Source organism: Oncorhynchus gorbuscha, linkage group LG21 (genome assembly GCF_021184085.1).
Source record: "Oncorhynchus gorbuscha isolate QuinsamMale2020 ecotype Even-year linkage group LG21, OgorEven_v1.0, whole genome shotgun sequence".
Classification (NCBI taxonomy): domain Eukaryota; kingdom Metazoa; phylum Chordata; class Actinopteri; order Salmoniformes; family Salmonidae; genus Oncorhynchus; species Oncorhynchus gorbuscha.
In genome coordinates this window covers 16,681,831-16,751,713 of record NC_060193.1, presented here as the reverse complement: position 1 = coordinate 16,751,713, position 69,883 = coordinate 16,681,831, and the positions used below count along the sequence as shown (strand labels likewise).

Genomic DNA, 69,883 nt, shown 5'->3' with positions numbered 1-69,883 from the left:
CATCTACCGAATAACAAATAAGAGTTCATTGGGTTTCTATCGCATTTTCAACTATACTGATGGTTTTCTCCAAAAACATGTTGCGTTACAGAGTGAGTGTGCCCACCTTGGTTCACCCACCTTGGTTTTGGCACCAACCTTGATATTGGCACCCACCTTGGTTTTGGCACCACACCTTGGTATTGGCACCCACCTTGGTTTTGGCACCAACCTTGGTATTGGCACCCACCTTGGTTTTGGCACCACACCTTGGTTTTGGCACCCACCTTGGTATTGGCACCACACTTTGGTTTTGGCACCCACCTTGGTATTGGCACCACACCTTGGTTTTGGCACCACACCTTGGTTTTGGCACCCACCTTGGTATTGGCACCACACCTTGGTTTTGGCACCCACCTTGGTATTGGCACCACACCTTGGTTTTGGCACCCACCTTGGTATTGGCACCACACCTTGGTATTGGCACCCACCTTGGTATTGGCACCCACCTTGGTATTGGCACCACACCTTGGTTTTGGCACTTGAGCTCTAGCAAACAGCTGGCAGATACAGTGCTGGTAGAGCGTACATGATGAGAATATTATGTACAAAAGAGTGAGATTATTTTTATTTGTGAAACGGCCGCCAAGCATCGATGATCATGTCACCAGAATAGGACCATTGGATATTTATTGGAAAGGAGCATCGAGCTCATTATAGTGCACTGTGAAGTTACTTATTTCATCAGTAGCCTCACTAACTGCATGCTTTCCCGGCGAGTTGTAGTGGGAGGACCACGCAACATGTCATCGCATGACTCCAGGTTTACTTCCATATGATGGTTATTAAATCGCGGTAATTAAATCGTTATTAAATTGCACATAAAAGCATTTCCACTGACATTTCTTGCATAATTAATTTTACAGACACAAAAAGATCCCACCTTGTCGAGCATATTTTGTTTTGTCGACATTTGGAAAATTTACTGACAAATTGTCAGTTTCCGTCGGCCCTGTCATGACATTTTTTTTCGACATGTACTTTACTGCATAAAAAGGTTGGATGAAAAACTGATAATTGATGCCTCATGATTTACCAGGAAAATACACATTTTTCATTACTGTAAAATAAACTAATAGTCCTCTCATATTGCCCAACCAGTCTCCTTCAGGTCCATCCCAGTCTGTTTGTATATCAAGGTTCGGCTCAATTCATTTCAATACATTCAGGAAGAAAACTACCACGCCAAATAGGTGACCATAAGATTGACCAAGACGCACCACTAACACATCTGGGACCAGGTTGCCTCTATTCAACCAGTCTTCCGACTTCCCAGTCTGTTCTCTTTGTCCACAGTTGTGCCAGGGATGTCTGGTTGGCGGTTGCTAACTATGTCACTTTGTGCCTGCCCAGACGACTGCTTCCTCTGCCACCATTCTGGCTCCACGCTGAGACAGTGACCATCCATTACGGGTCTGTGCCACAGTGTGCCAGTCGGCTCCAGCAGACAGACAGTATCTTCTGTGACCTCATCATCATGAGACAGTGGTGAGAATGGTAATGATGATGATGTACCGCCGTGTGTGATGTCACCTAGTCTTGGCCAGTAAAGGCTCTCACTGGCTGACTGGCATTGTTTGTCTGACAGCGGATTCTGATGGAGTTTTCTAGACTACAAATGACCTCTTTGTGCTGCTATTCGTTTCTTTGAGATAGTCATGTCACATGTCACACACAGCAGCAGCATCGTTTTCATTCTCAATTCACACACACACACACACACACACACACACACACACACACACACACACACACACACACACACACACACACACACACACACACACACACACACACACACACACACACACACACACACACACACACACACACACACACACACACACACACACACACACACACACACACACACACACCTAATCATGTTGGTCACCTTTTCACTTACCTGAAATGTTTTGCTCAAGTAAATCGAATTTAATTGCATAATTTATAACAGTCTGGTAGAGATAAATATTAAAGCCAACTTTAAAATAACAAATAGGTACATTTAATTTCAGTTCCAATTCATTCAGAGTAATTGAACTCGACTTGGAATGTACATTTATATTAAATTATTATTATGTTAAAATTCGATCTAATTATTAAATGGGAACGGAATTGAGTGAAAATAATGGAATTGAACACAACACAACACCAAATATAATCTGAAGCTTCATGTGATGCACCTTATTTGTTTTAAGGGACGCAGGTTGCCTAATTCGATATCTTTTAATGAATGAATTCGTCATAATTAATTAAATGTGTAAAACTAACAATGTATTCTATAGCCTATTTATTTGTAGGCCTGTGGTCCCTCAGTTTCAATGAACTCAATGCCTTTGACTGCTTGGCAACAGTGTCCTGGCTGGCACTCTGCTGGTTGACAGTCTACTTGTGGTCTCTACTGGAAAAGGGCAGGGAACGCAACAGGTGGCAGAACATAGAGTTAGAGCACCACCTACAGGCCTCCCAGCAGTAGGACCGTAGTCTCTGTACTCTAGTCTAGCAGTGGACAAGCACAAATGCAGCTGACATGTTGCCAGTTCTAGAACAGTTGTAGAATTCCATACTGTACAGATGTGTTATTTCTTATTTGTTTGTGTGTGCATGTACTGCAACGGCTCGATATTATATCATGTCAATATCACATCGTATCGAAATCCCCTATCCAAATGTACTGTGTTTATTTATTTTTTATTTAACTAGGCAAGTCAGTTAAAGAACAAATTCTTATTTACAATGACGGCCTACCAAAAGGCAAAAGGTCTCCTGAGAAGAGAGACAGCACAACACTACATAAAAAGAGACCTAAGACAACAACATAGCAAGGCAACAACACATGACAACACAGCATGGTAGCAGCACAACACACGGTACAAACATTATTGGGCACAGACCACAGCACAAAGGGCAAGAAGGTAGAGACAACAATACACCACGCAAAGCAGCCACAAGTGTCAGTAAGAGTGTCCATGATTGAGTCTTTGAATGAAGAGATTGGGATAAAACTGTCCAGTTTGAGTGATTGTTGCAGCTCGTTCCAGTCGTTAGCTCCAGTGAACTGAAAATACAAGCGACTGAGGGATATGTGTGCTTTGGGGAATTTAACAGAATGTGACTGGCAGAACAGGTGTGTATGAACAGGTATGTGGAGGATGAGGGCTGCTGTAGATATCTAAGCATCAACCAGTGGGTCTTGCGACAGGTATACAGAGATGACCAGTTTACAGAGGAGTATAGAGTGCAGTGATGTGTCCTATAAGGAGCATTGGTGGCAAATCTGATGGCCAATTGGTAAAGAACATCTCGCTGCTCGAGAGCACCCTTACTGTCATGTTTGTCATTTATTATCATGTCTTGTCCCTGTGCTCCCCATGCTATTCGTTTCCCTCTGCTGGTCTTATTTGGTTCTTTCCCTCTTATCCCTCTCTCTCCCCCTCCCTCTCTCACTCTCTCGCTCTCTCTTCTCTCTATCGTTCCGTTCCTGCTCCCAGCTGTTCCTATTCCCCTAATCATCATTTAGTCTTCCCACACCTGTTCCCGATCCTTTCCCCTGATTAGAGTCCCTATTTATTCCTTTGTGATCCGTTCCTGTGCCGTCGGTTCCTTGTATTGTATTCACCATGCTGTGATTGCGTTTCGCCCTGTCCTGTCGTGTTTTTGCCGTGATTGTGTATCACCCTGTCCTGTCGTGTTTTGTGCCTTCATCAGACGCTGCGTGTGAGCAGGTGTCTCAGTCGACTACGGCCTGCGCCTACCCGAAGCGACCTGCAGTCTGTGGCCGCTTCTCCAGTTGTTTTCCCCTCTACAATCTAGAGGATTTCTGTTATTCCGTTTTGAACATTAATAAACTCTGTTTCTGTTAAGTCGCGTTTGGGTCCTCGTTCACCTGTATGACAGAAGGAACCGACCAAGGAATGGACCCAGCGACTTCAGACGCTCGTTACACTGCCGTCGAGATCCAAGGAGCCATGCTCGGCAGACACGAGCAGGAATTGTCTGCTGCTCGCCATGCCGTGGAGAACCTGGCCGCTCAGGTTTCCGACCTCTCTGGACAGTTCCAGAGTCTACGTCTCGTGCCACCTGTTACTCCCTGGCCTGCCGAGCCTCCAGAACCCAGGGTTAATAACCCACCTTGCTACTCCGGGCAGCCCACTGAGTGCCGCTCCTTTCTCACGCAGTGTGAGATTGTGTTCTCTCTCCAACCCAACACATACTCTAGAGAGAGAGCTCGGGTTGCTTACGTCATTTCACTCCTTACTGGCCGGGCTCGAGAATGGGGCACAGCTATCTGGGAGGCAAGGGCTGATTGCTCTATCAAATTCCAGAACTTTAAAGAGGAGATGATTCGGGTTTTTGACCGTTCAGTTTTTGGTGGGGAGGCTTCTAGGGCCCTGGCTTCCTTATGCCAAGGTGAACGGTCCATAACGGATTATTCCATTGAGTTTCGCACTCTTGCTGCCTCTAGTGAGTGGAACGAGCCGGCGCTGCTCGCTCGTTTTCTGGAGGGACTCCACGCAGTGGTTAAGGATGAATTCTCTCCCGGGAGGTTCCTTCAGATGTGGACTCTTTGATTGCTCTCGCCATCCGCATAGAACGACGGGTAGATCTTCGTCACCGGGCTCGTGGAAGAGAGCTCGCATCAACGGTGTTTCCCTGCTCCGCATCGCAACCATCTCCCTCCTCTGGCTTTGAGACTGAGCCCATGCAGCTGGGAGGGATTCGCATCTCGAATAAGGAGAGGGAACGGAGGATCACCAACCGCCTGTGCCTCTATTGCGGAGTTGCTGGACATTTTGTTAATTCATGTCCAGTAAGAGGCCAGAGCCCATCAGTAAGCGGAGGGCTACTGGTGAGCGCTACTACTCAGTCCTCTTCATCTAGATCTTGTACTACTATGTCGGTCCATCTACGCTGGACCGGTTCGGTGCTACATGCAGTGCCTTGATTGACTCTGGGGCTGAGGGTTGTTTCATGGACGAAGCATGGGTTCGAAACATAACATTCCTTTCAGACCGTTAGACAAGCCTACGCCCATGTTTGCCTTAGATGGTAGTCATCTTCCCAGTATCAAATTTGAGACACTACCTTTAACTCTCACAGTATCTGGTAACCACAGTGAGACTATTTCTTTTTTGATTTTCCGTTCACCGTTTACACCTGTTGTTTTGGGTCATCCCTGGCTAGTATGTCATAATCCTTCTATTAATTGGTCTAGTAATTCTATCCTATCCTGGAACGTTTCTTGTCATGTGAAGTGTTTAATGTCTGCCATCCCTCCCGTTTCTTCTCTCCCTACTTCTCAGGAGGAACCTGGCGATTTGACAGGAGTGCCGGAGGAATATCATGATCTGCGCACGGTCTTCAGTCGGTCCCGAGCCAACTCCCTTCCTCCTCACCGGTCGTATGATTGTAGTATTGATCTCCTTCCAGGGACCACGCCTCCTCGAGGTAGACTATACTCTCTGTCGGCTCCCGAACGTAAGGCTCTCGAGGATTATTTGTCTGTGTCTCTTGACGCCGGTACCATAGTGCCTTCTTCTTCTCCGGCCGGGGCGGGGTTCTTTTTTGTTAAGAAGAAGGACGGTACTCTGCGCCCTGCGTGGATTATCGAGGCTGAATGACATAACGGTTAAGAATCGTTATCCGCTTCCCCTTATGTCATCAGCCTTCGAGATTCTGCAGGGAGCCAGGTGCTTTACTAAGTTGGACCTTCGTAACGCTTACCATCTCGTGCGCATCAGAGAGGGGGACGAGTGGAAAACGGCGTTTAACACTCCGTTAGGGCATTTTGAGTACCGGGTTCTGCCGTTCGGTCTCGCCAATGCGCCAGCTGTTTTTCAGGCATTAGTTAATGATGTTCTGAGAGACATGCTGAACATTTTTGTTTTTGTCTATCTTGACGATATCCTGATTTTTTCTCCGTCACTCGAGATTCATGTTCAGCACGTTCGACGTGTTCTACAGCGCCTTTTAGAGAATTGTCTCTACGTAAAGGCTGAGAAGTGCTCTTTTTGCATGTCTCCTCCGTTACTTTTCTCGGTTCCGTTATTTCCGCTGAAGGCATTCAGATGGATTCCGCTAAGGTCCAAGCTGTCAGTGATTGGCCCGTTCCAAGGTCACGTGTCGAGTTGCAGCGCTTTTAGGTTTCGCTAATTTCTATCGGCGTTTCATTCGTAATTTCGGTCAAGTTGCTGCCCCTCTCACAGCTCTTACTTCTGTCAAGACGTGTTTTAAGTGGTCCGGTTCCGCCCAGGGAGCTTTTGATCTTCTAAAAGAACGTTTTTACGTCCGCTCCTATCCTCGTTACTCCTGACGTCACTAGACAATTCATTGTCGAGGTTGACGCTTCAGAGGTAGGCGTGGGAGCCATTCTATCCCAGCGCTTCCAGTCTGACGATAAGGTTCATCCTTGCGCTTATTTTTCTCATCGCCTGTCGCCATCTGAGCGCAACTATGATGTGGGTAACCGTGAACTGCTCGCCATCCGCTTAGCCCTAGGCGAATGGCGACAGTGGTTGGAGGGGGCGACCGTTTTTTGTCGTTTGGACAGACCATAAGAACCTTGAGTACATCCGTTCTGCCAAACGACTTAATGCCCGTCAAGCTCGTTGGGCGTTGTTTTTCGCTCGTTTCGAGTTTGTGATTTCTTACCGTCCGGGTAGCAAGAACACCAAGCCTGATGCCTTATCCCGTCTGTTTAGTTCTTCTGTGGCTTCTACTGATCTCGAGGGGATTCTTCCTTATGGGCGTGTTGTCGGGTTGACAGTCTGGGGAATTGAAAGACAGGTTAAGCAAGCACTCACGCACACTGCGTCGCCGCGCGCTTGTCCTAGTAACCTCCTTTTCGTTCCTGTTTCCACTTCTGGCTGTTCTTCAGTGGGCTCACTCTGCCAAGTTAGCTGGTCATCCCGGTGTTCGAGGCACTCTTGCGTCTATTCGCCAGCGCTTTTTTGGTGGCCGACTCAGGAGCGTGACACGCGCCGTTTCGTGGCTGCGTGTTCAGACTGCGCGCAGAAGAAGTCTGGTAATTTTTTTCTGCTTCTGCTCCTGGTCTTGCTGGGTCTCAGTCTGTTCCCTGCCATCGCATCTCTCCTGTTCTTGTCCCTGCCCTTGCTGTGTCTCAGTCTGTCCCTAGTTCTCATTTTTTTTTTAGAGTAGTACCCTAGTTTCCCTTTTTATCGTTTTTCGTTACGGTCCTGAGGAGAGGAGTTGGGTTCTTTCTCGGGTCGTGCTGGACCGTTTGATCTATGATTTCCTCCGTTGCTGCCAGTGTTCCTCCTCGAGAGCGCCAGGAGGCGCTTTGTGAGTGGGGGGTACTGTCATGTTTGTCATTTATTATCATGTCTTGTCCCTGTGCTCCCCATGCTATTCGTTTCCCTCTGCTGGTCTTATTTGGTTCTTTCCCTCTTATCCCTCTCTCTCCCCCTCCCTCTCTCACTCTCTCGCTCTCTCTTCTCTCTATCGTTCCGTTCCTGCTCCCAGCTGTTCCTATTCCCCTAATCATCATTTAGTCTTCCCACACCTGTTCCCGATCCTTTCCCCTGATTAGAGTCCCTATTTATTCCTTTGTGATCCGTTCCTGTGCCGTCGGTTCCTTGTATTGTATTCACCATGCTGTGATTGCGTTTCGCCCTGTCCTGTCGTGTTTTTGCCGTGATTGTGTATCACCCTGTCCTGTCGTGTTTTGTGCCTTCATCAGACGCTGCGTGTGAGCAGGTGTCTCAGTCGACTACGGCCTGCGCCTACCCGTGCAGTCTGTGGCCGCTTCTCCAGTTGTTTTCCCCTCTACAATCTAGAGGATTTCTGTTATTCCGTTTTGAACATTAATAAACTCTGTTTCTGTTAAGTCGCGTTTGGGTCCTCGTTCACCTGTATGACACTTACCTGCTGATCTATAAATGATGTCTCCGTAATCTATCTTAGGTAGGATGGCCATCTGAATCAGGGTTAGTTTGGCAGCTGGGGAGAAAGAGGAGCGATTACGATAGAGGAAATCAAGTCTAGATTTAAGCTTAGCCTGCAGCTTTGATACGTGCTGAGAGAAGGACAGTGTACCGTCTAGCCAAAAAACATCTAGCCAGAAGGACAGTGTACCATGAGGCAAATGTTTGGAGGTAGCTTAACATTTAAGTGCATTGGGTCAGTAACTGAAAGGATGCTGGTTCTAATCCCCTGGCCGACTGGGTAAATAATATGCCGATGTGCTCTTGAGCAATGTATTTAACCCTCATTTCTCCGGAAAAGAGTGTCTGTAAAAAATGGAAGTGATAATGCTTGATCCGTTTAGTTCCAAAATGTTACATTTAATTTGGTTTGTACACAAAAAAAATTATGCAGAAATAGAAAGAGAGGGACGGACAAATCTGCTTAGAAATCGGGACTCGTGGCATCATTCTGGTTTGGTTTTGTTTTCACAGCTCAGCGGAGTCACCGAGGGTTCAGTGGTATCTACAAGGCTGCTCTGTCACATTTAATTCTCTCGCTCGTTGTCTCTCTCTCGGTCTCTCTCTCCCTCTATCTCTCTCTCTCTCTCTCTCTCTTTCTCTCTTTGTATCTCTGTCTTTCTTTCTCTTTTCCTCTCTCTCTTTCCCTCCTCCTCCCTCTCTGTCTGTCTCTCTCTCTCTCTCCCTCTCTCTCCCTCCCTGTCTGTCTCTCTTCCTCGCTTCCTCCACTGTATTCTCTGGTTCACAGCATCATCCTCGATTCCCTTGTTCTAAAATAGTTGATCTTGTCCTTGTCTCATCCTCTTCTCATCCATACCAAACCTCTCTCCTGCACTATCTTTAGGTCTGACCGAGCAATGCCCTCCTCCACTCCTCTCCCCTTCCTCCTCCTCTCCTCCTCCACGTCGCTTTCCCCCTCCTCCTCTCTCTTCCCCCTTACCCCAGTCGGTTGTCTTGTGCTCTGTCTGCCCTGTGGGGTTGTGACCCCATTGACCTTTGGGTGCCCTCTGCAGTGTAGCCTCTCAGTCAGCTGCAGCTGTGGTGCTGCCAAGAGAAGGGATAATCCTATCACACAGTCATGCTGCTGAGAGAGGCAGGGCAGGTGAAGAACTGTATGTTTGTGTGTGTTTATGTGTGTTTTTGTGTGTGTGTGTGTGTGTTTATCCATGTTCACGTGATGCATCATTATTAATTGTCAACAGACGGAATATAAACTGACTGACAGAGTGTTTGTGAGTGCTATGTAATATACATTGATCTACTCTCCCCGACCAAACCTAAATTTATGTGGGGCATTAGTCCTAGTACCATGGCTACAGTACGATACGCCAGCCAGCTACAGTCGGCACCAGCAGAACAACAACTTGTAAACAGACACAGATGCCAGATGCCGGGCTGAGTGTGTGTCCTCAATCGACGCAAGGCATCAGATCATCATCTCCTAAACCCAGTGAGCTCTGTATTATATCAGTTAAAATCCACACTGACTATCAACACACAGATGCTGCTGCTCGGTGGCTGTACTGTCCCGGTCCCATTTCTCTCTCTCTCTCTCTCTCTCTCTCTCTCTCTCTCTCTCTCTCTCTCTCTCTCTCTCTCTCTCTCTCTCTCTCTCTCTCTCTCTCTCTCTCTCTCTCTCTCTCTCTCTCTCTCTCTCTCTCTCTCTCTCTCTCTCTCTCTCTCTCTTCTCTCTCCTTCTCCCTTGGAAACCCTGTATTAGCTAGCTGCCCAAGACGTGATGGTAATGATAAACAACTCAACTTCTCATCCCTAATGCCGAGTCCCTATGGGTTTATCCATTGAGTCAGGTCAAAATCAGGACATGGTAGGCCTGTATGTATATATATATATATATAAATTGTTACCAAACGGAGGCTTATAATAAAAATAGAACATGGAAATGTGTTTATTTTCAGTGTCCTACATCTCCTCCCTGAGTCATAAGCATCAATGACTTATTATAACAGCACATTAAAGTGGCAATCAGCAGTAGCAACTATAACAAAGTGTATTGTTTCTCCTCCCCGCCCCTGTTTTGGTAAAAAGCTGATTGAGTGAGAAATGTAACCACTCAAACCATCCACGATGTCAACATGATATTTTTAACCATGTTAGTTTCAGTTACATTGTTTACAAAACTTGGAGTAAAACCAGCTTATATTTTCATGGGTATGACAGATGAACTTAAAGTTTATGCCACTGGGCACAAACAAACATCAGTTCAATGTTTTAATTTTATTTTTTTTACCTTTATTTAACTAGGCAAGTCAGTTAAGAACAAATTCTTATTTGATTTATATTTGGTTGAGGTGCCAACTAATGTGAATTCAAAGGGAAATCAACAAACAATTTCACCATGTTATTAGATTTAGGTTATACATTGGATGACATTAAGAGGAAAGGCCTTTACATTGATGACTTTGCAAATCCAATCATTTTTCCATGTCATCACATAGATTGTGTGGGTTGAAAGGGGGTAGAAAGAACGTTGCCTCAACCATTTTTTTTGCACAGTGGAATGAGGCATTTCTAAGTTATATTCTCCAAGAAAGTTGGTACAGATCATTAATTGAATTCCAAAAATGAATGTAGGAACCGCTGATTGCTCCTTTAAAGCGTTAGCATTGTGCTCATTAATTTACGTTTTTGCTTCATCCCAGTACAAACACATCTGATTCCAATAGAAGTGGGTCGGCTGTGAAATCGTTAGGTCCTGACTGCTAATAATTCCCTATACATTTATACACTCATAAAACAGTAAAACAGTTTTTGTACAAAAGTGCCGATATTCTTACACTCAAAGTGATTTACGAAATAGTTCAATTGAACATAGGAATGATTCACAAATTTGTTTATTGACACATTTCCCAATCATTTTGTATGTCAGGATGGCCGAGCGGTCTAAGGCGCTGCGTTCAGGTCGCAGTCTCCTCTGGAGGCGTGGGTTCGAATCCCACTTCTGACAAAATATTTTGCGGAAATTCTGAGAAATTACAATGAATAATAAAATGAATGGTGCAATGACAGTACACTACCCCATGACACCATGCATGCAGGAACCGCTAAAATAACGTATTTGCTCTTATTTTAAATATTCGTTTTATTGCATAAAATTAATTCGTGTTACGTACGCATTATGATCATGAGAAATCAATCAAGTTCAGAATTGTAATTAATTCATATTTTGTATTGTGCAATAACGCAATAATTTGTGATAGCCTGGTGAAGATACAGGCCTATCTGAATAAAAGTTTGTGTTGTTCTTATTCTTAATTAGTTTATTATTAACTTATTGATTGAAGTATTTTTTTCTGTATAAATTATTAACATTTAAATAAATAAACACATATTTACAAATAAAAACAATTGATAACTTACAGAAAACGTCTTAAAAAGATCGACATTTCTCTCTATCTTGCAGCAATCATAAAAATGCAAGACCAGTTTATAAAATAACTGTAAAACTAAAGAATTTCATAGAACTTCTAGAAATTGACTATGGACAACCTCGAACATTTTCTCTAATGGCACTTTTGTCCACCACAAATTTGTAGAAACATGAATATATATGTCATTTAGAAATAAGAAGGAACATAAGGTATACATTTTTTACATCTAGGCCAGCCATTGTTGTTTTCTTTGAGAAAACATACATATGGATAATAATGTGTGCAATGTCTTTACAAAGATGACAAAACATACAAAGAGGAGCAAAAAAAGGTTGCACCTGCCACTATTTCTAAATGTCCACCTTTTATGCTGATCCTGGGTCAGTTTTGCATTTCCCCCACTAATGGAGAAGCTGATCGTAGATGTGTACTTAGGAGGGCAATGTCACCCTACACCAGTGGGGCTTTTACTGTGCTTTTACTGTGATAATGTCCTCTGCTAATAACATCAGGCAGCAAGGATATTATGTGACAATTTCACCTTTATCACCATACTGTAATTACTGTAACAAAGGTCAGGGTGCCAGACAGAGCTAGAAGTCTGGAGGGCCATGTATCCACAGCAACAGACAGGTCGAGAAGCCTGGAGTGCCATGTATCCACAGCGACAGACAGGTCGAGAAGCCTGGAGTGCCATGTATCCACAGCGACAGACAGGTCGAGAAGCCTGGAGTGCCATGTATCCACAGCGACAGACAGGTCGAGGAGCAGGGGCCATGGAGGGACAGGTCCATGGGGGGCCAAACCACAGCGACAGACAGGTCGAGGAGCCTGGAGTGCCATGTATCCACAGCGACAGACAGGTCGAGGAGCCTGGAGTGCCATGTATCCACAGCGACAGACAGGTCGAGAAGCATGGGGGCCATGTAACCACAGCGACAGACAGGTCGAGGAGCCTGGAGTGCCATGTATCCACAGCGACAGACAGGTCGAGGAGCCTGGAGTGCCATGTATCCACAGCGACAGATCGGTCGAGAAGCATGGGGGGGCCATGTAACCAACGTTTCCCATGCTTGTTCAATGAACCATAAACAATTAATGAACATGCACCTGCGGAACGGTCGTTAAGACACTAACAGCTTACAGATGATAGGCAATTATGGTCACAGTTATGAAAACTTAGGACACTAAAGAGACCTTTTACTGACTCTGAAAAAACCCAAAAGAAAGATGCCCATGCTCATCTGCGTGAACGTGCCTTAGGCATGCTGCAAGGAGGCATGAGCACAGCAGATGTGGCCAGGGCAATACATTGCAATGTCCGTACTATGAGACGCTTAAGACAGCGCTACAGGACGGGCAGCTGATCATCCTCGCAGTGGCAGACCACATGTAACAACAATTGCACAGGATCGGTACATCTGAACATCACACCTGTGGGACAGGTACAGGATGGCAACAACAACTGCCCGAGTTACACCAGGAACACACAATCCCTCCATCAGTGCTCAGACTGTCCGCAATAGACTGAGAGAGGCTGGACTGAGGGCTTGTAGGCCTATGGGCAGAAATACACCGTCGCTGGACCACACAGGACTGGCAAAAATGTGCTCTTCACTGACGAGTCGCGGTTGTGTCTCATCTAGAGTGATGGTCGGAGTCGCGTTTACTCTGGAGCGGGATCGATTTGGAGGTGGAGGGTCCTTCATGGTCTGGGGCGGTGTGTCACAGCATCATCGGACTGAACTTGTTGTCATTGCAGGCAATCTCAACGCTGTGCGTTACAGGGAAGACATCCTCCTCCCTCATGTGGTACCCTTCCTGCAGGCTCATCCTGACATGACCCTCCAGCATGACAATGCCACCTGCCATACTGCTCATTCTGTGCGTGATTTCCTGCGAGAGAGGAATGTCAGTGTTCTGCCATGGCCAGCGAAGAGCCCAGATCTCAACCCCATTGAGCAGGCCTGGGACCTGTTGGATCGGAGGGTGAGGGCTAGGGCCGTTCCGCCCAGAAATATCCGGGAACTTGCAGGTGCCTTGGTGGAAGAGTAGGGTAACATCTCACAGCAAGAACTGGCAAATCTGGTGCCTTCCATGAGGAGGAGATGCACAGCAGTACTTAATGCAGCTGGTGGCCACACCAGATTCTGACTTACTTTTGATTTTGACCCCCCTTCCCCCTTTGTTCAGGGACACATTGTTCCATTTATGTTAGTCACATATCTGTGGAACCTGTTAAGTTTATGTCTCAGGTGTTGAATCTGGTTACGTTCATACAAATATTTACACATGTTAAGGTTGCTGAATATAAGCAGAGTTGACAGTGAGAGGACGTTTCTTTTTTGCTGAGTTATATATATATATATATATATATATATATATATATATATATATATATATATATATATATATATATATATATATATATATATATATATATATATATATATATTTAATGGTATATTCATTTTAATTTTCTGTTTTATTTGTGTCATTGTCTTTGTGGGTCTGTTTGTAAGTAATGACGCTTACAATGACGTTCTGTTTCAATGTAGTCTACCCAAACAACTGCAGCCCATTCTCACACAAACCTCACCTTTCCCAGAGACAACATAAGTCCTGTAGGGTCCAACCACTTTTAAAGTGGCACTCCAGTCTCGTTTTCACCTAATTTAACAATTGATTTAATTATCAAAAGGACATCTCTCAATAGGTGGTCCAGGTATGTCATGACATGGCACAAGTGGGGGGGGCTTCCCTCTTTTGTTCTCTTTTGCTCCTCTATGGGTGGTAGCCGATGACATCACGGATTCCCATCATACCTATTCCTTAAATGCCCTACTCTTTAAAGTTTGCAGTTGTGTAAATATATATATATATATTTTTCACTAAAACATATTTTTTTACCCTTTAGTGTGTGTGTATTTTACTGTATTTATACTTGCAATAACACTTTTCAACAGTAAAAGATCAAAAATAGCTGAAGGATCTCTTTAAAGTAGTCCCCATAGGTCAGTCTGTCAGTGCTGGAAGAGTATGAAGGAGTAGGTTCTTGTTGTTTTAGGGTTGATTGTTGCAAATTCGAGATGCTTCTTTTTCTTCACGATGCTGCTAACCATTACATGTTGTTATATTATGAATGTTAACATCAGAGCTGGACCTGAGGTCTCTGCCCTTAACAGATATAGGCCTGGTCCCTGTGAAGCAGTCTACAGATAGAAACAACAGCATCCACTGTAGGGATTATTCATAAATCAAATCTAAGTTGATTTACATAGGAAGGAATAGTCTGAATAATTGGCGTACGTGTGTGCGTGTGTCAATAACAGAGGGTTCCCCATCCCAAATGTACACTGTGTCATGTTATCTCGAGAATGAGCTTTTAGTGTTTTAATGGCAGATCTCTGTTGAGGCTGCAAACAGAGGTCATGGCCTGAGTTAGGGCCTGCGTCCTAAATGGCACCCTATTCCCTATTAAAGTGCACAGCTTTTGATCAAAACCTTATGGGCCATGACCAAAAGTAGTGCACTACATAGGGAATAGGGTGCCATTTGGTTCACACATAAAATGTTCCCCTGGTGTAGTACGAAGATACCGGATATGTTTTCTCTTGACAGTGACACTTCGATTTTTCTGTAAATTTAGAAAGACAGTGCACCCCTTAGAGATGTCAACTGGAGTGCACAATTTCTTACTGAGGGCGGGGATACTTCAGCAAAGTAAAACTACAGTACACTGTTGAGTGGAAGAACATGGCATCTTATTCCCTATGTTGTGCAACATACTTTCATATGGAATGGAGGTCATTGGGATGTAAGATATATTTTAAGGACAGGCAGAGATGCTTTGGGGGATAAGTATTGAGGACAATGTTAAATCTCTTTAGGCTAGGGGGCAGTATTTTGATGTTTGGATGAAAAACATGCCCAAAGTAAACTGCCTATTTCTCAGGCCCAGAAGCTAGAATATGCATATAATTGTCAGATTAGGATAGAAAACTCTAAAGCTTCCAGAACTGTCAAAATATTGTCTGTGAGTATAACAGAACTGATATGGCAGGCAAAAACCTGAGGCCAATCCAGGAAGTACTGTTTTTCTGAAACTACTCTTTTCCATTGCAAGCCTATCCTCCGTTTAAAGGGATATCAACGAGATTCCTTTCCCTATGGCTTCCACAAGGTGTGAACAGTCTTTAGACATAGTTTCAGGCTTTTATTCTGAAGAATGAGCGAGAATGATCACATCGTGTCAGTGAATAGCCAGATGTCCTCAGATTTGTGCATGCGCGCGCGCCGGGAGCGAAACCTTTTCTTTCTTTCTTCTATTGAAAAGGCTACCGTCCGGTTGAAATATTATCGATTATTTATTGTAAAAACAACCAGAGGATTGATTATAAAAAACTTTGACATGTTTCTACGAAGTTTACGGATACTATTTGGAATTTTTGTCTGCCTGTCGTGACCGCATGAGCCTGTGGATTACTGAACAAAATGCGCCAACCAAATGGAGGTTTTAGGATATAAAGAGAATCTTTATTGAACAAAACAAACATTTATTGTGTAACTGGGAGTCTCGTGAGTGCAAACATACGAAGATCATCAATGGTAAGTGATTCATTTTATTGCTTTTCTGACTTTCGTGACCAATCTACTTTGCTGCTAGCTGTTTGTAATGTTTTGTCTAGCAGGAGAATTGTCCTCAGATAATCGCATGGTTTGCTTTCACCGTAAAGCCTTTTTTAAATCTGACACGCCGGCTGGATTAACAACACGTTACGCTGTGTTTTGGTGTTTTGCACTTGTGATTTCATGAAAATTAAATATCTTTAGTAATTGAATTTGCAATTCACTGGATGTTGACAAAAATTATCCAACTTAAGGGATCTGAGCAGCAAGAGGTTTTTAAGATCAAATCAAATGTTATTTATCACATGCACCGAATACAAATGAAATGCTTGCTTAGGAGCCCTTCCCAACAATGCAGAGTTTACACAAGAATATATATAGGGAGTACCAGTACCAGATCAATGTGCAAGGGTATTTGAGCTAGATATGAATGCAGGGTAAAGTGACAAGGCATCAGGACAGATAATAACAAGAGTAGAAATAAAGACCAGAGTAGCAGCAGCAAATTATGAGTATAAAAATGTGTGTGTACAGTATATGTGTGTTTGTGTGTGTAATGTGTATGTATGTGTGTTTGTGTTTTGTCGGTATGCGTGTGTGTGTGTGTGTGTGTGTGTGTGTGTGTGTGTGTGTGTGTGTGTGTGTGTGTGTGTGTGTGTGTGTGTGTGTGTGTGTGTGTGTGTGTGTGTGTGTGTGTGTGTGTGTGTGTGTGTGTGTGTGTGTGTGTGTGTGTGTGTGTGTGTGTAAACAGTATATATGAATGTGTGTGGATAGGGTTTGTATATATAGTCTAGTGAGTGTGTATATGGTTGGTAAATATAGTCTAGTGTTGTGTCTTTGGCATCATTAAAGTAAAGTCTTATTATATAAAATCAATTATCTGTAATTATTATTACGTGATTAAACTAATCATGTAAATGTTAACCAGGAAGTCGGGCACCAAGGAAAATCTTCAGATTACAAAGTTATCATTTTCCTAATTTAACTTTTCAGATATCTTAATATCTGACCAATTAGTCTTCTAATTAATGAATCATTCTTTACCTCACGTTAGTCTAAATTCCAAACGTTGAAAGTTGTTGGTTATCTGCACGAACCCAGTCTTTGCTATGAATCATCCATACATCAATTGTCTAAATCATTTTTTAAATTGACTAACTAACTAATCACAGAAATGCACAAACAACAATATATGGTTACAAGGAAATGATAAGGGTGTAGGTGTGGACTGAGAAAGATAAGAGACACTACACCGTTGATAATTATAATAATGTAAATGCTAATCCTTTGCACATGAACTCCCACTCATTCGGGAATAATTGCAATCAATATACTGTATAGTCTAGTGAGTGTGTATATGGTTTGTATATATAGTCTGGTGAGTGTGTACATGGTTTGTATATTTAGTCTAGTGAGTGTACTTGGGGTCAGTGCAGATAGTTTGGGTACCAGTATTTGACTATTTAGCAGAATCCATGGAGTTGTCCTAGTCTTACTAAAATACACACTATGAAAGTTTATTCACTTCTGGAATAAGTGTGTGAACAACTCCCCATCTTGTAACACTTAATGTTAAGACTTTCAGTTCCCTTTCCTACACACTGTGGCTTGTGTGTCAGTCAAAGGAAGGGAAAGATCACGAGTTACAACAGAACACAGAGACTGTAGAAGGGAGACTAGTCTCTCTTTGTCTAGTAGTCAGAGAACCACAGTCTAGAACCAGAACCAGAGCCTAGCTGGGTTGTGATGTGGACCCAAGGGGAAGACACCAACACTGCAGGTGAGACTAACTTTGAATTACTCAATATATATAATATTGAAGGGTTTTGTGTATTTTTTATTGAGATAGTACAGTGAACAGGAGACAGGAAAGGTAGGAGAGACTGCGAGTCTGAAGGGCAGTGGGTCGGAGTTGAACCCATGTCGACTATGGTAGCCTAGGCTGTTTAAGGACCAAACAGGCCACAATGTCTCAATATTGTTGAGAACTCCTCAAGGACTCAGATTCTTTACCTCAGTTTTTGTCTTTCCAGCGTAGGCAGTTTTAGTAGGTCGACATGGTCTGTACTTGGTGGTAAATTAATTTGATAGTATGTTATTAGTGATGCAACCAGAAGTTTATATGAATCCTGAATAAATATACAGTTGAAGTCGGAAGTTTACATACACTTAGGGTGGAGTCATTAAAACTAGTTTTTCAACCACTCTACACATTTCTTGTTAACAAACTATAGTTTTGGCAAGTTGGTTAGGACATCTACTTTGTGCATGACAATGTATTTTTCCAACAATTGCTTACAGACAGATTATTTCACTTATAATTCACTGTATCACAATTCCAGTGGGTCACATACACTAAGTTGACTGCCTTTAAACAGCTTAGAAAATTCCAGAAAAGTATGTCATGGCTTTAGAAGGTTCTGATAGGCTAATTGACATCATTTGAGTCAATCGGAGGTGTACCTGTGGATGTATTTCAAGGCCTACCTTCAAACTCAATGGCTCTTTGCTTGACATCATAGGAAAATCAAAAGAAATCAGCCAAGACCTCAGAAAAAAAATTGGTGACCTCCAAAATTCTGGTTTATCCATGGGAGCAATTTCCAAATACCCGAAGGTACCACGTTCATCTGTACAAACAATAGTATGCAAGTATAAACACCATGGGACCACGCAGCCGTCATACCACTCAGGAAGGAGACACGTACTGTCTCCTAGGGATTGAAGATGATGGAGGAAACGGGTAAAAAAGTATATTTATCCACAGTAAAACAAGTCCTATATCGACATAACCTGAAAAGCCGCTCAGCAAGGAAGAAGCCACTGCTCCAAAACCGCCATAAAAAATCCAGACTACGGTTTACAACTGTACATGGGGACAAAGATCGTACTTTTTGGAGAAATGTCCTCTGGTCTGATGAAACAAAAATAGAACTGTTTGGTCATAATGACCATCGTTATGTTTGGAGGAATAAAGGGGGATGCTTGCAAGCTGAAGAACACCATCCCAACCGTGAAGCATGGGGTGTGGTAGCATCATGTTGTGTGGTGCTTTTCTGCAGGAGGGACTAGTGCACTTCACAAAATAGATGGCATCGTGAGGGAGGAAAATTATGTGGAAAAATTTAAGCAACATCTCATGACATCAGTCAGGAAGTTAAAACTAGGTTGCAAATGGGGTCTTCCAAATGGACAATGACCCCAAGCATACTCCCAAAGTTGTGGCAAAATGGCTTAAGAACAACAAGTCAAGGTATTGGAGTGGCCAACGTAAAGCCCTGACCTCAATCCTATAGAAAATGTGTGGACAAAACTGAAAAAGCGTGTGGAGCAAGGAGGCCTACAAACCTGACTCAGTTACACCAGCTCTGTCAGGATGAATGGGCTTGAATTCACCCAACTTATTGTGGGAAGCCTGTGGAAGGCTACCTGAAACGTTTAACCCAAGTAAAACAATTTAAAGGCAATCCTACCAAATACTAATTGAGTGTATGTCAACTTATGACCCACTGGGAATGTGATGAAAGAAATAAAAGCTAAATAAATCATTCTCTCTCCTATTATTCTGACAATTCCTATTCTTAAAATAAAGTGGTGATCCTAACTGACTTAAGACAGGGAATTTCTCCAAGGATTAAATGTCAGGAATTGTGTTTAAATGTATTTGGCTAAGGTGTATATAAACTTCCGACTTCAACTGTATGCATTTTTACTGTGTGTGGGCTCCTATCTGTATGTGTGTGTGTGCATATGTGTCTGTGTGTGTATACTGAGTTTGAGTGTTTATGGTCTCCTACTCTTCTACATGTCCCACTCAGCTGGCCCTAGAGATAGATGAGAGAGAGGGCATACTGAATGAATCATTTTGATTCTGGTCATTTCAATTAGGTTCTGATCACGTTGAAATAACCACGCCTGTCTCTCCGCAAAAAAATGCTACAACATCCCTCAATTGTGAAATGATTTACTATGATATGTAACATTGGACGTAACTTGTACCTGGTTTCTTTTCCACATCCCTCCATAAAGCTGTCTTTGAGTAGAGAATGTAAAGAATCAAACCCTTCTTCATAATTCTGTGGTGTTGAGGGAATAGCACGGCTCAGATCCCTATTGAAAGTGAGACTTTCCGAATCACTTCCTGTATTCTAACCTCAGAATAGATTACCACAGTATGAGTAATACTACCCATAAAACCTAGCGGACAAACAGAAAAATGGTCCCAATAATTTCCCCACCATTCATTTTTCCCATAGGGGATTTTTAGAAACACTTAAAATAAGGGCTGTAACATGGTGTGACATTTTGATAGCCATGTAAATCTCTCTAGGATAAGGTGACTGTAATCAATATATTCATATATATGACATAACGATCTACAAATGCAATGATGATCTGGACGAGACTGCCAAATCGAGGAAAATGTAATAATATCTGGATTAAGTATCTAATATTAGTTTAATGTATTCATTAATACATTTGCAACATTTCTTTAAAAAATGACAATTCAAAGAACTGTCTTGTGCAAGTTTTCACTTGACACAAAAACTGTTTGCAAAGGTGTCAGCTGGAGATTACGTGCAGGAGCTTGCAGGGATTTGTAGTCTTGCATGATGTCTACTTTGATGCTAATTAGCATTTTAGAATCTGAGAGTAAATAGAGCTGAATATTTTGCTAAAAGTCACCTTGTCCGAGAGAGATTTACATGGTTATCAAAATGTCACGTCAAGGTAAGCCTACATAAAACACAGCCCTTATTTTAAGTGTTTCTAAAATGAATGGTGGAAAAATAAGTGTAACCATTTCCCTGTTGGACCGCTAGGTTTTATGGGTATTATGACACCTCCACTGTGGGGCTCTATAGGATTAGGAAAACCTGACTCGTTAGGATTTGTTGCCGTGTTCACATCATGTCGGAAACTCAGAAATGTTCGACTTGCTTACTCATTGTAGAAAGATAATACCCGAGTTTCCCACATGGGAAGTATCAGACTCAACCAATAGGAAGCTCTATTCAAATAATTTATGTTCATTTTAACACAGAGGTCCTGAGTTTCCGACATGACGTGAACGTTGCAATAATGTCTTTCTTCCTCATTTATTAACCACTTATTTGTGATTAATAATTTTTGATAGATGAAAGTATTTTGTTATATTTTCACAGCCTCTGGTGGAGAAAGCAGTTGCTCTTCTGAAGATGAAGGAGACATTCAGGTATATTTAGTAACATCTGGGAGACTCTATGGTTTCTCTGTTGGATAGAGACAAATCATCCCATGTTAAATCCATGGACATAGCTTAAGACTTGTATATTTAGTTCTTATATACCGGTAGCCTAAACAGATGATGAGAGAGTATGTCAGAGACTAGTCTGTGTGTATATGTGTATATTTGTTTGGTCTGTCCTGTAGTGTGAGATTCTGGAGAAGCAGAGGGATGAAGCCAATCAGAAGTTATCTGAGATGGAGGAAGGTGAGCTGCACCAATCAATATCCTTATGGTGTATGCAGAAAGTATTCAGACCCTTTAATTTTTCCACATTTTGTTACGCTACAGCCTTATTCTAAAATTGATTAAATTCATGTTTTTCGGACCTCCCGGGTGGCACAGTGGTCTAGGGCACTGCTTCGCAGTGCTAGTTGTGCCACCAGAGACTCTGGGTTTGTGCCCAGGTTCTGTCGCAGCCGGCCGCGACCGGGAGGTCCATGGGGCGATGCACAATTGGCCTCGCGTCGTCCGGGTTAGGGAGTGTTTGGCCGGTAGGGATATCCTTGTCTCATCGCACACTAGCGACTCCTGTGGTGGGCTGGGTGCAGTGCACGCTATAATCAGGTCGCCAGGTGCACAGTGTTTCCTCCGACACATTGGTGCGGCTGGCTTCTGGGTTGGATGCCCGCTGTGTTAAGAAGCAGTGCGGCTTGGTTGTGCTTCGGAGGACGCATGGCTTTCGACCTTCGTTTCTCCCAAGCCCGCTACAGCAGTTGTAGCGATGAGACAAGATAGTAACTAATTGGATACCATGAAATTGGGGAGGAAAAAAAGTTTTTCTTCATCAATCTACACACAATAACCCGTAACGACAAAGCAAATACAGATTATTAGGAATTTTAGCAAATGTATTAGATATTAAAAACAGATTTTTATTTTACATAAGTATTCAGGCCCTTTGCTATGAGACTCAAAATTGAGCTCAATTGCATCTGGTTCCATTGATCATCCTTGAGATGTTTCTACAACTTGATTGGAGTCCACCTGTGGTAAATTCAATTGATTGGACAATAATTGGAAGAGCACACACCTGTCTATATAAGGTCCCACAGTTGACAGTGCATGTCAGAGCACAAATCAAGCCACGAGGTCAAGGAATTGTCCGTAGAGGTCCGAGACAGTATTGTGTCGAGGCACAAATCTGGGGAAGTGTACGAAAAACTGTCTGCAACATTGAATGTCCCCAAGCACAGTGGCCTACATCATTCTTAAGTGGAATAAGTTTAGAACCACTAAGACTCTTCCTGGCTGACTGCCTGGCTAAACTGAGCAAACAGGGGAGGAGGGCCTTGGTGAGGGAGGTTACCAAGATCCCAATGGTCAGAGCTCCAGAGTTCCTCTGTGGAGATGGGACAACCTTTCAGAAATAACACCATCTCTGCAGCACTCCACCAATCAGGCCTTTATGGTAGAGTGGCCAGACGGAAGCCACTCCTCAGTAAAAGGCACACGACAGTCCGCTTGGAGTTTGCCAAAAGGCACCTAAAGCACTCTCAGACCATGAGAAACCAGATTTTCTGGTCTGATGAAAACAAGATTAAACTATTTGGCCTGAATGCCAAGCGTCACGTCTGTAGGAAACCTGCCACCATCCCTACGGTGATGTATCGTGGTGGCAGCATCATGCTAGTCAGGATCGAGGGAAAGATGAACGGAGCAAAGTACAAAGAAATCCTTGATGAACACCTGCTCTAGAGCACTCAGGAACTCAGACTGGGTTGAAGGTTCCCCTTCCAGCAGGACAACAACCCTAAGCACACAACCAAGACAACGCGGGAGTGGCTTCGGGACAAGTCTCTGAATGTCCTTGAGTGGCCCAGCCAGCGCCCCTACTTGAACCCGATCGAACATCTCTGGAGAGACCTGAAAATAGCTGTGCAGCGACACTCCCCATACAACCTGACAGAGCTTGACAGGGTCTGCAGAGAAGAATGGGAGAAACTCCCCAAATACAGGTGTACCAAACATGTAGTGTCATACCCAAGAATAATCGAGGCTGTAATCACTGCCAAAGGTGCTTCAACACAGTACTGAGTAAAGGCTCTGAATACTTATGTAAATGTGATATTTACATTTTTTTATACATTTGCAAGAATGTCTAAACCTGTTTTTGCTTCATCATTATGGGTTAGTGTGTAGATATTCTCTGTCTTACCCCACTATCTATTTCTCTTTCCCTGTCTTTCTTTTCCCTCTATCTCATCTCTCCTCAGTGTCCTCTCAGCTGTTGAAGGAGATGGAAGTTCTGGAGATGCAGTTCCAGATTGAACGCTCCTGCAGGGAGAGTGCAGAGGCCCTGGCTGTCAAGGTGGGGTGCTTTATGGGTACTGTAGTTCAACTCCATTGAGTGTCTCGGTGACGTCATTGACTTAACAAGTCCGTGTTCCACTTGGGTGTGTAGGTTTTGTGCCAGCCCAGTAGTAACAAACACATCACCTAATCAAGAACTCAATGATTAGTTGAGTCATTATTGGGCTGGAACAAAAGCCTGCATACCCTGTGGAACACTGAAACAATGCTCTAAACAGATCTCTTCTCCTTGAACACAAAGGTGACCAAAGACAACAAGGTTCTGAAGAGGAGGAGCCAAGCTCTGCTGCCATTCATCCCAGAGCTTCCTGAAAACCTGGAGGCTGACCTTGGGGTCGATCCCGACCCTGATGGGGACAGCGGCGAGGATGCTGTGCTGCAAGGACAGGCCCAGATAAGAGGTATAGAGACTTACACTATAACCACACGGAACTCATACGGTATCCTTTATGAACATGAGTGACAGATAAAAGTTATAGAATTGAGGTTTGAGAGGATTGTTTTTGTACTTTTACTCGACCGATCGGGAAAATGTTAAGATACCTGCTCATCTTCCTGTCTCTCTCCTTCCCTCTCTTTCATCTCTCCTTTTGTTCCATCCCCCCCGTCCTGGCCTGACCAGAACTGCAGGCCTCGGTGGACCAGCTGCTGGGGGAGAAGCTGCGGCTGTGTGAGCAGGTGGAGGCCCTGAGGGCAGAGCAGAACCAGCTCAAAGAACAGGTATCTAGCACTGACGGACAGACTCTAGACGTGTGTGAACTGCGTATGAGTATTTATGGTCTCCTACTCTTCTACATGTCCTACTCAGCTGGCCCTAGAGATTGATGAGAGAGAGGCCATACTGAAGAAAGTCTCCAAACAGAACAAGACCATGAATAAAATGAAGAGAGGCGAGACCCCACTCTGACACATCAGTGTTCCTCATGATATACACTCTATTCACCTCATACCAAAGTCCTGTTCAATGTTTTACGTGTGTGTGTGCATGTCCATAGTGTCCCAGCTTGTGACGGAGGAGTTCACAGAGATCAGTCAGAAACTGGAGCTGGAGCAGGGCCTCAGACAGCACGCAGAAGTCTTCGCCCACCAGGTAAGCAACGCTGCGTGTGTTTGCGTGCATGCGTTCGTAGGTGTGTACATACAGTATGTGTGTGTTTCTGTTTCTGAAAGTGTGTGTGCTGCTCAAAGTAGAGGAGAGCTTGACTGCGTCACGACATGTCTTTGTGAGAGGTATTGACAAGTTGTAAGCACTGAGCTGTCTGTCCAAACAACGAGCACACAGATCATACTCCACAAGACTTCTTCACAGTCCCCAAGTCCAGAACACAGGCTAGGGGACGCATAGTACTATATCGAGCCATGACTACATGGAACTCTCTTCCACATCAAGTAACTCAGTCAAGCAGTCAAATCGAGATAAAAAAAACCCAGATACAACTACACCTTAAAGAACAACGCGGACTGTGAAGAGACGCACACGTACTCTACACACAGGTACATTGTAATATTGTTGTATGATGGTATTATACATGTTGTATTGTATATAGATATGTAGTGGCGTAATAATGTTACATTTTGTATGTTTTGTGTGTGTAATGTAGGTGCCTTAATGTCTTTGGACCCCAGGAAGAGTAACTGCTGCCTTGGTAACAGCTAATGGGGACCCCTAATAAATACAATACACAATTTCTAGGTGGCAGGGAAGGGTATTCACCCCTCTCTCTAGGTCTTAACACAAGGAGACAGCAGTGGCTTCGACCAGGGCCCTGGGGCAGTTCTAGTGAATGGAGGAGGAATGGACAGGAGGGGGAGGTGGTACTTCTTCACTTCCTCATTCAGACAGGGGCCATATTGTGGGACAGGAGAGGGTTGGGGAGAGAGGGGATCCCCATTCATTCTGCATTCATACCAAGAGGACAAATCGGCCAGTGAAATACAAAGAGGTGTGAGAAGGGAGGGATGGGCTTGCTGATGATCACTTTGTAAAGGAGAAATGCACACACTCAAACACAGCTCCCTTTTTCCCAGCTGGTCATGTTGTAACAAAGGTGGCGGTAGAAAATTAGCGTCTCAGAGGACAACAAAAGTAGCCTCCCCTCTCAGATCCCCCTCTGCTTCATAATTAGCACCCATCACGGCGGCAGTTTGAGAATGGGGACTATAACACATCCCCGTCTTTAGCTTGACACTTTACATTGAATACGGTCAATTGTCGCCTTTGTGCGCACTGTTCGCTATTTACCAGATGGGCACATAATGGGACGCCTCGCATGGGTCCTTACCTGTGAAAAGGACCCCTACTGTTCTGACACAACCACACAACTCTGCCTCCTTTACTCTCAATGCTCTGCAAAGGCTCCTCTGTTTGATGCTGGTCCTGTGTGTGTGTGTGTGTGTACGTGTTGTGTGGACACCAGCAGCCCTTGGTTTGTCAAACATTAGCGTTTCCTAATTGATGCCCTAGCTGGGTGAAAATGCCTTGCGCTATGGGGACTTTAGAGTGCTTACATCAGGGTAATTTGGACCAAATGTAATGATGTGTAGCCTAACACACAGATGGCTGCTTTCACTTCACCCTCGCTGTGTTTGAACTTATGGAAGCCAGAAGTGAAAGTGACTCACTGACTTTTCAATTCCTAAACTCTCTTCCTGACCGTGACCCTTTGGTTAAAGCTAGTTTCACTATATATGTGACCATTCCCAGCTATATATTACAGGTTTATAGAGATTCTCATGCATGAGCCTCCACACATTCAATGCATTTATGATTATGATTCACTGAAGTTATCAAATAGGTTTGCTCCATTTATCAGCAATGGATGAATAGCTTTTTTTTAAGGGGAGCTTAGCATAGCTGTTGTATAATATCAATTATAAACCAGTTGGTTTGAGCCATGAATACTGATTAGCTAAAATGGTGGTATCAGACCGTGTATCGTGTTCTAATTATGTTCTGATATTATTGATTGATTGAGTGGTCGATGGCTTGATTTATTAATTTGTGGATTGATTGATTGACTGACTGGCAGGTGTTGGTGAAGCAGAAGCAAACCCAGAGACAGAGCATGGTGCTGCAGCAGAGTTCAGAGACAAGTATGCAGCTCCAACAGGCTCTGGAACAGGTGGCCCACATCAACAGTACCTTACAGGACATACAGCTCTACTACCGAAACCAGGTAGGGAGGGGGAGGTGTGTGTTTGTGAGAAACAGAGAGAGTGAGTAAGAGAATCGACGGGTTAGTTGACAACGTTCTGAAAATAATGAGCGTGCGCATCTATGGGGCACAAGTCAGTGTGTTGTGATTCTGGGCGGTCAAATAATTAGCAACAATGATAAGAAGCTGCCATGTGGGGAATCGTTTCAGCTCGTTGTATCTTGTTATTGATACAATTTTGTTTTGAGCTGTTTTGACTTTGTCACGTCTATGCTAATATGGCTAGAATTCGCTAGCTAGCTAACCAATAACTGTAACAATGTATTTGAGACAAGTGCTCATCATGCCAATGTATTTATGTTTTCAATAAATATTTGTAGAGAATATACACCGATGGTATAAAACATTAAGAACACCTTCCTAATTTTGAGTTGCATTGAGTTTGCCTTCAGAACAGCCTCAATTCGTCAGGGCATGGACTCAAGTCATCAAAAGCATTTCATAGGGATGCTGGCCCATGTTGACTCTAATGCTTCCCACGGTTGTGTCAAGTTGGGTGGATGTCCTTTGGGTGGTGGATCAGTCTTGATACACACTGTTGAGTGTGAGAAATCCAGCAGTGTTGGAGTTCTTGATACAAACTGGTGCGCCTCGTACCTACTACCATACCCCATTCAAAAGGCACTTCAATCTTTTGTCTTGCCCACCTGAATGGCCCGCATCCACAATCCATGTCTGAAGGCTTAAAAATCCTTCAAACAGTCTCCTCCCCTGATTGACGTGGATTTAACAAGTGACATCAATAAGGGATCCTAGCTTTCACCTGGTCAGTCTTTGTCATGGAAAGAGCAGGTGTTCTTAATGTTTTGTACACTCAGCTAACCACACTTGGTTTGCTCCACGGCTGCGCATGCACCGGTTTTGTTGCTAAACAACCCACCCGTCTAGAAGTTCGATTTAAATGTGGAAGTCTAATTTCGAGCGTATATTAAGTCTCTCCTGTCTATCTATCCATATCTGTGTATATGACGATCACAGGTGAAGCAGACCCAGTGTGCTCTGGAGGAGAGCAGTGTTCTGTCTGAGCTGCAGATTGTCAGAGGCCAGCTGGAGAGCAGTGAGAAGGAGAGGAGGGCCATGGAGACCCATCTAAGGGAGGCGCAGATCACTGCCGCCCACCTCCAGGGAGAAGGTAGCTACCACGTCTGTGATTTAATGGCTACGTTTACACAGACAGCCCAATTCTGATCTGATTGGTCAAAAACCAATTGGTGGAAGAATTCAGAGAATCGGACTGCCTGTGTAAACTCAGCCTTACATATATATTTTGTGCTAAAATCTTAAGTCTATATAATACGTGATCATAGTACCCTGATGTAAAATCAGTATAAATAATCAATTACTATTTAATTGTTTTTTTTGCCCCATTTTCACTCTTCAAACAAATGCTGTTTTTTAAATAATAAAATATGACACACTGTTGTTGTTGGTGGTACTTTGTCTTCCTTTTAGTGAAACATCTCCAGGATAGGCTGAAAGACCAGGTTTCCAAAGCTGACCAACCAGTGGAGGACAACTCAACCACTGCTGCTCCTCCTCCTCCTCCTCCCCCTCCTCCTCCTCCCCCTCCCCTGCCCCCAACTCCCTCCAGCACTGTTGTTGAGTAGGTTCTATACTATTTTGCTCTCTCTTCAAATATAAATACATGACTACATAATCACTATATTAGCAGGTAGCGGTATCCATAATCACTATATTAGCAGGTAGCGGTATCCATAATCACTATATTAGCAGGTAGCGGTATCCATAATCACTATATTAGCAGGTAGCGGTATCCATAATCACTATATTAGCAGGTAGCGGTATCCATAATCACTATATTAGCAGGTAGCGGTATCCATAATCACTATATTAGCAGGTAGCGGTATCCATAATCACTATATTAGCAGGTAGCGGTATCCTATTCCAAACAATGTAAACTTATTGGCAACTTTACATTGAAAATGTGAGCTTTTTGACCTTTGTTAAATGAAAGTGATGATGGTACCCAGAGGTAAGGCAGAATCTGGTAAATGTTAGTGAAAACTCCTTCTGTTCAACTTCCTGTTCTTCCGGTCTAGTCAACTTGTCATCCTGCGCAACAAGAGAAAGGAGTCCGTCAACAACACTGATAAGAATAGTGAGTGTTCTTACCCTGGTATGAATACACATGACTTACTGATTTATTCTATTTATTTAACCTTTATTTATCCAGGGAATCCCAATCGAGACCAGGGTCTTTATGTCCAATGCTGTCGTGTCACTTCAATCAACAATCCAGCTTTAACAGATTTAAATTAGTCCACTCGTCTCCTCTCTCCACCAGAGCCAGATCCTTCTGTGGACATGAAGAACAGAGCGGTGGATGAGATGATGGAGAGGATAAAGAAAGGCATCGTCTTGAGACCCACACTGAGACCACAGGTAAGGCGGGCTGGTGCGTGTATCAATTGATTTATCAATCAGTCAGTCATGCTATCTATCTACTTGTTTGAGACCATTACAGTGGTCCAACATCTGACTGCTTCTCTCCTATCTCAGCCTGGATCAGAAGATGACAGTGCCTGGAGGGTGAGAATTTTCATGCCTTTCCTATTATAATAGTGTTATAAAGATTATTTATTTAGTATTAAAATGCTAATCTTGTATTAATTTATCAAATCACAGGACCATAGGAGTGAGAAGAGAAAGTCAGCCGTGCTGGATCTAAAAGGAATGCTGGTAAGATGGGATCAATACGAAATGTCTAAAATGACGCATTTGCTGTTTTACAAGTGAGTCTATAGGTCGATGAGATTAATATTGTACTATGGAGGCTTTGAGAAGTCAAACCCTGCTTGGTTTACTGTACTTTCTATTCTTTTCATTGACATGATTGGTTTACCCTCCTCACCTATCCTGATTGGTTGACCTATCCTATCCCAGGACACCATGAAACGCCCAGGCCACAGGAAGGCGGGGTCACGGAAGAGGATAAGCCGAAACGTAGGGGAGGCGGAGCTACATCTGGTGCTACTGAGGAGGAGGCGGGCCATGGGGGATGGACAGGACACCCACGGACCCTCCCCAACCCCCTCCGGAGCCCCTCCCACCACCAAAATCCAAGGTGCAGCATCTCCATCCTTTGTATTGGGGAATAGGGGACAGTCAGTCAGTTTCTTTTTAAAAGTTTTGCAGGGGTCCTCTCTGGTTGTTTTGCTCACGTGGACTAAATTGATGGTATTACATTGAAAGATGGTCTGGTCTTTAATGGCGTGAACAAGAAGAGGAAGATTGAAAGAGATGATAACAAATGAGGGGCCAGGAGGATACATCATTGACCCACATAGTGATATCTTTCACTTACCTACAGTAATATTTTAGCATATTTTTAATGTACCATATGTCGTGCCCCTCAGGTCCCCAGCTGGATGGCCCAGCAGCAGGTGCCCTTCTCTGCGCAGGAGAGCGTGGCAGCACCCCCGTGCTCAGGAGACTCCAGCAGAACAGAGAGAAGAGGAACTCTCGTATCAGATCATCAGAACTGATCATCTGCCAGGAGGAGATCTGAGCCTTGGGGAAAGGGATGATTAGTGTTAGGATACTGTTCCACAGTGTTTTCCAAACCTCTCCTGGAGTACCCCCAGCCAGTCAACTGATTTGATGTATTCCAAGCACAGCTGACGTAAATGTCATCTTACCTTTAATCAACAAACCCCTCATTAGTTAAATCAGCTGGCTAGTTTTGGGATACATCAAATGTGTGGACTAGCTAGGGGTACTGAAGGAGAGGTTTTGGGAACACTGTTGTAACACAATCATATTGATGCATTGTATATTTTAATATATAGATTTATATGGTTAGTGCTGAGCGATTAGGTCTTTTTGAGGTCAGTTCGGTTTCTAAAAAAATGATCACATCTTCAATTTGGGCTTAGCATTAAAATATGTTTACAAGAAATTAATTATGTTGGTTGAATGCTGTAACAAAACAGAATAAATCAAATGATGGTAGTGATGTCTCATTACTATCACTTATAAGGCTCTAATCTCATTTATTCACATTACTTTACTTTAAATTAAAAATGTGTTATGTTTATTACATACTCGTTTTCAGTATGCGTGGCTTTGCTTTTATGGGTTCAAAGAATCCAAGGATTAACACAGTGGACTGCATACACCGAGTGTACAAAACATTAGGAATACCTTCCAATAATGGGGTTACAGTTCAAGATGAACATATGGCATTAATTGGCATTGCTTCTGACTCATTCCAATTAATTTTGTAGCCTGACAAATGAGAATATGATGCAATACAATTAAATAATCCTTTTTTTCTCCTCCATGGACAACCCTCATTTCTGGAACTGTTCTTATCACTGTCACAAGAGGCTCTAAAACTATGGCAACTAGGCGAGGGGAAAGCGAGCAGCCCTTCCTTGTGCCTCGAAAGAATAAAAAAGGAGACATAATTCCATTCATAAGTACTGTTGCTTTAGGATTGGAATAAAGAACCCCTATTCACGTCCAAAAGCACATTTTCATAGGTGAGAGTGGGATTTTCTCTTAAGAACCCTATCAAATGCCTTCTCAGAATCTAAGGAGACAGCAGCGGTAGGAACCATATTTGAGCGGTTTAACCGCATTAAGTTTTAGAGCCTCATATTAGTAGTTGAGGTCCTGTTCTTAATAAATCCTGCTTGGTCACTATGATATTAGGAAGTGTTCTCTCTAAGCGTATCTCAAGGGTCTTGAATCTTACAATCCACATTGAGGCTGTTAGCTCAGGTTCCCAGGCTCTGTCGTCTCTCTGTTATAGTACAGTCTAGATCCTCTACCTGGCTATCTGGTAATCTATGTAATTCTATACCAGACCTAAAAAAAGTATCCATATCTATAGGACTCGCTGAACAGGAGGTCTAAATAAAAATGTTGAAACACATCTTTGGATGAGGTCACAATCAAATCAAAGTTTATTCGTCATGTGCGCCGAATACAACAGGTGGAAACCTTAGAGTGAAATGCTTACTTACAGGCTCTCACCAATGGTGCCAAAAAAAGGTATGTGTGTGTGTAGGTAAGTAAAGAAATAAAACAACAGTAGAAATACATTTGAAGAAAGAGTAGCAAGTATATATACAGACACCTGTTAGTCAGGCTTATTGAGGTACACAATGCAGACAGCCCGGTCAGCCAATGTGCGGGAGCACTGGTTGGTGGGGCCAATTTAGGTAGTATGTACATGAATCTATAGTTAAAGAGATGAAGCATATAAGATAAACAGAGAGTAGCAGCAGCGTAAAAGAGGGGTGGGTGGGTGTGGGGGGCACACAATGCAAATAGTCTGGGAAACCATTGGTTAACTGTTCAGGAGTCTTATGGCTTGGGGGTACAAACTGTTGAGAGGGCTTTTTGTCCTAGACTTGGCACTCCGGTACCACTTGCCATGCGGTAGAGAGAACAGTCTATGACTGGGGTTGCTGGGGTCTTTGAGGATCATCGTGGCAGATGTGTTGCTATCTACCTTCACTACCTGTCAGGAAGTCCAGGATCCAGTTGCAGAGGGAGGTGTTTAGTCCCAGGATCCTTAGCTTGGTGATGAGCTTTGAGGGTACTATGGTGTTGAACGCTGAGCTGTAGTCAATGAACAGCAATCTCACATAGGTGTTCCTTTTGTCCAGGTGGGAAAGGGCAGTGTGGAGTGCAATAGAGATTGCATCATCTGTGGATCTGTTTGGGCGGTATGCAAATTGGAGTGGGTCTAGGGTTTCTGGGATAATGGTGTTGATGTGAGCCATTACCAGCCTTTCAAAGCACTTCACGGCTACGGACGTGAGTGCTACGGGTCTGTAGTCATTTAGGCAGGATGCCTTTGTGTTCTTTGGCACAGGTACTATGGTGGTCTGCTTGAAGCATGTTGGTATGACAGACTCAATCAGGGACATGTTGAAAATGTCAGTGAAGACACCTGCCAGTTGGTCAGCACATGCCCGGAGCACACGTCCTGGTAATCCGTCTGGCCCTGCAGCCGTGCGTATGTTGACTTGTTTAAAGGTCTTACCCACGTTGGCTACAGAGAGCGTGATCACACAGTCGTCCGGAACAGCTGATGCTCTCATGCGTGCCTTAGTGTTGCTTGCCTCAAGCGAGCATAGAAGTGATTTAGCTCGTCTGGTAGGCTCGTGTCACTGGGCAGCTCGCGGCTGTGCTTCCCTTTGTAGTCTGTAATAGTTTGCAAGCCCTGCCACATCCGACGAGCGTCTGAGCCAGTGTATTATGATTCAATCTTAGCCCTGTATTGACACTTTGCCTGTTTGATGGTTCATCGCAGGGCATAGAGGGATTTCTTGTAAGCTTCCGGGTTAGAGTCCCGCATCTTGAAAGTGGCAGCTCTACCCTTTAGCTCAGTGCGTATGTTGCCTGTAATCCATGGCTTCTGGTTGGGGTATGTACATACAGTCACTGTGGGGACGACGTCCTCAATGCACCTATTGATAAAGCCAGTGAATGATGTAGCGTATTCCTCAATGTCATTGGAAGAATCTCGGAACATATTCCAGTCTGTGATAACAAATCAGTCCTGTAGTTTAGCATCTGCTTCATCTGACCATTTTTTATAAACCGAGTCACTAGTGCTTCCTGCTTTAATTTTTGCTTGTAAACAGGAATTAGGAGGATAGAGTTGTGGTCGGATTTACCAAATGGAGGGCGAGGGAGAGCTTTGTACGCACCTCTGTGTGTGGAGTACAGGTGATCTATATTTTTTCCCCTCTGGTTGCACATTTAACATGTTGATAGAGATTTGGTAGAACTGATTTAAGTTTCCCTGCATTAAAGTCTCCGGCCACTAGGTGCGCCGCCTCTGGGTGAGTGGTTTCCTGTTTGCTTATTTCCTTATACAGCTGACTGAGTGCGGTCTTAGTGCCAGCATCTGTCTGTGGTGGTAAATAAACAGCCATGAAAAGTATCACCGAGAACTCTCTAGGCAAGTAGTGTGGCCTGCAGTTTATCACAATATACTCAACTTCAGGCCAGCAAAATCTAGAGACTTCCTTAGATTTCGTGCACCAGCTGTTGTTTACAAATATGCACAGACCGCCCCCTCTTGTCTTACCGGAGTGTGCTGTTCTATTCTGCCGGTGCAGCGTGTATCCAGCTAGCTGAATATCCATGTCGTCATTCAGCCACAATTCCGTGAAACATAGGATATTACAGTTTTTTATGTCCTGTTGGTAGGATATTCGTGATCTTACCTCGTCTAGTTTATTGACCAATAACTGCACATTGGCGAGGAATATTGACGGTAACGGCAGCTTTCCTAGTTGTCTTCTGCGGGTCCGGACGAGGCTCCAGCTCTTCGTCTTCTACGTCGCTTCCTCTTGTGGATAATTGGGATATCTGCCCTGTGGGTTGTTTGGAGAATATCATGTGAGTCCTGCTTGCTGCTGTTGTTGTTGTTGTTGAAGAAATCTTTGTCCAATCCGATGTGAGTGATCGCTGTCCTGATATCCAGAAGCTCTTTTCTGCCGTAGGATACGGTTGCAGAAACATTATGTACAAAATAATTTACAAATATCGCGAAAAACAACACATAATAGCACAATTGGTTAGAAGACCATAAGACGGCGGCCATCTCCTCCGGCTCCATCTTCCTGATCTTATCACCCTTCTTAATCGTTAATCGGGATTAAGTTGTGTGTTCTGCATTTTTTGTTGTCTTGAATGTAGCCTGCCTGCCTTCTCACCTCCGTTATAAAAACTGTTTCTAAGCCTAAGCAGTGCAAATTCTGCCTTTTTGTTATACATTTCGTGCAACTGAAATTTCAGCTTGTAGGCAGTTTGAAATGTGCTGTCTGTGAAATATCTTGCCAAATCCCTTTCCAAGACATATATCTCAGTTTCTAATATTTTTACTGCTTCAGTCACTTCTCTCTTCTTTTTAGACGTGTGCTATTATTTCCCCTCTAATATACAGTGCATTCGGAAAGTATTCAGACCCTTTCACTTTATCCACATTTTACTACGTTATAGCCTTATTCTGGCTTAAATGTTTTTTTTCCCCTTATCAATCGACACACAACAACTCATAATGACAAAGCAAAAACAGGTTATATTTTTTTTCAAATGTATAATTTAAAAAACCCTGAATTATTACATTTACATAAGTATTCAAACCTTTAAATCATTACTTTGTTGAAGCACCTTTGGCAGCGATTACAGCCTCGAGTCTTCTTGGGTATGACACTACAAGCTTGGCACACCTGTATTTGGGGAGTTTATCCAATTCTTCTCTGCAGATCCTCCAGCTCTATCAGGTTGGATAGGGAGCGTCGCTGCACAGCTATTTTCAGGTCTCTCCAGAGTAGTTTGATCAGGTTCAAGTCCGGGCTCTGGCTGGGCCACTCAAGGACATTCAGAGACGTGTCTTGGCTGTGTGCTTAGGGTTGTTGTCCTGTTGGAAGGTGAACCTTTGCCCCAGTCTTAGGTCCTAAGTGCTCTGGAGCAGGTTTTCATCAAGGATCTCTCTGTTCTTTGCTCCGTTCATTTTCCCTTGATCCTGACTGGTCTCCCACACCTTGCTGCTGAAAAACATCCCCACAGCTTGACGCTGCCACCACCATGCTTCACCGTAGGGATGGTGCCAGGTTTCCTCCAGACGTGACGCCTGGCATTCAGGCCAAAGAGTTCAATCTTGGTTTCATCCTTTAGGTGCTTTTTTGGCAAACTCCAAGTCAGCTGTCATGTGCCTTTTACTAGTGGCTTCCATCTGGCCACTTTACCAAAAAGGCCTGTTTGGTGGAGTGCTGCAGTGATAGTTGTTCTTCTGGAAGGTTCTCCCATCTCCACGGAGGAACTCTGAAGCTCTGTCAGGTACCATCGGGCTCTTGGCCACCTCCCTGACCAAGCCCCTTCTCCCTCCGATTGCTTAGTTTGGCCGGGCGGCCAGCTCTAGGAAGAGTCTTGGTGGTTCCAAACTTCTTCCTTTTAGGAATGATGGATGCCACTGTGTTCTTGGGGACCTTTTTTTTGGTAGCCTTCCCCAGATCTTTGCATCGACACAATCCTGTCTCGGCGCTCTACAGACAATTCCTTCGACCTCATGGCTTGGTTTTTGCTCTGACATGCACTGTCAACTGTGGGACCTTGTGTGTGTGCCTTTCCAAATAATGTCCAATCAATTGAATTTACCAGAGGTGGACTCCAATCAAGTTGTAGAAATATCTCAAGGATAATCTATGGAAACAGGATGCACATGAGCTCAATTTTGAGTCTCATAGCAAAGGGTCTGAATAATTATGTAAATGTAATATTTCTGTTTTTATTTTTTCTAAATTGGCAAACATTTCTAAAACCTGTTTTCACATTGTCATTATGGAGTATTGTGTGTAGATTGAGGAAAATTGTTTATTTAATCCATTTTAAAATAAGGCTGTAACATAACAAAATGTGGGGAAAAGTCAAGGGGTCTGAATACTTTCCGAATACACTGTATGCTTTAGAGGCTCCCCATACTGTGGAAATCCTTTCAGTTGAGCCTATGTTAATTTCAAAAATAGTATCTAAGATCATCTGCAAGTGATTGGCTAAAAATCTCATCTTGAATAGCATGGTGTTGAATCTGAATCTACCCTTCCTCACAGTTAATATCAATATGTAACTACTATAGCATGATCTGTGGGGGTGATGGGTCTAATCTTGCAATCAATCACATTATTAACAATGAAATTAGATCAAATATAAATCTATTCTAGAGTGTGTCTTATGACAGTGGGAGAAAAATGTATATTCTCTTCTTCACTTTGAAGAATCTCAAATATAAAATATATTTTGATTTGTTTAACACTTTTGGTTACTACATGATTCCATATTTCATAGTTTTGATGTCTTCACTAATATTCTACAATGTAGAAAATAGTAAAAATAATGAGAAACCCTGGAATGGGTAGGTGTGTCCAAACTTTTGACTGGTACTGTTCATGCATGTATTAGGTGCTCTATAAAGTGCTGCCACCTTTTTCGGCGGTCCCATGTCAATCCAGTTAAAAATTATTCAAGCTCTGTCAAGATTGTTGTTGATCATTGCTAGACAGCCATTTCCAAGTCTTGCCATAGATGTACAAGCTGATTTACGTCCAAACTGTAACTAGGCCACTCAGAAACATTCAATGTCGTATTGGTAAGCAACTCAGTGTATATTTGGCTTTGTGTTTAAGGGGCATTTGACTCCCCGTGTCTGTTGGAAAGCAGACTAAACCATGTTTTCCTCTAGGATTTTGCCTGTGCTTAGCTTTATTCCATTTATTTGTATCCTAAATAACCCCCTAGTCCTTGCCAATGACAGACATACTCATAACATGATGCAGCCACCACCCTGATTGCAAACAGAATGCATATTTTTTTATTCTGTACAGGCTTCCTTCCTCTCTGGCAACTGAGTTAGAAAGGACACCTGTATCTTAGTAGTTACTGGCTGCATTGATATACCATATAAGAGGAATTGATAACTTCACTATGCCTAAAGGGATTTTCAGTGTCTGCTACCAATAGATGCCCTTTGCGAGGCAATTGAAAACCTCCCTGGTCTTTGTGGTTGAATCTGTGCTTGAAATGCCCTTCTCATCTGAGACACCTTACATATATTTGTATGTGTGGGGTACAGAGATGAGATAGTCATTCAAAAATCATGTTAACCACTATTATTGCACTTGTGACTTTTTAAGGAAATGTGTACTCCTGTTCTTATAGTATTTAGGCTTGCCTTAACAAAGGTGCTGAATACTTGACTCAAGACTTTTCATTTTTCATTATTTTCCCCAAAACAATTCTGGAAAAAAAAGATACTTTAACATTATGGGGTATTATGTGTAGATCAGTGAAACAAAATTGCAATTTAATACATTTTAAGTCACCCTATAAGACAACAATATGTGGAAAAAGTCAAAGGGTGTTAATACTTTCTGGAGGCACTGTACCAGTGAATGAAAACTACACATCCCATCACCAAATTATTTGTACTGTTTCTTTTACAGTTTTTTCCAACTGCTTACACACAAAATCTTTTCATGTCACACGATTTTTGAAATCTCTCACTCAAAGTGCAAAACTACACACCAAATATCCAAAACCATATCCAAAACCATAAGCTATTTCTCAGCCTTTGACTCAGTTGTCAATTGCATAAAACACTTTTTCAAAACACTACACACAATTGTCTACCTAAAACACAAAAATCTAACATGAAGTGACTTGCTTTCCTTTTCCAAACACAACCAATCAAAATGCTACACTTATTCACCAGGTCATACACACACTCCTCACATGTGCAAACACTAATAGCTTAACTGATCACTAACCAATCACTGCTTTACTGTAGTATAGGCCTATAAATAGGTCAAAGGTCAGATGACCTGTTTTGAACAATGGATGCCAACAATGGACAGAAAGCAAGAGGAGTAGGAGGGAGAGGAAGAAGAAGAGAAGGACGAGGGCAAAGAAGAGAAGGACGAGGGCAAAGAAGAGAAGGACGAGGGCAAAGAAGAGAAGGAAGGAGAGCCATCTCTGATGAGATTAGGGCAACACTTGTTGATCAATTGATCAACCACGGTTTGACCATGAGAGGCTGGACTGAGAGTCCAGCCCAACTTGAGTCGATTTACAGTGGCGTCCATAATTTGAACCTTCAGAATAGAGAACAGGTATGCAACTATCTAATGACTATTTTAGCATTACAGCAATGTACTGTAAAATACGTACGACTGCGTAGTATTGCATAAACATTTGTAACTCTAAGCCATCCATTTACTGCACTGCATTGAATGAATGAATGAATGAGGTTGGTTGAATGAATGAGGTTGGTTATCATGCTGTACTACGTTTTTTTGTACATTGTTTATAGTTCCTATGCTGAACACATACGGTGTTTGAATTCTGTACAGAGTGGAAAGACATCATGGAAGACGAGGACGCTAGTTTACAGATGTACAAGAGACTGCAATTATAAATATGGTTTTGGCCAACAATGCAATTAGGATTTGAGAGATAAGAGAGCATATCTTGAATAATGACACCATATTTAAAAACATCAATGCTGTGAGCCTGTCGACCACCCAACGCATCCCCCAACGGCACCGAGTGACGATGAAACAACTTTACAAGGTGCCATTTGAGAAACTCTTGACAGTCAAGAATATGCGACATGACTTTGTAGAGGTATGTATGCAACACTACTTCCATTACTTCAGACATACCATATTTACTCATCTGTATATCCTTTTGTCTGTTACAGAGAGTATTGGAGCTGGATGCCCATGTAATTCGCCATGAATTTATTTATGTGGATGAGGTTGGCTTCAACCTCACCAAAACCAGGCGCTGTGGAAGAAATGTAATAGGACAGAGGGCAATTACCAATGTCCCTGGACAGTGTGGGGGTAATATAACTATGTGCTGACATCACTCAAAACGGGGTCCTCCATCACAATGCCACACTGGGTCCGTACAACACCGGCCATATGCTCACTTTTCTGGATGCAATTTACACAATGCTTGTCCCTGATCCAGATCAGGAGCCTGCTAGATTTGTGTTTTTATGGGACATTGTTAGTTTTCACAGGCTGTTCTGGTCCAAAACTGGTTTGCCACCCATCCACAATTTGTAGTTTTGTACCTACCCCCATATTCACATTTTCTAAATCCCATAGAGGAATTCTTCTCAGCTTGGCGCTGGAAAGTGTATGATCGCCAACCCTATTCCCACATGCTGCTTCTCCAGGCAATGGAGGATGCATGTGGGGACATAGAGGTTGCCTCTGTCCAAGGTTTGATACGCCATGCTAGCAGATACTTCCCTCGATGTTTGGCAAGAGAAAACGTGTCTTGTAATGTGGACGAAGTATTGTGGCCAGGCCGGAGAAGAGATGAAGCGTAGCTTAGCACTGGTGACTGTATGCTACTGTATACAACAGTAATGTTTGGCCTAATAAATATTTTCTGTTTCTACATTGCATTGGTGTTTACAGTGTACTTGTTACCCCTCAGCAGATTATTCACTGTAGAACATTGTATTGAAATGTAGATATAAGCCTATGAAAGACCAAAGAGCTTTAGATTTAGAACAACCGTGTTTACATGGTATATTCAAAAATGTACTCTTATGAAAGCAGTGTTTGCCATTTGCTGCAAATGCTTCATTCTGACATGTGTTTATGGCATTTTGAACACAGTGTTACATTTGGAAGGAGATGTGAGGCATTTTGCATTTTGTGTGTGCAGTTTTGGGAATTGTGTGTAGAGTTTTGAAAAAAGGAGACAGTTTTGAAAACGTGTGTAAGCAGTTGGGAAAAAACAGTGAAAGTGTGGAAATACCTTCTCTTATTCTGGACTTCCTTATAGCTGGACATCAAGCCCCTTAGTTAGCTCACACAACAGAGGAACTTTCTATACTTGGGTTGCTGAGGTGTTGTCGAGCTAAGAGCGCACAGGTGATTTTAATGGTCCTCCAGCTTTTGAAAACGTCTGAAATGGTGGCTGGATGCATGGCACCTTTTGAGTTCACACCTCCACACCCCCCTGCTCTTTGTTAAAAGCACTGAATGGGATAACTGTCACACTTCAACTCTGACACCATTTTAGTGTCTGCTGTGTGCAGTTCACTCATTATTTATTTAATTTAGCTACTTTACTAGGTCTGCTTTTCACTTTCAGCATAAATGTTTTAAAGGTGTTGGTTTAAAAACAAATGCTGCTACCCCCTTTGTAGGTGTGTGTGAGGAAATTAACATAAATAAAATAGCCTATTCTTCTATATTTCTATTGTCTCACTACTATTATTTAATAAATTACAGCATGCATGGAAAACCAACAGGTAATTGCAGCACATTCACTTCTGATAATGTATTTGATTAATTTCTCTCAGTCCCTCTCTGTGGGAAGCATAGCGGCACAAAAAGTTGTTGCAATTCCACCTCCGAACGGAACTGGCGCTGTACCCTCAGCGGCACACTGGATCCTTGAGGGGAGGAACTGACCATCCATCAGTTAGCTAAATTATTTCCAAGCGTAGCACTCACTGTCACTTTTGTTTTTTCATATGTATGTGTTTTATTTTACATGAAACGAGATGTGGTTTATTTATTTACTAAGTTGGCTGTCGTTGGTGATACAAATATCTTTCGTCACACTAGCAATTGGTGAGTTTACTTGTAACGTTACATTGTTGAAGTCGTTAGCTTCGCCACATTGCCTTTATTTTCCCACTCGCCTTGTATTGATACCTGTCACTTTGACCTCGGGTCGGAGTGACAAACAATCGACAATGTAGCGGAAGAAAATGTATTCAACTGACTTACATTAACCTTATAGCTAGCAATGCACAGTGTGGCAAATGCCCAGAGTTAGTTTGCTATCGAGCTAAATGCCAACTCAATCAGGTAACTAGCTAACGTTAGCGATGGTTCATGTTCAAGAGAGTTTAAGCGAATCGACTAATACTTTTCACGTGAAACGTTAGTAACCAATCATTTGACATTAAACTAGCCAACAAGTCGTTGCCTATGTAACGTTAACCACTCATCTCGTCTTGCCTCAACCGTTTCATCCACCCTGCAACTTGTGACAAAGCTAACTAGCTATTGTTAGCTTGCTACCGAAATAGCTAACACCTGTACATTGTCATTGGGCCAGTTCGTTTTGCAAGGGCCGGTGCCACGGGCGGGTGGAGACTATAATGGAATAGTCTACGATTCGAAACTCCGCCGACTTGGGGCACTGGGCCATGTAAAACAAACTAGTGCTAGTGGCCCATGTTGTTGTTATGCAAGTGCCTAATTGTATTAGCTAACTATCTTTTACCACTGTTTACAAAAGTACTGTACCGTTACTGTATAGCCAATGAACTTTACAGAAAATCAATAGCTGGAGAGGACTATCCAGCACGCAACTGTTGCCCTGTCCTGTCCACGTTGGCACTTTCAGAAACTCATGATGTCATCTCACCTGGCAACGTTAAACCTCTGCCAGCTCGAAAATGCATACCTGTGGCGGATGTGTTGCAACATTCCATTGCGTCTTGGGCCGAGTCATTGATTTATCTACTCAATAAAAAGCCACATGCTGCCTATATCTCCAAATAAGTTATAAACTACTGTACAATAAGCTATGGGAGATGCTTTCCCCCTGCGCTACATAAATGTGCGTCTCTAAGCTTAGATGATAATACTAGTTTCAAAGTGATAGTCAGTGAACCTTATTTTTTATGCCTATGTAACAAAACATCTCCTAAAATCCAATCTTGTTTTACAGTTAATACTTATGACAGTGTATATTTAGCAATTCATCAGCATATTTACTAATAACTAGTAAATTAACATAGTCCATGTGGATGTAATGCTCTTTTTTGGTGGTCTCTGGTACATTCTAATAATGCCTTCGTTCCATCTGAAATCCACAGCAAAATTGAATACTTTTGAGTATTTACCTCCCAGATTGTAACACAATACCAGAACACATTTGTCCAATCTAAATTACTGAAAATGTATGAATTCAGAAAGGGAACATTCAACTTTTATTTAAAATAACAAACATTTAACATGTCTTCTCTTGAGATAAAATAATTTTACTGCAAGATATTAATAGACACAATTGTTTGTTCTTCAAATGATGTATTTTATTAACTGAAATGAAATAAATAGCCCAAATGATCTTGAAAGAATACACTACCAGTCAAAAGAACAACACTTTCAAATAACACATGGAATCATCTAGTAACCACACTTTTGACACACTCTTGGCATTATCTCAACCAGTTTCATGAGGTAGTTACCTGGAATGCATTTCAGTTAACAGGTGTGCCTTAAAAGTTGATTTGTGGAATTTCTGTCCTTCGTAATGCGTTTTAGACAATCAATTGTGTTGTGACACGGTAGGGTTGGAATACAAGTCCAAATATTATACCAATTATACCAAGTCCATATTATGGCAAGAACAGCTCAAATAAGCAAAGAGAGATGAAAATCTAATCTCGTTTGTCACATGTGCTGCATACAACTGATGTAGACCTTAGTGAAATGCTTACTTACTACAAGCCCTTAACCAACAATGCAGTTTGAAGAAAAATACGTGTTAAGTAAAAAATAGGAAATAAAAGTCAATGCAAATAGTCTGGGTAGCCATTGATTAGCTGTTCAGGAGTTTTATGGTTTGGGGTAGAAGCTGTTGAGAAGCCTCTTGGAACCAGACTTAGCGCTTCGGTACCACTTGCTGTGTCTGACAATTTTTGGGACCTTCCTCTGACATTGCCTGGTATTGAGGTCCTGGTTGGCAGTAAGCTTGGCCCCAGTGATGTACTGCCCTCTGTAGTGCCTTGTGGTCAGAGGCCAAGCAGTTGCCATACCAGCCAGCCAGTGATGCAACCAGTGCTCTCGATGGTGCAGCTGTAGAACCTTCTGAGGACACATGCCAAATCTTTTCAGTCTCCTGAGGGGGAATAGGTTTTGTCGTGCCCTTTTCAAGACTGTCTTGGTGTGCTTTGACCATGATACTTTGTTGGTGATGTGGACACCAAGGAACTTGAAGCTCTCAACCTGCTCCACTACAGCCCTGTCGATCAGAATGGGTGCGTGCTCGGTCATCCTTTTCCTGTCCACAATCATCTCCTTTCTCTTTATCACGTTGAGGGAGAGGTTGTTGTCCTGTTACCACAGGCCAGGTCTCGGTCTATAGGGAGGAGGTCATTTTTCTTTTTTAAATTGAAATTTTACCCCTTTTTCTCCCCAATTTAGTGGTATCCAATTGTTTTAGTAGTTACTGTCTTGTCTCATCGCTACAACTCCCGTATGGGCTCGGGAGAGACGAAGGTTGAAAGTCATGCTTCCTCCGATACACAACCCAACCCAACCAAGCTGCACTGCTTCTTAACACAGCGCATATCCAATGTGTCGGAGGAAACACTGTGCACCACCACAGGTGTCGCTGGTGTGCGATGAGACAAGGACATCCCTACCGGCCAACCCCTCCCTAACCCGGACGACGCTAGGCCAATTGTGCGTCGCCCCACGGACCTCCCGGTTGCGGCTGGTTATGACATAGCCTGGGCGCGAACCAAGAGTCTGATGGCACAGCTGGCGCTGCAGTACAGCGCCCTTAACAACTGCGCCACCCGGGAGGCGGGAGGAGGTCATTCTTGTTGTCTGTGATCAGGCCTTCCACTGTTGTCATCAGCGAACTTAATGATGATGTTGGAGTCGTGCCTGCCCATGCAATCATGAGTGAACAGGGAGTACAGGAGGGGACTGTTGAGGATCAGTGTTGAGGATCAGCATGGCGGATGTGTTATTACCTACCCGTACCACCTGGGGGCGGCCCGTCTGAAAGTCCAGGATCCAGTTGCAGAGGGAGGTGTTTAGTCCCAGGGTCCTTAGCATAGTGATGAGTTTGAGGGCACAATGGTGTTGAACGCTGAGCTGTAGTCAATGAATAGCATTCTCACATAGGTGTGCCTTTTTTTCCAGGTGGGAAATGGCAGTGTGGAGTGCAATAGAGATTGCATCATCTGTGGATCTGTTGGAGCGGTATGCAAATTGGAGTGAGTCTAGGGTTTCTAGGATAATGGTGTTGTGGGCCATGACCAGCCTTTCAAATCACTTCATGGCTACAGACGTGAGTGTTACGGGTCGGTAGTCATTTCGGCAGGTTATCTTAGTGTTCTTGGGCACATTGACTATGGTAGTCGGCTTGAAACATGTTGGTATTACATACTCAGACAGGGATAGGTTGAAAATGTCAGTGAAGGCACTTGCCAGTTGGTCAGCGCATGCTCGGAGTACATGTCCTGGTAATCCATCTGGCCCGCTGGCCTTGTGAATGTTGACCTGTTTAAAGATCTTACTCACATCGGCTGCATAGAGTGTGATCACACAGTCATCCCGAACAGCTGGTGCTCTCATGCATGTTTCAGTGTTACTTGGATTGAAGCGAGCCTAGAAGTAAATGAGCTTGTCTGGTAGGTTCGGGTCACTGGGCAGCTCTCGGTTGTGCTTTCCGTTGTAGTCTGTAATAGTTTGCAAGCCCTGCCTCATCCAACGAGCGTCTGAGCCGGTGTAGTATGATTCCACCTTAGTCCTGTATTGATGCTTGATAATTGATGTGGTGTCCTCCTCAATGCCAAAGAACCTGGAACATACGTTTGCAAAAACATTCCAGGGAAGCTGAATGAAAGGTGCTTCCTGCTTTAGTTTTTGCTGTAAGCAGGAATCAGGTAGGCTTTTCCAAATGGAAGGAGAGCTGACGAGTCTGGACTCACTTTACATAAAATGTAAAACACAGTCTGGCAAGTCCTGATAGACTTCATATCGAAAATACAAATGAGATCTTTAGTTGTCTCGATATGATACCATGGACATATAACTACGTTGTATGATTTATGAATGGCAAGGATATGACATTGACTTTATTCAGTCAGTTTGACACCATTTATAAACTAGTCAAGCTTGCTGCTCTTCTGTAAATAAGAATATGTTCTTAAATACAATTACTTTTCATCAATCAAATGAAGACTTAGCTCTCTCAAACCCATCTCTATATGTATTTTTCTTTTCTTTTTAACATCACCTTTATTTAACTGGTCAATGACTGCCAAACATGGATGACGCTTGGCCAAATTGTGCGCCGCCCTAATGGGACTCCCAATCATGGCCGGATGTGATACAGCCTGGATTTGAACCAGGGACTCTAGCGACGCCTCTTGCACTGAGATGCAGTGCCTTAGACCGCTGCACCACTCGGGAGCCCTATGTAGGGTTTTCAGCCATTACATTTGGCTCTGTGTAAACTACAATTGACACTGTTTTTAACGTCAATTATCATCGCTCTCTAAACGGTTTTGGAAACATATACTGATATGACCTTTGTCTTTCATTTCAGTGAAAAATAATCTTTGAAATAAAATATACAATTATTGTAGCAGTTTTGCACCGATCCTGTGTGCCTCCAGCTGACCAACTGCGCTTCCTCCTCGGCTCACACACAGGTGTTCGGAGCACGCTAGATATCTAATTGGAGCAGGTGATGGCCTATGTCTACTGTCTGTCTTCTGTAAACGAGCACCGTAACATGCAGATATGGCCATGTGGGAACACTAACCCTATAAAGGTGTATCAATGTACCTTTTTGGCTTTTGCAAATTATTGCTTGCAGATATGAATACGTTCCTTATTTTTCCAAAACATTACCGCAAGTGATGCGTGTACATTTTTTTGTGCAATCGTCGGGGCTCTTAACAAATCTTCCCCTGACAGAAGATACTATCGTCAGTATGCACCAAAGGGGTTAAGGTCTATGAATGGGGCTATGCTCCAGCACTTCCAATGTGCCAGAAAACAATAGGCTAAGTGGATTTTGACTCGTCGTTTCCACACTATATGGCACGTGCAAATTGACTCGCATGGATTATGGAGGAGCATCATGCTTTCCTCCCTCTGTGTGAAGGAATTTGACTGCAACCACATCTTCCACAACACATACACCCAGGTACCGGGATGTGGGACAGACGGCAGACTGTCAAACCAGCACTGTTTCCCGGTCATTGCTCACTTTGACTGACAGGCACCTGTTCAATCAATAGATCGCTTGAAGATGCATATCGTTCATTCCAGCTGGAGGGCTCGACAGACTTTTTTTCTGACCTGAGAATTGAAAAGTAACTTAGTTAATTTAAGTGGAAAAAGTACCCGACTGAAAATGAGTGTGTAACCAGCTGTACAGCCGACAGCCGGCGCTAGTGGAAAACTCTGGTCTGTGTGTAGAATGGCGGACGAGTGGGGGAGTGCCTTGCCTTGCGTGATGAGATGCAGTGTTCTCCTGTGTGCTTGCCTGGGGTGTATCTGTCACCAGCTTCTCTTTGACCTAAATATTTTGACTTGTTATAGTGTCGTTGCCTCAAGTAGCCTCTTCTGGAAGCATGTTAGTAAATGTCTGCTTCTTTCTAGGCTTCCTTCAGTTTTTCAGGGGTTATTTTGTGTTGTGTGTGTTATTCCTCAATTGATCTCATCTCTCGTATGTTACAGTACAGTGCAGTCTATAGACGGGTTAGCTGACAACGTCACCAAAACGATGCGCACTATTCAAATGGGGCAGAAGTCCGTGAGTTGCGATTCTAAACGGTCAGATAGCTAGCAACCATGACAAGAAGCTGCCATGTGGGTAATTGTAGGAGTCTAATTTCATCTAGTTTTATCTTGTTCTTGACACCATGTCTGGTTTTGAGATATTTCTATTGATGGCAAAAATTTGCTAGCTAGCTAACCAATAACTGTAACAAAGTATTTGAGAGACAACAAGTGCTCATTGTGCAAATGTATTTATGTTTTCAATAAACATCGGAGACTTAATGTAGTTTATGTTACCAGTCAAACCAACCCTGTCTGTTTTACCTCATAGTGGCTCAAGTGGCGGTTTTGTTGCTAAACAACCAACCTGTCTATGGACAAGCTGGTAATGCATTTGGTTTGTTCTTGTTATTTATTAGTATGTCTCTCCTCCCCCCCAGCTGCTGGCCTGTATTATTTGGCAGAACTAATAGAAGAATACACAGTTGCCACTAGTCGAATAATAAAGTACATGATACTGGTGAGTAGTGTCTCTTGACTGATATCAATCCGAACACAATGCAAATTATTTCCACTAGTAGCTCTTGTATTTAGAATGTCATGGAAATGGAGCTCTCACACCACCCAATCTCTCTCCCTCCATTCCCTCATTTAATAGGGACTAGGAGTTTTTCCTGGTCACCACTTTACCTGACCAGGAGAAACTCCAAATCCTAGTTATAGCCTATAAGGTCCTAGGTTTTTCAAGATCATGTGATCAGGGAAAACCCCTGGCCCTTATGTCCTGTAAGGTTGACTCCCAGTCCAGATGTTTTGAAGTACTAGCAGCTAACCATTGCTCTGTGCATGCATCCTCTCTAGTTCTCCACAGGCGTGCTGTCTGGGCTGTACCTGTTTGAAGGCTTCCCATGGCTGATGATGGGCTGTGGTCTCTTCACCAACCTGGTGTACTTTGGCCTCCTGCAGACCTTCCCTTACATACTGCTGAGCTCACCTAACTTCATCCTCTCCTGTGGTGAGCATCAGAGACCGGCAGCTGCAGAGGCAGAAACCAGTGTGTAGTGGGGATAGCTTCTCTATGTATAGACGTCTATGTACAATATACCGGGACAGTAGTGTTTACCTGATCACGCAATCTGATACATGTTCAGGAGTTTTAACATCTGTCTCTCGCTCTCGCACTGCCTCTCTCTCTCTCTCTCTCTCTCTCTCGGTCTCTCGGTCTCTCGGTCTCTCTCGGTCTCTCTCGGTCTCTCTCTCTCTCTCACACAGTATTGGTGGTGCTGAACCACTACATGGCCTTCCAGTACTTTGCAGCAGAGTATTACCCCTTCTCAGAGGTAAGCTTAGGTCACACACTCTAAGGTAAGCCTAATCTGTGTTGATCACTCCTGAGCTCCAATGAACAAAGTATTGCAGGGTACATATTCATTTATTCACTTATCACATGACACAATGGAAGGGAGATATCTTATACCTCACCAAAGGAAAGATGGTTGCTATGAAATAGAAAGTTCTGATTAGTTGATCGGCCAGTCAATCAAGAAACCAAGTTATTATACTAAAAGTCAATATAACACTACCTAGGACCTGAAGTTAGGAGCTGACCATGAAAAACTCTGAGCCCTAGTTGTTAGCTCTAAGGCCCAGAGTTTTACCTGGTTAGGAAGAAATCATGGTCTTGCCTTGTACCCATGTGTCTCCTCCCTCACCCTCCATGTCTCCTCTCTCCTCACCTCTACCTCTTCTTCTATCCCTGAAGGTCCTTGCGTACTTCACCATCTGTCTGTGGATTATCCCCTTCTCGTTCTTCGTGTCACTCTCTGCTGGGGAGAACGTGCTTCCATCCACCATGCAGCAAGGAGGTGAGCTCTATGATACTGTTCACCTTATGGTTGGACCAACCAGGTTGTCGTAATCAATCAAATGTATTTATAAAGCCCTTTTTAGATCAGTTGATGTCACAAAGTGCTACACAGAAACCAGCTCAAAACTCCAAACAGCAAGCAACGCACCTGTAGAAGCACGGTGGCTAGGAAAAACTACCTAGAAAGGCAGGAACCTAGGAAGAAACGTAGAGAGTAACCCGGCTCTGAGGGTTGACCAGTCCTCTTCTGGCTAAATTCATGTTAATCTAACTGCACTTTCTGATTTACAGTAGCTATTACAGAGAAAACATGCCATGTGATTGTTTGAGGACAGCGCCCCACATCAAAATATTATTCCACCGGCACAGGTTTCATACATTCACATATAACGATTAAATATTCACTTACTTTTTGAAAATCTTCCTCTGATTTGTCTTCCAAAGGGTCCCAGCTATAACATGTAGTGTCGTTTTGTTAGATAAAATCCTTCTTTATATCCCAAAAAGTCAGTTTAGTTGGCGCCATTGATTTGAGTAATCCACTCATTCAACTTGCAGAGAAAGGAATCCAAAACTCTACCCCTAAATTTTGTTTCAACAAGTCAAAATCTGTTTCTATTTGCTCCTCAGATACCCTAAAATGTAATCAAACTAATATTTATTTCAGAAAGAAGTATGTTCAATAGGAAACCGATTTTTAGCAGGTGTGTAATGTCTTCATGGCGCGCGCGGGAGCATGAATTTCCAAAACTGTGTCCTTCTACTAAAAATGTTACAAGCCTGAAACCTTGAACATAGACTGACACCCCGTGGAAGCCTTAGGAATTGCACCCAGGGAGCTAATTTTCAGTATGTCATTTCTAAGAGGATGGTCTCTCTCTCTCTCAAAAAAATTTCTGGTTAGTTTTTCTTTGGATTTTCTCCTACCATACAGTTGAAGTCGTAAGTTTACATACACTTAGGTTGGAGTCATTAAAACTTGTTTTTCAACCACTCCACAAATTTCATGTTAACAAAATATAGTTTTGGCAAGTCAGTTAGGACATCTACTTTGCATGAAGCAAGTAATTTTTCCAACAATTGTTTACAGACTGATTATTTAACTTATAATTCACTGTATCACAATTCCAGTTGGTCAGACGTTTACATACACCAATTTGACTGTGCCTTTAAACAGCTTACACAATTTCAGAAAATTATGTCATGGCTTTAGAAGCTTCTGATAGGCTAATTGACATCATTTGAGTCAATTGGTGTACCTGTGGATGTATTTCAAGGCCTACCTTCAAACTCAGTGCCTCTTTGCGTGACATAATGGGACAATCAGCCAAGACCTCAGAGAAACTGTAGACCTCAAGTCTGGTTCATCCTTGGGAGCAATTTCCAAACGCCTAAAGGTACTGCGTTCATCTGTACAAACAATAGTGCGCAAGTATAAACACCATGGGAACACGCAGCCGTCATACCGCTCAGGAAGGAGATGTGTTCTGTCTCCTAGAGATGAATGTACTTTTGTCTGAAAAGTGCAGATCAATCCCAGAACAACAGCAAAGGACATTGTGAAGATGCTGGAGGAAACGGGTACAAAGTATCTATATCCACAGTAAAACGAGTCCTATATCGACATAACCTGAATGGCCGCTCAGCAAGGAAGAAGCCACATCTCCAAAACTACCATAAAAAAGCCAGACTACGGTTTGCATCTGCACATAGGGACAAAGATTGTACTTTTTGGTGAAATGTCCTCTGGTCTGATGAAACAAAAATAACTGTTTGGCCATAATGACCATCGTTATGTTTGGAGGAAAAGGGGGATGCTTGCAAGCCGAAGAACTTCATCCCAACCGTGAAGCACGGGGGTGGCAGCATCATGTTGTGGGGTGCTTTGCTGCAGGTGGAACTGGTGCACTTCACAAAATAGATGGCATCCCGAGGGAGGAAAATTATGTGGATATATTGAAGCAACATCTCAAGACATCAGTCAGGAAGTTAAAGCTTGGTCACAAATAGTCTTCCAAATGGACAATGACCCCAAGCATACTTCCAAAGTTGTGGCAAAATGGCTTAAGGACAACAAAGTCAAGGTATTGGAGTGGCCATCACAAAGCCCTGACCTCAATTCCATAGAAAATCTGTGGGCAGAACTGAAAAAGCATGTGCAAGCAAGGATGCCTACAAACCTGGCTCAGTTACACCAGCTCTGTCAGGAGGAATGGGCCAGAGTTCATCCAACTTATTGTGGGAAGCTTGTGGAAGGCTACCTGAAACTTTTGACCCAAGTTAAACAATTTAAAGGCAAATGCTACCAAATACTAATTGAGTATATTTAAACTTCTGACCCACTGGGAATGTGATGAAAGAAATAAAAGCTGAAATAATTCTCTCTACTATTATTCTGACATTTCACATTCTTAAAATAAAGTGGTGATGCTAACTGACCTAAGACAGGGAATCTTTACTAGGATTTCAGGAATTGTGAAACGCTGAGTTTAAATGTGTTTGGCTAAGGTGTATATAAACCTCCGACTTCAACTGTATCTGTTGTGTTATCTTCTCCTAGGTTATTTTAATATTTCTACACACTTCTTGTTTTCTTTCCAATGGTACTAATTATGTGCTTATCCTGGCTTCAGGGCCTGAGCTACAGGCAGTTTACTTTGGGCACGTCATTCAGACAGGAAATGGAGAAAAAAGGGGCCTAGCCCTAAGTAGTTTTAATACTGTTCACCTTATGGTTGGACCAACGAGGTTGTCTTACATTTTTGTTCTAGCCCAGTACCAATGTAGCCTGGTTGCCATCCTTGTTCAACTATTACATTCCGCTCCTGCCATTTGCCAAAGAGACTGGCCTTTCGGCAATCTTCAAAGATGAACATTCTTTAATTAATGATCTTGAGCAGAATTTGATCCTGATTCGATAACACTCACAGCTATCATCCATTCACGATGATTTTGCAAATTAGACTGATAGGAAAATATTAACTTTATTCATACATTTGATTGGAAACATTCTAACGTTGGGCATTCTGATGTTATATATTTCATTATAACTTTGGGTTTAGGGAGAACACGAGGATTCCCGTTTCTTGCATTTTTACCACCAGCCAATGTGATCGCAAAGATTTTTTTCTTCTTGTTCAAAATAAATTACCAAGCTATATTGCTAATTCTGGGACACGCATTGGGCTAGGCTACTGGTTCAACAGCTATGAGAGGAATACAGAGAGGATGGAAGAGGGAGAGGCCAGTAGAGATGCCAGCGGAGATGTATGAATTGCGCTAGAAGGGAACAGTGAAGACTGGCGTGTAAATTAGAAGTGAATTCCTAGGTGGATTAGGGCTAATTAATCCACCACTTGTATACTAGCATATACATTAGGCCTAGTCTACTAGGGTGAATTTAGGCCTCCACCTGTGCCATGCAAGCCAGAGCAAATTTTTTTGGGGTCTGACACATTTTGTGCCAATGAATTGAAGTTGGACATGGCCAAATGTGTCAAGTTTAATAAAATGTGCAATTAAATCTACACTAACTTTTTCCACTAGTGGCACTGGTGTTACAAACGTTTTAATATGGTTTCAATAGCTAATTTCTATTTTATTTAACCATTTTAACTAGGCAAGTCAGTTAAGAACAAATTCCTATTTACAATGACGGCCTACGCCGGCCAAACCCTAACCCGGGCGACGCTGGGCCAATTGTGCGCCGCCCTATGGGACTCCCAATCTCGGCCGGTTGGGATACAGCCTGGAATCGAACCAGGATCTGTAGTGACGCCTCTAGCATTGAGATGCAGTGCCTTAGACCGTTGCGTGATTTACATCTTAAATAATTGATTAAAACCTTGCCTATCCAATAATGGGCCTGCATTCCACATAAAACCAGGCTAATAATTACTAGCCATCTCTTAAATTAGCATGCCCTTGTGTTTTTAAATTGATTTGGACTTTTAAAATAAAGTGCAAAATTACCTTTCCATCTACCCGAAGACAATTATTTTGTATTTTATTAGGATTGCCATTAGCTGTTGCAAAAGCAGCAGCTACTCTTCCTGGGGTCCACATAAAACATGAAACAATACAGAACATCAATAGACAAGAACAGTAGCATGTGATTTTCATTAGCATCGCTAATTGCTACACAAAGTGGTAGACGTATAGGGCCTACTCGCACCGCACGCAGCAGGGCTCGACATTCAAATATATTTGCCAGTGGCACACTGAGTCAGTGCCAACTGAAAGCTACAGGCCGGAATAAATAAAATAAATACTGTCAGGGTCCATATCTCACAGGAAAGTGAATGATCCGTGCATAATTTCAGTAACAGGTGATTTTCTTTCATTTGCGAGCTGAGCAAGTAGCCTGAAAAAGTAGGACTTTTTCAAGCACTTAGTTGCAATTTTCAAGGATCTACATTTTTATATTTGTTGTAATAGCCTATAGGTAAAAATATATAATAACCTCAATGTATGCAACAAAATATGCATTACCATTAATAGGCCTACACAATGGAATTATACATTGACATTTCTTTTTACATTCTAAAATATGTGGGCAAAATGTGGACCAACATTTCTAAAAACATGTTTTAACTTTTGTAATTATGGGGTATTGTGTGTAGATCTGTGAGGGGGGGATCAATGCAATCCATTTTGAATTCAGGCTGTAACACAAGAAAATGTGGAATAAGTCAAGCGGTATGAATACTTCCTGAAGGCACTGTATGTGTGCAGCGCGCGTGTGATAAATAATCGACATAACGAACAAACGGCTCCAGGAATCAATCTGTTTTTAAAAATCAATTGTATAGCCTAGATTAAATATAGCAATATTTTATTACAATATTTTTATTTCACTGGCGCAAGCGCGCCACTAACGGGGCTGATCGACAGGCCCGGAGGGTTTCCAAAATCGGGCAGCCCTGTATGTGGAGTCCTGACACACACAGAAGGGCATTCCCGTGCCGTTGTTGCCTCTTTAGAAAGTTGCCTTATTCTTGGCCAATTGCACATTACTGTTTGAATAAATCATGATAATAAAACAAATTAAGCAAATTGTCTAACCCAAAAATAACGGGACCGGGTAAGAGATTCACTGGCGCCCTTTTGAACAATTAAAAAAAATGTGTGTTGCACTACCAAGTCTAACAGTCACATTTGGTCGTAGTATTGAACCCTTTATAGTGCCAAGGCCTATTTAATGAAACCCTGGCTGTTGATGTAGGCAACCGATAGCAAAGCAGGGAATCCCCAATTCCCCACAGATCTCCTTTTTGAGATGCATATCAAGTGCAAGTACGCTGGAGGGCCTTTTCATTAGGAGGGAAGTCTACTGTGGATAGCTAAAATAATTATTATGATCACGTTCTCTCAATTGTTATATTTGGCCTATGGGGACACCTATACATTTGGCAGTGAGTGACCAGTGTAGCCTTTTATCGTCTACAGTCGTGGCCAAAGGTTTAGAATGACACACATTAATTTTCATAGTCTGCTGCCTCAGTTTGTATGATGGCAATTTGCATATACTCCAGAATGTTATGAAGAGTGATCAGATGAATTGCAATTAATTACAAGGTCCCTCTTTGCCATGCAAATGAACTGAATCCCCCAAAAACATTTCCACTGCATTTCAGCCCTGCCACAAAAGGACCAGCTGACATGTCAGTGATTCTCCTGTTAACACAGCTGTGAGTGTTGACGAGGACAAGGCTGGATATCACTCTGTCATGCTGATTGAGTTCGAATAACAGACTGGAAGCTTCAAAAGTAGGGTGGTGCTTGGAATCATTGTTCTTCCTCTGTTAATCATGGTTACCTGCAAGGAAACATGCTGTCATCATTGCTTTGCACAAAAAGGGCTTCACAGGCAAGGATATTGCTGCCAGTAAAATTGTACCTAAATCAACCATTTATCGGATCATCAAGAACTTCAAGGATTGCGGTTCAATTGTTGTGAAGAAGGCTTCAGGGCGCCCAAGAAATTCCAGCAAAAGCCTGGACCGTCTCCTAAAGTTGATTCAGCTGCAGGATCGGGGCACCACCAGTACAGAGCATGCTCAGGAATGGCAGCAGGCAGGTGTGAGTGCATCTGCACGCACAGTGAGGCAAAGACTTTTGGAGGATGGCCATGGTGTCAAGAAGGGCAGCAAAGAAGCCACTTCTCTCCAGGAAAAACATCAGGGACAGACTGATATTCTGCAAAAGGTACAGGAATTGGACTGCTGAGGACTGGGGTAAAGTAATTTTCTCTGAATCTCCTTTCCGATTGTTTGGGGCACCTGGAAAAAAGCTTGTCCGGAGAAGATGGGATTGATGGGTCCATTTAGGGTGTGTGTGCGAGTTCGCTAATTCTTTCTAAGCCTATGTCCATTCAGAAGGTTTCCTAAAATAGCCTGTCTGGACTCCATCTCTTAAGAGAGGAGGGACTAATAATAGAACAGAAATGAGCATAATAAAATAAAAATGTCAGCAAGTCATGATGACCAGCATACAGTGTATTCAAACCACTTGACTTTTTCCACATTTTGTTACATTACAGCCTTATTCTAAAATGGATTAAATGTTGTCCCCCCCCCCTCATCTACACACAATGACACATTTACATTTAAGTCATTTTGCAGACGCTCTTATCCAGAGCGACTTACAAATTGGTGCATTCACCTTATGACATCCAGTGGAACAGCTACTTTACAATAGTGCATCTAAATATTTTAAGGGGGGGGGGGGTGAGAAGGATTACTTTATCCTATCCTAGGTATTCCTTAGAGGTGGGGTTTCAGGTGTCTCCGGAAGGTGGTGATTGACTCCGCTGTCCTGGCGTTGTGAGGGAGTTTGTTCCACCATTGGGGGGCCAGAGCAGCGAACAGTTTTGACTGGGCTGAGCGGGAACTGTACTTCCTCAGTGGTAGGGAGGCGAGCAGGCCAGAGGTGGATGAACGCAGTGCCCTTGTTTGGGTGTAGGGCCTGATCAGAGCCTGGAGGTACTGAGGTGCCGTTCCCCTCACAGCTCCGTAGGCAAGCACCATGGTCTTGTAGCGGATGCGAGCTTCAACTGGAAGCCAGTGGAGAGAGCGGGGTGACGTGAGAGAACTTGGGAAGGTTGAACACCAGACGGGCTGCGGCGTTCTGGATGAGTTGTAGGGGTTTAATGGCAAAGGCAGGGAGCCCAGCCAACAACGAGTTGCAGTAATCCAGACGGGAGATGACAAGTGCCTGGATTAGGACCTACGCCGCTTCCTGTGTGAGGCAGGGTCATACTCTGCGGATGTTGTAGAGCATGAACCTACAGGAACGGGCCACCGCCTTGATGTTAGTTGAGAACATTTACATTACATTTACATTTAAGTCATTTAGCAGACGCTCTTATCCAGAGCGACTTACAAATTGGTGCAATCACCTTATGACATCCAGTGGGACAGTCACTTAACAATAGTGCATCTAAAACTTAGGGGGGGTGGGGTGAGAGGGATTACTTAACCTATCCTAGGTATTCCTTAAAGAGGTGGGGTTTCAGGTGTCTCCGGAAGGTGGTGATTGACTCCGCTGTCCTGGCGTCGTGAGGGAGTTTGTTCCACCATTGGGGGGCCAGGGCAGCGAACAGTTTTGACTGGGCTGAGCGGGAGCTGTACTTCCTCAGTGGTAGGGAGGCGAGCAGGCCAGAGGTGGATGAACGCAGTGCCCTTGTTTGGGTGTAGGGCCTGATCAGAGCCTGGAGGTACTGAGGTGCCGTTCCCCTCACAGCTCCGTAGGCAAGCACCATGGTCTTGTAGCGGATGCGAGCTTCAACTGGAAGCCAGTGGAGAGAACGGAGGAGCGGGGTGACGTGAGAGAACTTGGGAAGGTTGAACACCAGACGGGCTGCGGCGTTCTGGATGAGTTGAAGGGGTTTAATGGCACAGGCAGGGAGCCCAGCCAACAGCGAGTTGCAGTAATCCAGACGGGAGATGACAAGTGCCTGGATTAGGACCTGCGCCGCTTCCTGTGTGAGGCAGGGTCATACTCTGCGGATGTTGTAGAGCATGAACCTACAGGAACGGGCCACCGCCTTGATGTTAGTTGAGAACGACAGGGTGTTGTCCAGGATCACGCCAAGGTTCTTGGCGCTCTGGGAGGAGTTGAACACAGATGGAGTTGGGAGGAAGAGCAGCTCAGGTTCAGCTTGAGGTGGTGATCCGTCATCCACACTGATATGTCTGCCAGACATGCAGAGATGCATGGACAGGGTGTTGTCCAGGATCACGCCAAGGTTCTTAGCGCTCTGGGAGGAGGACACAATGGAGTTGTCAACCGTGATGGCGAGATCATGGAACGGGCAGCTCCGTCTTGCCGAGGTTCAGCTTGAGGTGGTGATCCGTCATACACACTGATATGTCTGCCAGACATGCAGAGATGCGATTCGCCACCTGGTCATCAGAAGGGGGAATGGAGAAGATTAATTGTGTGTCGTCTGCATAGCAATGATAGGAGAGACCATGTGAGGTTATGACAGAGCCAAGTGACTTGGTGTATAGCGAGAATAGGAGAGGGCCTAGAACAGAGCCCTGGGGAACACCAGTGGTGAGAGCGCGTGGTGAGGAGACAGATTCTCACCACGCCACCTGGTAGGAGCGACCTGTCGGGTAGGACGCAATCCAAGCGTGGGCCGCGCCGGAGATGCCCAACTCTGAGAGGGTGGAGAGGAGGATCTGATGGTTCACACATAATGACAAAGCAAAAACAGGTATTTAGAAATGTTTGTAAAAAAAAAATGGAAATATGACATTTACATAAGCATTCAGACCCTTTACTCAGTACTTTGTTGAAGCACCTTTGGCAGCGATTACAGCCTTGAGTCTTCTTGGCACAGCATGGCAGACATGTATTTGGGGAGTTTCTCCCATTCCTCTTGGCATATCCTCTCAAGCTCTGTCAGGTTGGATGGGGAGCGTTGCGGCACAGCTATTTTCAGACCACTCCAGAGATGTTCGATCGGGTTCAAATCAAAATCAAATCAAATGTTATTTGCCACATACACATGGTTAGCAGATGTTAATGCAAGTGTAGCAAAATGCTTCCGACAGTGCGGTAATATCGAACAAATTCACAACAAATCAAATCAAATGTATTTATATAGCCCTTCGTACATCGGCTGATATCTCAAAGTGCTGTACAGAAACCCAGCCTAAAACCCCAAACAGCAAGCAATGCAGGTGTAGAAGCACGATGGCTAGGAAAAACTCCCTAGAAAGGCCAAAACCTAGGAAGAAACATAGAGAGGAACCAGGCTATGTGGGGTGGCCAGTCCTCTTCTGGCTGTGCCGGGTGGAGATTATAACAGAACATGGCCAAGATGTTCAAATGTTCATAAATGACCAGCATGGTCGAATAATAACAAGGCAGAACAGTTGAAACTGGAGCAGCAGCAGAGTCAGGTGGACCGGGGACAGCAAGGAGTCATCGTGTCAGGTAGTCCTGGGGCACGGTCCTAGGGCTCAGGTCCTCCGAGAGAGAGAAAGAAAGAGAGAATTAGAGAGAGCATATGTGGGGTGGCCCGCCCTCTTCTGGCTGTGCCGGGTGGAGATTATAACAGAACATGGCCAAGATGTTCAAATGTTCATAAATGACCAGCATGGTCGAATAATAGTAAGGCAGAACAGTTGAAACTGGAGCAGCAGCATGGCCAGGTGGACTGGGGACAGCAAGGAGTCATCATGTCAGGTACTCCTGGGGCATGGTCCTAGGGCTCAAGTCAGTTGAAACTGGAGCAGCAGCATGGCCAGCTACCTTATATGCACAAATGTAAAGGGATGGAATAAGAATATGTACATATAAATATATGGATGAGCGATGACCATGCGGCATAGGCAAGATGCAATAGATGGTATGAAATACAGTATATACATATGAGATGAGTAATGTAGAATATGTATACATTATTAAAGTGGCATTATTTAAAGTGACTAGTGATACCTATCTGATTGACCTTTAGCCATGTATTCATACATTTTGTGAACGTGTGATAAGTGGTGCAGTTATGTGGGTCTGATGGCAGTGTATTCCAGACATGGGAAGCTCTCACGGAGAAAGCAGATTTACTAAAGGTGCTTTTCCTTAAGGGAACTATACAGTCACCTCTTGTGGCCCACCTTGTGGATCTGCTGCCAAATGTTTGGGTTTTCTGATTAACAAAACTACAGAGTGGAGGGAGAGCCAGGCCATTTAGGATCTTGAATACAAGACATGCGTTGGTGTATTGCACAAGATTTTCCCAACTCAGGAGCTCATGCTTTCTGAGGATGTAACAGTGATGATGGATATTGGGCTTCCTTTTTCACATGCTTTTTAAAAGAGAGGTTGGAATCAAGTATGATGCCAAGGTACTTAAAATCAGATACCACCTGTAGCTTCTCCCCTGACACATCGACATCTGGCTCAGTAGCATCTGTTGCCCTCTTTGTGAAGAACATGCAACCAGTTCTTTTCACAGTGAGATGCAAACACGAGTCACTGAGCCACTTTGTAACCTGGACCATTACAGTAGTGAGTTCTTGTGCAGCTTGTTGTTTGCTCTTTGCATGCACATATATCACTGTATCATCTGCATACATTTGAACGTCAAACCCAGTACAGACAGAAGGCAGATCATTAATGTACAGGCTGAACAGGAGGGGCCCCAGTATTGACCCTTGGGGCACACCCACATCATAGCTAAGAGTGGGCGACAGCTCATTGCTCACTCTGACACACTGAGTTCTGCCTTCAAGGTATGATGGTCTTCGACAATTTTGTTTAGAGAATCTCATGGTTAGCAGTATCAAAGCCTTCCTTAGGTCCAGAAACACAACCCCAACAACGCCCCCTTTGTCCATCTTGGACTTCACATTTTCCAGAAGAAAGCAGTTGGCCGTTTCTGTGGAGTGTTATGCTCTGATGCCAAACTGCATGGGGTGTAATGTGAAGGGGCTGTTGTTGAGGTGGGCAATCAGTTGTTACACACTTTTCAACAACCTTTTCAACAACCTTTGACACCACAGGTATTATACTAATGGGCCTGTAGTTACTCACGTCAGCAGGGTCGCCCGATTTAAAGATGGCCGTTATAATGGCCGACTTCCATACCCTTGGAAACACCCGAGACCAATAGATGTGTTGGTGACCTTACTAATGGGGCCAATGAGTGACTCTTTGTAGTTTTTAAGAAAGGTAGAGTCCAGCCCAAGGTAGAGTTCTTTAGTGAGCTAATCACCTTGTTCACCTTTGACTCTGAAACCTGCCTTATGATGAAGACCGGTTGAGTGTCATTCACTAGCACTGAGCCCAAGAAACCAGTGGAGGGGTTCTGTGTCAGTACCCTGACACAGTCAATAAAGTAGGAATTGAAGGCTATTGCTATTTCGACTGAATCCTGTGTTTGTTATTCACCATGATTTCTAATATTTTTGCAGTGTTACTATGGTCTATCCCTGTTAACTTTTTTAGATTCTCCCATATCAATTTAGAATTTTCCTTTGCTTCACCAATTATGTTAATAAAAAAGTTTGCCCTGGCCTGTCTGATTTCCTTCATCACCTTATTTCTCAACATGGTAAACCTACGTCTGTCATTTTAATTTGGATCTTAGGGCTATTTTTAGAGCACAATCTCGTTCTTTCATCAATTTCCAGATGTCTCCATTTAGCCAAGGAAGAGTGCTCTTTTGGCCAGGTTTGGATTTGATTTTCTTTAGGAAACCATTTATTGTAGTCTGGATTGTGGATAGAAAAACCTGACTATCAGCTTCCACGTCTGTATAGGACAAGAGGTCATTCCAGTTAATTCCCTCAATTGCGTTTTCAAAATAGTTGAATTCACTCTTAGGTATTCTTAGTTGATCCGGCTTTCTAACAGTAGAGAGGTTAAACCTGCTCTTAGGCAGATTTCTGGCTATAAGTGTCAGATTATGATCAGATAGCCCAGTAACCATATTGAATGATTTAGTCACTCTCTCTGGTTTATTACTGAACACCAAATCAATCTGTGTTTTAGAGCAACAAGTCACCCTGGTTGGCCCTTTAACTAGCTGTGTAAGGTCAAAGGTATTAGTGATCCATTTGAGGGGTTTCCTACAGACTTGTCTTCATAATTAATGTTAAAATCTCCCATTAAGATGACCTCTTTCCCAAAATCACATTCCCTAAGCATGTTATTAAACTGATCAAAAAACACACTTTTGGTGGAAGGTGGCCTATACATTCCAATAAGGGTAAAATACATTTGAGTGAGAGGTTATTTCCTGACACCACTCTCCGAGTGCCCTCACCTCCTCCTTGTAGACTGTCTCGTCGTTGTTGGTAATCAAGCACACTAATGTTGTGTCGTCTGCAAACTTGATGATTGAGTTGAAGGCGTGCATGGCCACGCAGTCATGGGTGAACTGGGAGTACAGGAGGGGGCTGAGCATGCACCCCTGTGGGGCCCCAGTGTTGAGGATCAGCGAAGTGGAGATGTTTTTTCCTACCTTCATCACCTGGGGGGCCCCAGTGTTGAGGATCAGCGAAGTGGAGATGTTTTTTCCTACCTTCATCACCTGGGGGGCGGCCCGTCAGAAATGCCAGGACCCAATTGCACAGGGCGGGGTTGAGACCCAGGGTCTTAAGCTTAATGATGAGCTTGGAGGGTACTATGTTGTTGAATGCTGAGTTGTCGTCAATGAACATCATTCTTACATAGGTATTCCTCTGATCCATATGGGATAGGGCAGTGTGCAGTAGAGGTCGACCGATTTTATGATTTTTCAACACCAAAACCCATTATCGGAGGACCAGAAAAAGCCAATACCGATTAATCGGACCATATGTGTGTGTGTAATAATGGCAATTACAACAATACTGCATGAACAATGAACACCTATTTTAACTTAATATAATACATCAATAAAATCTATTTAGTCTCAAATAAATAATGAAACATGTTCAATTTGGTTTAAATAATGCAAAAACAAAGTGTTGGAGAAGAAAGTAAAAGTGCAATATGTGCCATGTAAAAAAGCTAACTTTTAAGATCCTTGCTCAGAACATGAGAACATATGAAAGCTGGTGGTTCCTTTTAACATGAGTCTTCAATATTCAATATGCCTACCACCGCTCAGTCAGACTGCTCTATCAAATCATAGACCTCATTATAATATAATAACACACAGAAATACAAGCCCGTAGGTCATTAATATGGTCAAACTATCATTTCAAAAACAAAACGTTTATTCTTTCAGTGAAATACGGAACCATTCCATATTTTATCTAACGGGTGACATCTATAAGTCTAAATATTGCTGTTACATTGCACAACCTTCAATGTTACGTCCTAATTACGTAAAATTCTGGCAAATTAGTTTGCAACGAGCCAGGTGGCCCAAACTGTTGCATATACCCTGACACTGCATGCAATGAATGCAAGAGAAGTGACGCAATTTCCATAGTTTAATATTGCCTGCTAACATGAATTTCTTTTAACTAAATATGCAGGTTTAAAAAAATATCTGTGTATTGATTTCAAGAAAGGCATTGATGTTTATGGTTATGTACATTCATGCAACGATTGTGCTTTTTTTCACAAATTGAGTTTTGTTAAATCATCCCCCGTTTGGCCAAGTTTGCTGTCTTTGTTAGGAAGAAATTGTCTTCACACGCAAACTGCTGCGTATACCCTGAATCTGTTGCACAGAGCGCAAGAGAAGTGACACAATTTCTATAGTTAAAATAAATTAATGTTAGCAGGCAATATTAACTAAATATGTAGGTTTAAAAGATATACTTGTGTATTGATTTTAAGAAAGGCATTGATGTTTATGGTTGGGTACATTGGTGGAACGGCAGTGCTTTTTTGTGTGAATGTGCTTGTTGTTTTTTGTGTTGGGCGAAGTAGGCTGTGATTCAACAATAAATTAACAGGCACCGCATCGATTATATGCAACGCAGGACAAGCTAGATAAACTAGTAATATCATCAACCATGTGTAGTTAACTAGTGATTATGTTAAGATTGTTTTTTATAAGATACGTTTAATGCTCGATAGCACCTTATCTTGGCTGCTTTCTGCACTCGCATAACAGGTAGTCAGCCTGCCACACAGTCTCCTCGTGGGGTGCAATGTAATCGGCCATGATCAGTGTCCAAAAATGTTATGAAAACTTTAAATCGGTCCTAATTAATCGTCCATTCCGATTAATCGGTTGACCTCTAGTGTGCAGTGTGATGGTGATTGCATCGTCTGTGTACCTGTTGGGTCGGTATGCAAACTGAAGGGGTCTAGGGTGGCTGGTAAGGTGGAGGTGATATGATCCTTGACTAGTCTCTCAAAGCACTTCATGATGAAAGAAGTGAGTGCTATAAAGCGATAGTCATTTAGTTCAGTTATCTTTGCCTTTGGTATAGGAACAATGGTGGCCATCTTGAAGCATGTGGGGACAGCAGACTGGGATAGGGAGCTCTGGCTGGGCCACTTAAGGACATTGAGACTTATCCCGAAGCCCCTCCTGCGTTCTCTTGGCTGTGTGCTTAGGGTCGTTGTCCTGTTGGAAGGGGAACCTTTGCCCCAGTCCGTGGTCCTGAGCACAAGGATCTCTCTGTACTTTGCTCTGTTCATCTTTGCCTCTCCTGACTAGACTCCCAGTCCCTGACGCTGAAAAACATCCCCACAGCATGATGCTGCCACCACCATGCTTCACCTCAGGGATGGTGCCAGGCTTCCTTCAGACCTGACGCTTGGTATTCAGGCCAAAGAGTTCAATCTTGGTTTCATCAGACCAGAGAATGTTTCTCATGGTCTGAGAGTATTTAGGTGCCTTTAGGAGTGGCGTCCGTCTGGCCACTCTATCATTAAAGGCCTGATTGGTGTAGTGGTGCAGAGATGGTTGTCCTTTTGGGAGGTTCTCCCATCTCCACAGAAGAACTCTGGAGCTCTGTCAGAGTGACCATTTGGTTCTTGGTCACCTCCCTGACCAAGGCCCTTCTCCCCCGATTGCTCGGTTTGGCCAGGCGGTCAGCTCTAAGAAGAGTCTTGGTGGTTCCAAACTTCTTCAATGTAAGAATGATGGATGCCACTGTGTTCTTGGAAACCTTCAATGCTGCAGCAATTTTTTGGTAACCTTCCCCAGATCTGTGCCTCGACACAATCCAGTCTCGGAGCTCTACAGACAATTCCTTCAACCTCATGGCTTTGTTTTTTGCTCTGACATTCACTGTCAACTGTAAGACAGGTGTATTCCTTTCCATATCATGTTCAATAAATTGATTTTACCACAGGTGGACTCTAATTTGATTTATTTTGTATTTATTTCCCCTTTATTTAACCAGGGGAAATAAAGGCAAGTTGAGAACAAGTTCACCTTTACAATTGCGACCTGGCCAAGATAAAGCAAAGCAGTTCGACACATACAACGACGCAGTTACACATGGAGTAAAACAAACATACAGTCAATAATACAGTAGAAACAAGTCTATATATGATGTGAGCAAATGAGGTGAGATAAGGGAGGTAAAGGCAAAAAAAGGCCATGGTGGCAAAGTAAATACAATATAGCAAGTAAAACATTGGAATGGTAGATTTGCAGTGGAAGAATGTGCAAAGTAGAAATAAAAATAATGGGGTGCAAAGGAGCTAAATAAATAAATAAAATAAAAATAAATACAGTAGGGAAGGAGGTAGTTGTTTGGCCTAAATTATAGATGGGCTATGTACAGGTGCAGTAATCTGTGAGCTGCTCTGACAGCTAGTGCTTAAAGCTAGTGAGGGAGATAAGTGTTTCCAGTTTCAGAGATTTTTGTAGTTCATTCCAGTCATTGGCAGCAGAGAACTAGAAGGAGAGGCGGCCAAAGAAATAATTGATTTTGGGGGTGACCAGAGAGATATACCTGCTGGAGCTTGTGCTACAGGTGGGAGATGCTATGGTGACCAGCGAGCTGAGATAAGGGGGGACTTTACCTAGGGTCTTGTAGATGACATGGAGCCAGTGGGTTTGGTGACGAGTATGAAGCGAGGGCCAGCCAACGAGAGCGTACAGGTCGCAATAGTGGGTAGTATATGGGGCTTTGGTGACAAAACGGATGGCACTGTGATAGACTGCATCCAATCTGTTGAGTAGGGTATTGGAGGCTATTTTGTAAATGACATCGCCGAAGTCGAGGATTGGTAGGATGGTCAGTTTTACAAGGGTATGTTTGGCAGCATGAGTGAAGGATGCTTTGTTGCGACATAGGAAGCCAATTCTAGATTTAACTTTGGATTGGAGATGTTTGATATGGGTCTGGAAGGAGAGTTTACAGTCTAACCAGACACCTCGGTATTTGTAGTTGTCCACATATTCTAAGTCAGAGCCGTCCAGAGTAGTGATGTTGGACAGGCGGGCAGGTGCAGGCAGCGATCGGTTGAAGAGCATGCATTTAGTTAAATTGTATTTAAGAGCAATTGGAGGCCACGGAAGGAGAGTTGTATGGCATTGAAGCTTGCCTGGAGGGTTGTTAACACAGTGTCCAAAGAAGGGCCAGAAGTATACAGAATGGTGTCGTCTGCGTAGAGGTGGATCAGAGACTCACCAGCAGCAAGAGCGACATCATTGATGTATACAGAGAAGAGAGTCGGTCCAAGAATTGAACCCTGTGGCACCCCCATAGAGACTGCCAGAGGTCCGGACAGCAGATCCTCCGATTTGACACACTGAACTCTATCAGAGAAGTAGTTGGTGAACCAGGCGAGGCAATCATTTGAGAAAGCAAGGCTGTCGAGTCTGCCGATGAGGATGTGGTGGTTGACAGAGTCGAAAGCCTTGGCCAGATCAATGAATACGGCTGCACAGTAATGTTTCTTATCGATGGCGGTTAAGATATCGTTTAGGACCTTGAGCGTGGCGGAGGTGCACCCATGACCAGCTCTGAAACCAGATTGCATAGCAGAGAGTGTATGGTGAGATTCATTTACATTACATTTAAGTCATTTAGCAGACGCTCTTATCCAGAGCGACTTACAAATTGGTGCATTCACCTTATGACATCCAGTGGGACAGTCACTTAACAATAGTGCATCTAAAACTTAGGGGGGGTGGGGTGAGAGGGATTACTTAACCTATCCTAGGTATTCCTTAAAGAGGTGGGGTTTCAGGTGTCTCCGGAAGGTGGTGATTGACTCCGCTGTCCTGGCGTCGTGAGGGAGTTTGTTCCACCATTGGGGGTCCAGGGCAGCGAACAGTTTTGACTGGGCTGAGCGGGAGCTGTACTTCCTCAGTGGTAGGGAGGCGAGCAGGCCAGAGGTGGATGAACGCAGTGCCCTTGTTTGGGTGTAGGGCCTGATCAGAGCCTGGAGGTACTGAGGTGCCGTTCCCCTCACAGCTCCGTAGGCAAGCACCATGGTCTTGTAGCGGATGCGAGCTTCAACTGGAAGCCAGTGGAGAGAACGGAGGAGCGGGGTGACGTGAGAGAACTTGGGAAGGTTGAACACCAGACGGGCTGCGGCGTTCTGGATGAGTTGAAGGGGTTTAATGGCACAGGCAGGGAGCCCAGCCAACAGCGGGTTGCAGTAATCCAGACGGGAGATGACAAGTGCCTGGATTAGGACCTGCGCCGCTTCCTGTGTGAGGCAGGGTCGTACTCTGCGGATGTTGTAGAGCATGAACCTACAGGAATGGTCGGTAATCTGTTTGTTGACTTGGCTTTCGAAGACCTTAGAAAGGCAGGGTAGGATAGATATAGGTATGTAGCAGTTTGGGTCAAGAGTGTCCCCCCCTTTGAAGAGGGGAATGACCGCAGCTGCTTTCCAATCTTTGGGAATCTCAGATGACACGAAAGAGAGGTTGAATAGGCTAGTAATTGGGGTGGCAACAATTTTGGCAGATAATTTTTTAGAAAGAAAGGGTCCAGATCGTCTAGCCCGGCTGATTTGTAGGGGTCCAGATTTTGCAGCTCTTTCAGAACATCAGCTGACTGGATTTGGCAGAAGTAGAAATTGGGAAGGCTTGGGTGAGTTGCTATGGGGGGGGATGCAGTGCTGTTGACAGGGGTAGGGGTAGCCAGGTGGAAAGCATGGCCAGCCGTTGAAAAATGCTTCTTGAAATTCTCAATTATTGTGGATTTATCAGTGGTGACAGTGTTTCCTATCTTCAGTGCAGTCGGCAGTAATGAAGTTGTAGAATGGAAACAGGATGCACCTGGATGCTCAATTTCGTGTCTTATAGGAAAGAATACTAATGTTTGAATACTAATGTCAATGTGATATTTAAACAATTTCTGCGGTATTGTGTGTAGATTGCTGAGGAAAAAATACTATGTAATCTGTTTTAGAGTAAGGCTGTAACAAAATGTGGAAAAAGTCAAAGGGGTCTGAATACTTTCCGAAGGCACTATATGTTGTGAGGAATGGCGACAGGTGCCAGTTTCAAGCCAATTCAAACCGTATTTGAATTGAACCTTGTAGGCTAATATTTTCTGTATCCTCCTTTTCTGAGTCCTCTCTAGCCACTTTGAACAACATGATCTTGCATTGACACTTTTCATAACGGAAGTTTTTATTGTTGTTCTTAATTTTCTAACTCTATATTGCGCCAAATGTTGTTGTTTCCAAATACCAATCAGGAACTGCACCTTAAACCCAGTTGCATATTGAACATTAAGATTGCCGAAATGCCAGTCTCTTTGGCAAATGACGCGAGTGGAATGCTAGCTAAAAAGACTGGTTCCCGAACTAGCACCAACACACCTGATTCAACAAATCATCAAGCCCTGGATTAGTTGATTCAGGTGTGCCAGGATTGAAAGATATTGTCATTTTCACAAAGTGAATTGATGGTCAGTTATTTAATGACCATTTTTTATTTTTCTCACCCTCTCCAGATGACGTGGTCTCAAATTACTTCACCAAGGGCAAGAGGGGCAAGCGGTCCGGAATCCTGCTCATCTTCTCATTCCTCAAGGAGGCGGTGTTGCCTAGTCGACAGAAGATGTACTGATGCTCTACCTGGGGGTTTGGGTGGGTGGGTGGGTGGGTGGGTAGATTTGGGAAGGGACTAAAGGAGAGGTGGTGGAGGAGGAGGGAAGAAAAGGAGGAGGAAAGAAAAGGAGGAGGAGGAAGGAGAGTGCATCGTAGCAGAGCAGATGAGAGCTCCCACTATTACTACGGACTAGCAGCAGTGCGTTTTACAGGACTGGTACATCTCTCTTACTCTCTCTGTGTCTGAAATGGCACCCTATTCCCTATATAGTACACATATATATATATATATATATATATATATATATATATATATATATATATATATATATATATATATATATATATATATATATATATATTAGTACACTATATAGGGTATCCATGTCGGTCTGTGATGACAACTGCCAATGAACAACTGAAGACTTCTGGCTCCTGTTCTCCAGCTACAGTAAAAGCCTCTGTAGGCTCTACTCCAACACTCTTCTGTTCTGTTTTATAAAGCTTTGTTAAGGAAACTACGTGCTGGTGTGAGTCGACTGGGCCGTATTCATTAGTGCAAAATGCAAATGAGCGTTTCTTATTGGACAAGTTCATGTTGTTCCCTCTCTGTTTATAGTCAGTTTTCTTCTGTTTGGTGCCTAATGAATAACAGCTAAGTGGAGAAGTCAGGTTGGAAGCGAGAATGAGAACAAGGTTGGTGTAAAACGAAGCCAGATTGGATCTCTTGAATGAGTCCAAATGGCACCCTATTTCCTACATAGTGCACTACTTTTGACCTGAGTCCCATGGGCCCTGGTCAAAAGTAGTACACTATATAGGGAATAGGGTACCCTTTGGGACGCAACCCTTGTCTTGTGTTGTGTGCTGGGCCGTTAACTCCCTGCAAGTATGGGGTCGCCTATAACCCGATGTTTGTACGTGGACCCATAGGAATTCATTTTTGTTGTTGTTTCTTCACTGTTCCCCATTCATTGACTTCATCGTTATAAAATTACTTATTCTCTTTAACTGTTTAAAAGAAGAAAAAAAGCTTAAATAATATAAGTGATTTTTTGGGGGGGGGATATCAATTGATAGAAAAAACTGAACAAACGAACATTCCCACAAATACTTGTGCAATGATTTCTGTATGCCTGTTATGGCTGAATCTGGGTGTGTTTAGAGGGAGGAACTGATAATGTGATTATTAAAGAGGCAGTACATGGTGTGAGACTCATCACTGATTGGTTGTATGGAAGATGCATGGTAAAAGACTGATTAGCTGTTAGGCAGGGGACAGTGCTTTCAGAAAATATTCACACCCCTTGACTTTTTACACATTTTGTCGTTTTGCAGCCTGAATTTAAAATGGGTTAAATAGAGATTTGGAATTAGCTTTTGAGATGTTTTACAAATGTAATAAAAATTAAAGCTGAAATAAGTATTCAACCCCTTTGTTATGGCAAACCTAAATAAGTTCCAGACTAAAAATGTGCTTAACAAATCACACAAGTTGCATTGACTCGCACTGTGTGCAATAATAGTATTTAACAATATTTTTGAATTAGTACCTCTACCTCTATCTCTACCCCACACATACGATTATCTCTAAGGTCTGTCAGTTGAGCAGTCACTACAACGATACATGCGTCCTTCCTAACTCAGTTACCAGAGAGGAAACCTCTCAGGGATTTCACCATTAGGCCAATGGTGGCTTTAAGACGGTTACAGAGTTTAATGGCTGTGATAGAAAACTGAGGAAGGAACGACAACATTGTAGTTACTCCTCAATACTAACCCAATTGAGTGGAAAGGAAGCCTGTACAGAATACAAATATTCCAAAATGTGCATCCTATTGGCAATAAGGCACTAGTGTATACTGCAAAAAATATGGCAAAGTGTTATGTTTGGGGCAAATCCAACACAACACTGAGTACCACTCTTCATATTTTCAAGCATGATGGTGGCTGCATCATGTTACGGGTATGCTTGTCATCAGCAAGGACTAGGACGTTTTTGGCGATAAATACAGCTAAGCACAAGCAAAATCCTAGAAGAAGACCTGGTTCAGTCTTTCACTGGGAGACTAATTCACCTTTCAGCAGGACAATGACCTAAAACACAAGGCCAAATATACACTGGAGTAGCTTACCAAAATAACTGAATGTTCCTGAGTGGCCTCGTTACAGTTTTGACTTAAATCTGCTTGAAAATCTATGGCAAGACCTGAAAATTGCTATCTA

At 43.2% G+C, this 69,883-nt stretch overlaps 2 protein-coding genes and 1 non-coding gene across 3 annotated transcripts; all 3 read left to right on the top strand.

Moving 5' to 3' along the window:
* The first annotated feature begins 10,867 nt into the window (after positions 1-10,867).
* Positions 10,868-10,950, top strand: trnal-cag. The gene has a single exon. It is a non-coding gene; the product is annotated as a tRNA-Leu (tRNA).
* Positions 10,951-17,645: 6,695 nt separating this feature from the next.
* Positions 17,646-30,871, top strand: LOC124008669 (shootin-1-like). The gene is made up of 17 exons (XM_046320152.1): positions 17,646-17,783; positions 21,169-21,218; positions 21,416-21,476; positions 23,486-23,580; positions 23,824-23,983; positions 24,205-24,302; positions 24,391-24,472; positions 24,578-24,672; positions 26,612-26,758; positions 27,776-27,929; positions 28,250-28,400; positions 28,858-28,916; positions 29,103-29,200; positions 29,318-29,347; positions 29,444-29,497; positions 29,702-29,882; positions 30,175-30,871. The coding sequence occupies exons 1-17, from the start codon at positions 17,750-17,752 to the stop codon at positions 30,324-30,326; spliced, it is 1,701 nt and encodes a 566-aa protein (XP_046176108.1). The 5' UTR covers positions 17,646-17,749; the 3' UTR covers positions 30,327-30,871.
* A 9,880-nt stretch (positions 30,872-40,751) lies between these two features.
* LOC124008632 (protein TEX261) lies at positions 40,752-67,692 on the top strand. The gene is made up of 6 exons (XM_046320097.1): positions 40,752-40,944; positions 47,298-47,377; positions 47,719-47,872; positions 48,130-48,197; positions 48,620-48,722; positions 67,561-67,692. The coding sequence occupies exons 1-6, from the start codon at positions 40,875-40,877 to the stop codon at positions 67,674-67,676; spliced, it is 591 nt and encodes a 196-aa protein (XP_046176053.1). The 5' UTR covers positions 40,752-40,874; the 3' UTR covers positions 67,677-67,692.
* The last annotated feature ends 2,191 nt before the right edge of the window (positions 67,693-69,883 follow it).

Coding starts and splice junctions, on each gene's coding strand:
- LOC124008669 (XM_046320152.1), top strand. CDS start 17,750: ATGTGGACCCAAGGGGAAGACACCAACACTGCAG. Junction 23,984..24,204: donor AGGACAGGCCCAGATAAGAG/GTATAGAGACTT, acceptor TGGCCTGACCAG/AACTGCAGGCCTCGGTGGAC. Junction 29,883..30,174: donor TCCCACCACCAAAATCCAAG/GTGCAGCATCTC, acceptor CGTGCCCCTCAG/GTCCCCAGCTGGATGGCCCA.
- LOC124008632 (XM_046320097.1), top strand. CDS start 40,875: ATGTGGTTTATTTATTTACTAAGTTGGCTGTCGTTGGTGATACAAATA. Junction 40,945..47,297: donor TTTCGTCACACTAGCAATTG/GTGAGTTTACTT, acceptor CCTCCCCCCCAG/CTGCTGGCCTGTATTATTTG. Junction 47,378..47,718: donor TAATAAAGTACATGATACTG/GTGAGTAGTGTC, acceptor CATCCTCTCTAG/TTCTCCACAGGCGTGCTGTC.